The sequence below is a fragment of the Pogoniulus pusillus genome, chromosome 8, assembly GCF_015220805.1.
Source record: "Pogoniulus pusillus isolate bPogPus1 chromosome 8, bPogPus1.pri, whole genome shotgun sequence".
NCBI lineage: Eukaryota > Metazoa > Chordata > Aves > Piciformes > Lybiidae > Pogoniulus > Pogoniulus pusillus.
The window spans coordinates 8,065,458-8,137,546 of NC_087271.1; the positions used below are offsets into that span (position 1 = coordinate 8,065,458).

The 72,089-nt window shown below is 42.2% G+C and overlaps 1 protein-coding gene across 1 annotated transcript; it reads right to left on the reverse strand.

Moving 5' to 3' along the window:
• Window positions 1-11,923: 11,923 nt before the first annotated feature.
• PTPRC (protein tyrosine phosphatase receptor type C) lies at window positions 11,924-49,294 on the reverse strand. The gene is made up of 30 exons (XM_064148251.1): window positions 49,243-49,294; window positions 46,858-46,950; window positions 46,495-46,521; window positions 45,914-46,051; window positions 44,991-45,077; window positions 44,238-44,270; window positions 42,843-42,947; window positions 41,699-41,848; window positions 40,429-40,554; window positions 37,122-37,274; window positions 34,801-35,000; window positions 34,638-34,698; window positions 32,788-32,896; window positions 30,975-31,006; window positions 29,469-29,581; window positions 27,851-27,941; window positions 27,677-27,753; window positions 27,382-27,418; window positions 26,373-26,470; window positions 24,885-25,010; window positions 23,784-23,941; window positions 22,626-22,761; window positions 20,999-21,148; window positions 20,047-20,137; window positions 18,524-18,657; window positions 16,964-17,098; window positions 16,551-16,673; window positions 15,997-16,172; window positions 14,692-14,827; window positions 11,924-13,229 (listed from the first exon to the last, which is right to left on the reverse strand). The coding sequence occupies exons 1-30, from the start codon at window positions 49,292-49,294 to the stop codon at window positions 12,957-12,959; spliced, it is 3,420 nt and encodes a 1,139-aa protein (XP_064004321.1). The 3' UTR covers window positions 11,924-12,956.
• Between the last annotated feature and the right edge of the window lie 22,795 nt (window positions 49,295-72,089).

Below are 72,089 nucleotides of genomic sequence, written 5' to 3' on the forward strand. Positions count from 1 at the left end.
GGAAAAGAAAGAAGAAGAAATAAGATAAAAGAGAAAAGAGAAAAAAGAAAAGAAAAAAGATAAAAAAGAAAGGAGAAAAGAAAAAATAAAAGAAAAGAAAAAAGAGGAAAGAGGAAAAAAGAAAATAAAAAATAAAGTGATAGAAAAAAGAGAAAGAAAAAAGAGAAAGGAAAAAATGAGAAAGAAAAAAAAGAAAAAGTAAAAAAAAGGAAATAAAAAAGAAAAAAGAGAAAAGAGACAAAAAGAAAATTAAAAAAAAGAGAAAGATAGAAAGAGAAAGGAAAAAGAAAAAGAGGGGAAAAGGAAATAAAAAGGAAAAAGAAAACAAAGGAAAAAAAAATCCCAGCTGCCTTATTTGTTAGAAAGAGAAAGCTCTCCCAGAAAACAGCAGTAATTACACAGCCATTTCACAACTGTCCTTCTGCAAGGGGCAAGAAAACGAGGTGTGAGGTTTGTGTATTTCTGTGCAGCAGTGCACAGCTCATGACTTCAAGGAGTACTGGATTTGGAAGTCAAAATTAGCAAGCTTGAAACTGTGATTTTGACAAAGCACTGTCAGAAAGCCGTTGCTGCAAGATGGAAATGTTGAGAGAAAGATAGGTGGGTTTGGCTGTTTCTTCCCTACCTTGTCTAGGATGAAATTGCAGAATGAAACCTCAGCTAATCAGATGACAAGAGGATTCATTTAGGATGCAGAAGATGCAGATGTAGCTTGCAGAGTAGAGATGAGCCCTGAATGAAAATATACACAAGCATCCTATCTGTAAATCAATGAACTCATCTGACTTGCCTTTCTCTTGCCTTTATATCACAGTATCACAGTATCACCAAGGTTGGAAGAGACCTCATAGATCATCAAGTCCAACCCTTTACCACAATTCTCAAGGCTAGACCATGGCACCAAATGCCACGTCCAATCTTGCCTTGAACAGCCCCAGGGATGGCGACTCCACCACACCTCAATTCTACACAGACCATCATAAACTAATAATTTTCATCATTAAAATGTCAAGTTTCTGTCCAAATATCCAGTTGGCACTCAGCTTGTGGCACTGATTTTACAAGGGTCAATGGTTTTCTTATAACCTACCAGTTAAGACCTAAAATACCAACAGTAAAGCAGAACCCATGGAATTGTGTGTGGAGATACAGCAGCTGAGCTGCGGAGATGCCATGCTGGCATCTCCTACCTTACCGACCTGGTATGAGGTACCCACAAGTCAGCATGTCCCAGGCTCCAGGGAATGCAATGACAATTAATCAACCCCCACAGTGTCTAGCTTGGTGGCATGGGCACTTTACATAGCCAACAGTTCCAAAGTGAAACCCAAGACCATGAGAAAAGAAGATGTAAGAGAAACTAGACATAAGAGAAACTATTGTGGCATAGGCCAGGAAACAAGAGGCAGGAAGGTAAAGAGCCCTGCCTGGATTCACCCTGCTGTAGGTCTGCCTGCACCTGGCCATGCTTATAGTTGAGGCTGACACACTGCTATGAGTCCTGCTCCATTGCTTTGTACTTGCCTGATGAGCAGTGGACTGCTGTCTAATGCAGGTTACTGTCACCAAACCTACTGTGCTCACCTTGTCTGGGCACTGTGGGACTGTGTCTTCTCTGCCTGCCTTCAGCTTCACTTCCCAGACAGAGCAGCCACAGCCCTTGCTGCTTTCTGGCACCCAAAATGAGGGGGAAAGGGCCTGGGATGGGAGAGCAAGACTGGTGCGGAAAACAAATAGGTCTTCAAGTCAATGAAATACTGAACACCCTAAACAAGGAGAAAACCTAGAAAGGTGATATAAACACCCAAACAGGAAAAGGCTGCCAGGATGTAGCCAGGTGGGGGGTGGCCTCTTCTCCCAGGCAACCAGCAATAGAAAAAGGGGACACAGTCTCAAGTTGTGTCAGGGGAAGTATAGGCTGGATGTTAGGAGGAAATTCTTCACAGAGAGAGTGATTGGCTTTGGAATGGGCTGCCCAGGGAGGTGGTGGAGGCACCGTCCCTGGAGGTGTTCAAGCAATGAGTGGATGAGGCACTTAGTGCCATGGTCTAGTTGATTGGATAGGGCTGGGGGATAGGTTTAGAATCATAGAATCATAGAATCAACCAGGTTGGAAGAGACCTCCAAGATCATCCACTCCAACCTATCACCCTGCCCTAGCCAATCAACTAGACCATGGCACTAAGTGCCTCATCCAGTCTTTTCTTGAAGACCCCCAGGGACGGTGCCTCCACCACCTCCCTGGGCAGCCCATTCCAATGGGAAATCACTCTCTCTGTGAAGAACTTCTTCCTAATATCCAGCCTATACCTACCCTGGCACAACTTGAGACTGTCTTGGAGGTCTCTTCCAACCTGGTTGATTCTATGATTCTATGATGGAAGCAAAAGCTACAATATGGAAAAGTCAGCATCTTCAACTACTTGGCCTGTAGAGAGGACAGCAGAGCTACCTGCTGGGCAAAGGGCAGTTCTGAGCCTTGTTCCCCCTACATAGCCACAGAAAACCTCTTCCCGCTGTGACTGGAGCTAAGCAAGTCATTACCTGCTAGTAGAAAAGGTTTCCCTCTCTTCTAAGGAGACAAATCTCTTTATGGAATAATTTATTAAAGCCATTTAAGAAATTGAATTCCTGTTCTGGAGGAATTTTATTTATGCTAAATCAATACATGAAGTCAGAATTTCATTTTGTTGCTGAATAGAAATTATATTAAGAAAGCAGCAGAGAAAAAGGAAACACTTAATGACACTGAACTGTTCTAGCCTTGAAGCGGCTTCAGTGGCATAATGATGTATTAAAAATAACATCTTGCACTATTTCTGAAGGGAAGTAAAGGGAAATACAGGGCTAAACTGAGCAGAAGGCATTGTTACTCTCAAAATGACATATTAAGAGTAGAAAAATGGGATGAAAAGTCTTCATTAGTACTTTCTTAAGTTTGTTTCTTTCTTTTTTTAATGGACATTTCTCTCCAACTGTCTGCATTTGGCAAAAAGCTCCAGCTCCCAGTGGTGACTTCCTAGAGATGTTTGGTCATGCTTTTTCTCTGCAGTTGACTGAACTGCACATTGACTTCTATTGCAACACCAAGAGAGCTGACAAGGAAGTTTTTTAGTAGTGTAACAGTGGGGAAATCAATGTCAGATTATATTTTTTCCTACATTAATATTGCTTATTAATTTTGATGTTCATAGAATCGTAGAATCAACCAGGTTGGAATAGAACTCCAAGGTCATACAGTCCAACCTATTGCTCAGCCCTAGCCAATCAACTAGACCATGGCACTAAGTGCCTCATCCACTCTTTGCCTGAACACCTCCAGGGATGGTGACTCCACCACCTCCCATTCCAATGCCAATCACTCTCTCTGCCAACAACTTCCTCCTGACAGCCAGACTATGCCTCCCCCAGCACAACTTGAGACTGTCCCCCCTTGTTCTATTGCTGGTTGCCTGGCAGAAGAGAGCAACCCCCAACTGGCTACAGCCTCCCTTCACAAGTAGTTGTAGACAGCAATGAGGTCACCCCTGAGCCTCCTCTTCTCCAGGCTCCACACTCCCAGCTCCCTCAGCCTCTCCTCATAGGGTTTGTGTTCCAGGCCCTTCACCAGCTTTGTCACCCTTCTCTGGACACATTCCAGTATCTCAACATCTCTCTTGAGGAGCCCAGAACTGGACACAGTACTCAAGGTGTGGCCTGACCAGTGTTGAGTACAGGGGAAGAAACTCTCCCTACCCCCAACCATTAATTCAAATAACATTTTGGTTCTTACATGGTCATGGAAACATTCTATGGATAAAATCTAGATCTAGTAACAACCAGCAAAATATCTAAACATTAATTGAACAGGGAGAGGAGATTCCCACGGTCAAATGCCGTTTGCAGTCAAAATGCTGCTTGCCCACAAGATGGACTCAAGGAGCTCTTTCTGCTCAAGGCAGAAGGCAATGGAGAATTACAAAGAGGCATTTAAGTGTTTACTCACAAGTTATTATTACTTGACTCTCAGGGCTTAGCCACAGTCATGACAGTGCCCAAATGCTTTCAGGAGACTCTATCTTGTCAGACGTTGAGACTTAATTCTTCCTGGCTTCTGGGGAAAGAGGCAGACAACCTCTGACCTTGTCTGCCAGCTCTTCTAAGCAGTACTTTCAGGTGCAGAGGCAGGATGTCATGCCATGTGCATGATGTCACACTGACCACACAGGCTGATCGCATGCAGGCGTCCAGGGTCTGCTCCTGGTAACTCGTGGCAGTGGAGTTTAGCACAAACAATAAGGCAGTGTGCAATAGCAGCAGGCAGTGGCAGAGCACAGCTGAGCACAGTAGAGAGTGTAGCAGAAAAGCAGGTTGCTTACCTGCATATCTCCCTTTATCAATGTGGGCCGAGACACAGAACGTTGCCCTTTAGACACAGAACAGCCAATCAGGAGGGCAGTTAGCCAAACCTTACCATATTAGACAAAGCTCACTTTTACCTAAATCTGGGAAAAGCACAGGCCTTTCCCTAGGCAGTGTGTGTGCCTTGTTTACCACAGGACCCCTGCCAGGCCAGACAGCCAGCCTCAGTGGCTTCAGGTTCCTTTGTGTCCTTTTCTCATGCTTGCCTCTCTCATGGAGCAGAAAAACATGCCTAGGCAAGGCAGAACATGTATAAGCCTCTCAAGCCTACCACAACAAGTAGCCACTGATGCCAGCAGCAATTTAGTCCTGACAACAGGAGTGTTCTGCATGCATACAGCCTCCTGTACCTCATCTGCAGTTCATTTCCTGCAATTCATCTTTTAAAACCCTTCTCACCAAGCCCTCCCAGCCACACAGTTCAGTATCTTCCCAGTGCTGCACTGTCCCACAAAGAAGTTAGTAAAGGCCCAGCACATGATCTGTGTTTCTCCATTTTTCCTTTTTGAAGCCAAGCAGCTGCCAAGACAAGAACTCTTGGGTTTTTGGTTGGGATGGAATCTCACACTTGCAGCTATGAATGATGTGCACACACTCTTGGTCTTGGATAGACACAATCTCTACAGTGCTGTCTAAGCAAGTGTCACCTTCATTACCTCGAATGGTTCCACAGTGCTGAAATGGAGCAAGTTAAATGCATTGCAGGAGGCTCTGAACAGAGCAAAAGGCATTTGAAGAGTTCCAGCACAGCCTGGTGGGTAAGCTCTGAAAAGACACCACATCCACACCAAGGACTCTGTGGAGTATTGATGAGAGCAAGCTAAAGGCCAGGAAAAGACAGGCTGCCAGGAGGTTTCTTCTCCCAAACAAAAAATGCGTTGCAGAGTACCAGAATTGGTTCAAAGTAAAGCTCCTTTTAATTTTTTCTTTCTATATTGCACAGGAGAGCAGCCAGGCAGAAGGAGGCCTGGGGTTACTGGTAAATAGTAGCTGAACATGAGCCAGCAGTGTGCCCAGGTGGCCAGGAGAGTCAATGGCATCCTGGCTTGTATCAGGAACAGTGTGGCCAGCAGGATAAGGGAGGTTATTCTGCCCCTGTACTCAGCACTGGGCAGGCCACACCTTGAGTGCTGTGTCCAGTTCTGGGCTCCTCACTTCAAGAGAGATGTTGAGGTGCTGGAATGTGTCCAGAGAAGTGTGACAAAGCTGGTGAGGGCTGTCCCTGTGAGGAGAGGCTGAGGAAGCTGGGGGTGTGCAGCCTGGAAAAGAGGAGGCTCAGGGCAGACCTCATTGCTGTCTACAACTACCTGAAGGGAGGCTGTAGCCAGGTGGGGGTTGGTCTCTTCTCCCAGGCAACCAGCAACAGAACAAGGGGACACAGTCTCAAGTTGTGCCAGGGTAGGTCTAGGCTGGATGTTAGGAAGAAGTTGTTGCCAGAGAGAGTGATTGGCATTGGAATGGGCTGCCCAGGGAGGTGGTGGAGTCACCATCCCTGGAGGTGTTGAAGCAAAGCCTAGATGAGGCACTTAGTGCCATGGTCTAGTTGACTGGCTCGGGCTGGGTGCTAGGTTGAACTGAATGATCTTGGAAGTCTCTTCCAACCTGGCTGATTCTATGACTGCATGTGTACTGCCAGCCACGGTGGGGCACAGCTGTGGGAGTCAAGAGGCAGCCCAGCTGTAGTCACAGGCCTGTTCCTCTGAAGAAAGTTGATTATGTTAATTAAAAAACTTTGGTAAGATTGTGCATTGCTGATGCTGATGATCATTTGCAGTAAATTGCATTAAGTATCCATCCTAAGCGATCAAGATTTCATCTCTAGGAAGGAGACCTTTCAGCATAAACTCGCATAGCACTTTTGCAGCCAACAACTTCCTTCCAGTCACAAAGAAAAGCAGGATTGATGTGTAAAGATTTCATATAAGACTCTACTTATGCATTGCTGTACCTGGAAAATTATTGGATTCTGTTCATCTTCAGAAGACTCTAAGTTTTCTCTGAGGTACAGCTGATGCATATAGAAACATGCTGTGCTCTGCAACTGAAACCTTCCTTTCCTTCTATTTTGGTTTTCACTAGTCTAAAACACAGCCTGATGGTTCCTGGCAAATGGTTGCTCTCTGGGTGGAAAACAAAAAAGAGAGAGCTGTGGTACAGTTCTGTAAAGCCCTAGGGGAATTCCTGATATTGTTCTGGAGGCAATCTGGAGAAAGTACAACATCAAAAAGCCTTTATAAAAGCAAGACGCCTTGTGGAAGAGATAAGCATTGCTACTGGAAAGTTCTTCTGAAGAATGGTAAACAAAGGATACAGTTCCCAGCTTAATGAGACACCTGCCTTGATCACCTGTTCTTCCTTACTGTCTTTGACACCTCACATAGACAAACAGCTTGTGATGTATTTTTCTACCCTCTGAAGCTCTTAGCTTCATAGAATCACAGACAAGAGAGGTTATTCTTCCCCTGTACTCAGCATTGGTCAGGTCACACCTTCAGCACCGTGTCCAGTTCTGAGCTCCTCAATTCAAGGGAGATGTTGAGGCACTGGAGCATGTCCACAGAAGGGCAACAAAGCTGGTGAGAGGCCTGGAACACAAACCCTATGACGAGAGGCTGAGAGAGGTGGGGGTGTGCAGCCTGGAGGAGGCTCAGGGCAGACCTCATTGCTGTCTACAACTACCTGAAGGGACATTGTAGCCAGGAAGAAGCTCTTTGTAGAAAGAGTGATTGGCGCTGGAATGGGCTGCCCAGGGAGGTGGTGGAGTCGCTGTCTCTGGAGGTGTTCAAGCAAAGCCTGGATGATGCCCTTAGAATCATAGAATCAAGCAGGTTGGAAGAGACCTCCAAGATCATCCAGTCCAACCTAGCACCCAGCCCTATCCAATCAACTAGACCATGGCACTAAGTGCCTCATCCAGTCTTTTCTTGAGGACCCTCAGGGACGATGCCTCCACCACCTCCCTGGGCAGCCCATTCCAATGGAAAATGACTCTCTCTGTGAAGAACTTCCTCCTAACATCCAGCCTATACCTACCCTGGCACAACTTGAGACTGTGTCCCCTTGTTCTATTGCTGGTTGCCTGGGAGAAGAGGCCACCCCCCACCTGGCTACAATGCCCCTTCAGGTAGTTGTAGACAGTAATAAGATCACCCCTGAGCCTCCTCTTCTCCAGGCTAAACAGGCCCAGCTCCCTCAACCTCTCCTCATAGGATATGTGCTTAGTGCCATGGTCTAGTTGACTGGACAGAGCTGGGTGCTAGGTTGGACTGGATGATCTTGGAAGTCTCTTCCAACCTGGTTGATTCTATGAATTAACCAGTTTAGAAAAGGTCTTCGAGATCATCGAGACCCACCTATCACTCAACACCATCTAATCAACTAAACCATGGCACCAAGTGCCACATCCAGCCTTTTTTAAAAACACTTCCAGGAACAGCGGACTCCACCACCTCCTCAGGCAGCCCATTCCAGTGCCAACCTCTCTTTCTGCAAAGAGCTTCTTCCTAATGTCTAGCCTAAACCTGCCCTGGCACAGCTTGAGTCTTTGTCCTCTTATTCTGTCACTGGTTGCCTGGGACCATCCTCGTGTGACTACAGGCTCTTCTCAACACTGCCATGTGATACAGTATCATTATCCAGCTCTGCTTGTACCTTTCACAAGACTCGAGTTTCCTGTTTGCAGCAAGACTTGAAAGCCTCTGCTTTCTTCACTCCCCCAGCAATCTTCGGCTCTTCAGGTGATGTCCCAACCATAGCAGTGAGAAGTGGGGCACGAGCAGGTGGAGACACCACAGCCCCTTGGGCTCCTGCCTGTGGTCACTGTGTCCTTATCCAACAGATCTGTTCAGAGCGAGGGAAAGTAATTTCTCCCTTGCCCAGCAGGGAGTGAGCTCATAGAATCATCATCATAGAATCAGCTAGCTTGGAAGAGTCCTTCAAGATCATCCAGTCCAACCTATCCCCCAGCCCTAGCCAGTCAACTAGACCATGGCACTAAGTGCCTCATCCAGGCTTTTCTTCAGCTCACTGCTGCAAGGGGCTGGGAGCTCTGACAGCATCATCTGGCTTCGAAGTCGAGAGGGTGAGTTCTTGGTCACCAGCTGCAAGTGTGAGTGGGAAAAGGAGCAGGCACAGATGTATCCCACAAGGGCCCCAACACAGCAGTGGAAACTGGGATGCAGGAAAATAAACATCTCCTTCACTGGCATCCCTGTCTACCACAGGTCACTGCACTGCCTGGTTCTTGTGCTGCATCACATTTATTCCAAGAATCATGATGTGATTGATACTCATAAAGTACAGTCTCTGAAACAGTGATTAATATAACTACCTCATTCATTACACAGCACAGGAAACCTATAAACACATGAACCAAAGCAAGTGCACAGTTCATTCTTCACTGCAGAATCTTTTGGAAACTATCACCCTTCCTCTAGCCCATATCCTTCCCACACCAGACTCTGCTAACACAGCACTGACATCTTTCCAAGTCTCCTTTTCTGTCAGCTTCTACTCAGCAAAATGTGGGGGAAATCCACTCTCTTGGGTCATACAGGCCCTTGATTAGCCTTGTGTGTTGCTCCAAGTCCTCTCCCAGCTGACCTGTTCCTTATTTTATTTCTGGATTTCAAATTATAAAACACTTTCAAAGAACAGCTCTTAGCTTGAGGCAGCAGTTAGCAATCTTTGTGTAGCTTAGTCCTACCTGAGGAAATAAATGTTTTGCATCATACCTTGCATATGTGTTTCTCAGCTTTCAGGCTCTGCCAACTCTCCATACTGTTACAATGTTGTTCTTGACCTAATAAAGCCAGAGCAATTTCCTAGCTGAGCTTATTGGCTTAGGCTTCATGCCTCACTTGCCATATGCTTCACTGTCTTCCTGTAAGACATAAGATTAAGCCTAGAAGTGACTAAACCAAGTTTACCATGAAGCATTCAGCACAGTGATCGTCTCCTAGCTCTGTGTCGCCACCTCGTGGACATTTGAGATTCAAGAGACAACTCAAGAAAGCAAAGAACCACTCATTGGTACATAGTGTGACCTCCTAACAGCCACCAGAACCTCTCAGATGTCTTAAGACAAGCTCCTTCAGCTGTCACACTGGGATTTAATAGTACAAACTGTTATTTAATTCGAAAATAATTAAAAACCAAGAGCTCAGTTTATCCCCTTATGCTTTTGTCCAAACAGTTCCAAAAGGCTCTGTTTCTCTAACTAGGCTAATAATGAAGATGTCCACGAGGCAAACTGTAACACAGTGCAAGGGTTTTTCTTTCAAAACACGTGCACAAATTGAGTGTTAACCTTGCATGTATCTAAAAACCAATTATAAGTAACTGAAAAGCAAGCACCATCAAAAGAACATTGAAACCCTTCTAGAAAACATCTTAAGCAAAATCAAGCCTTCTGGAATATTTACAGCTCAGGTGCTGTAGCCACATTTTTCCAGGAGTTAAGCACATGAATCCCCTGAGTTAGACAAAACAACAAACTGGGCCTAGATTTTGGGTTGGGAAACATTATCAGTTACTCCTAAGAGCATAACTAGTCCCTGTTTCCACACTCTTCATTGACCTCTTTATTACCTGAACTAGATAGAGAGGATTTACAGTGGCCAAATAGTTGAAAAAGAAAAGGAAATTAGTTGTTCTCTGCCACTCAGTGAGCACCAGGGAGTTGATCTGCACACACAGCTCTTAATCTGTGCTAGTTCAAGCCTAGCTGGGATATTTTAGTGAGAGGAATTAGATTACAGGCTGTGAAAAGGAAACAATGGGGATGTCTGCTACATTCATAGGCTTGCTGAGATGGATAAAAACAAGAACATAAATATAGATAACACAGTTGCTCTCTGGCTCTGGCGGCCTGCTCTTCTCTCCCTAACCTGCTGTCTGACTAATCCTTCTGCTTCCTAACCCCCCTGGCCAACTCTCTCAACTCACCTTGCACATAAGGCAAAGTCTGGGATAAGATAGAGGGGTGGAAAGGAGGTAGAAAGGTGGTTGGGAGCCCCTTCTGATGACTCTAGTTTCTGGGAAGGGAGTCGTGTTTCTGTATTACCTTTTTAACTTGTATATTTCTGCTTATAGCTGCATATATTGTAAATACCTGCTTGTATATTGTGCTGAGCTGTAAATATAAAGCTTCATTCTTATTTCCAGCTCAGCTGAGTCTAGTCTGGGTGATTTTCTTAAGAGTGGGGAGTAGGTAACACCCAAATCATCACATAATCCTTCTGATGTACAATAGTATGCCAGATGAGGCACTTAGTGCCATGGTCTAGTTGATTGGATAGGGCAGGGTGATAGGTTGGACTGGATGATCGTGGAGGTCTCTTCCAACCTGGTTGATTCTATGATTCTATGATTTACTTTACACTTACTTCTCTAAAAACAGGCTTTGGGCCTGTGATTTTTCTAGGTTATCTTCACATTTAACCTCAAGATTTTTGTCTTTGTTAGTTCTCCACCTGAAAAAGGTTCAAAAGGATCTCAGTTGGGTAGTCAAGGGGAATTACATTGCCTCTGTGATTCTTTGCTGCCACTTATTCAAGCAGGACTGCTTGGAAGCATGAACTGGTCTGACCTGGTAATTGTGAATGAAATATCTGATCTAGACTAACAGCAAAATGAAATCAATGTTTGTGATGGTTTGGATGTTACCTGCTCCCCCCACACCTTGGAAATCACCAGACTAGACTCAGCTGCCTCTGGAAATATGAGAAATATGAGTGAAGCTTATATTTACAGCTAACACAATAACCAAGCAGATATTTACAGTATATACAGTTATAGGCAGAAATATACAAGGTAAAAGGTAATACAGAAACACAACAGCCCCCCCAGAAACCAGAGTCCCCAGGAGGGACTCCCATCTGCCCCTTCACATTCCCCCTACCCCTCTCAACCTTACCCCAGTCCCAAGAAAGAAAGGAGGTTTGGCCAAGGGGTTAGGAAGCAAAGTGGCTTAGTCAGAGAAAATGGAGGGTGAGGTTAGAGAGGAGATGCAGCTCACAGCTCCCCAGCAGGAGTAGTGCCCTATCTATGTTTTGATTCTTGTTCTTATACATTGCAGCAAGTCTACAAGGGAAGAAGACATCACCATTTCCTTTCACAGCCTGTAATCTAGTCCTTCTCACCAAAACACTTTAGCTAGCTTCAACCTAGCACAATGTTTCAACCAAATGTGACTGTACCATGGCTCTCTAACTATTCTGTTATGTTCTGTAAAGAGACATTAGCAACACACTAAACTAGGAGCACTGGAGCTGTTGAATGACTCTTCCTTTGGTAACTTCAAGTAAAATTAAATCTGAAGTCTCATTCCTTTGTAACAGGAGGATCACAGAATCACAGAATTAGGACACTCATCTGTGTTCACACATAGTATGGCAAGAATTAAACGTGCATTCCTATGGAAATGTGCAAAGTTCCCCTGTGGCTGGGATGGCACAAGAATTCATGCACTTAGGAGGAAACGATCAGCTCGCAGAGTCCGACAGAATGAAATCATTTCCACTTTGTCAGATTGAATTCTCTTATTTATTTGTTCTAAAAATGGTAGGCTAAAGAAAAGGTAAAAATGTAGCAACTGTAACATACAAAATCTTGCAATGCGAGGGAAAAAAAAAAATACAAACCCAAACCCATAAATCTCTTTAAAATCCTCTATCAAAGTCTACAAGGTTTGGAGGAAAAAACCTGTAAGTATTATCCAGTTCTGGAAACAAGTCAGCTGCAATCATGGAAGTAGTCCCTTTGAATAACAGTATGGGTAGGAAATAGATGTCCAAGCACACAGCAGTTCCAGCTTTGAGAGTAAAGGAGGTGTTTTCTACCAGAATTGCTGCAATCACTCAAACGCCAACCTCCAGGCTCTACCATGGGATTCTCTCAGGTTGCCATGCGTGGAGCAAGAAGGACACCTTGAGGCAACTGAGAATACTGCACACAGTTGCAGTCCACGCTGCAGACGGAAGGGACGCCTAGGTTCTAAGTCTGAATTCCTTGGAATTGACATAGCAGAAGCTCTCAAAAACTCTTTGGCGTCAAAGTTCCACAAGTCCCAGAGAGTATCATCAAAACAGTGCCAATCGTCATTCCTGAAATGCTTATAGATGAGGTTTATTTGCTTACTAAGAGTTTTGGAGACAGACCTGTTTTTTGCCCACACTAATCTTCTTCTTCTGAGTTTCTCCTTGTCACAGAAATAATAACAATTAGAATTTCTTTCTGCTATTCAGCAGAGTATTACACTGTACATATTTTGGGAGGGAAAAAATATATATATTAAAAAAATAGTGAAAAGGTTTCAGAAGAAGTATTAAATGCAAATCTACACAACAATTGAATCTTCACAGTTCTTTGTCACTCTCTACAAGTTTCAAGTATTCCCTTAAATCTGTACCTTTGAAAAACTGATACAATGGTAAACAGTTTAAAAAAAGAGGTGGGAAGAGGAGGAAATCTTCTACATCTTATTTTGTTTAGGATTTTTTGGACATGTAAAAGCACTGAGGGTTTTGGTTGGGGTTTTTTTTTCAGTATAGCCTCTAAGTTAGGACTGGAGCTGTGGGGCCGTTTGAGGAGCTTTCTGTTCCCTTAGTGCTACCTGCAGCTTTGGATTCGTCACATCCTTCAGAAGGCTCCTTTTCCTCTGGTGATGATGGGGTAAGATCAATAGTGATCAAATCAGTTTCCTGATCTGTTTTTTCTACTTCACTGCAAGATTCAACTTTGTCTTTCTGCTCACTGTTCTTCTTTATTTGTCCATTCTGTGCAGGGTAAGTACTGGCGATGGTGTCGTACAGAAACTGGTACTGCTCCTTAAATACAAAGAGGAGAAATTAGTACACAAGGGTTGCTTGGAGCCCAAGAGTACCTCCATTCTTTCTCTGCTTTCTTAAGTATTAGAAATGGATCATGAAACTGAACATGCAGGGCTGCGTGTCAGGCGGCTTCCATAATTGCTTCTGTAGCTGATTCTGTTTTCATGTGTTTGCAATGGCTCTGTACTTGCCTGCAGCAGACATTCCAAGGTGTCATTCAGTGTCATTTTTATTCACAAAGTACCAAAATTAGGATTTCTGGAGCACCTAAGTGCTCCATGTATTGTAAGAAATCTAGAAAAGTCATCTAACAACCTGCTCCATGTCAGTGACACTGAGGTCTGGTTTGTCAGTAAACTCTCTGTGTATGCTAGAGACACAATGCAGCTGGAGAGCTTTAAACAGAACAGGCCCTGCTAGTTTGTGAAATGAAGTTAGTCTCCTTAGTGCAGAAATTAAGGTGCATATGGATCCCTGACACAGCTGCAGAAACATCAATTTATGTAGTTGGTAACTGAAGAGTATGCAGCCTTCCACAAAGGCACTATAGAACTGCAGCTCTGGACAGCTCACAGACTTTGGTTCTTATCAGTAATGGCCAGTTCCCAAGCTGTGGTGAGGGGCTGTGAACATCCTGATTTAAACTCATTTTCCCTATGCAGAAATTATGCAGAAAACTACAAAGATATTAATGACCAGGCTAGGGTCGGAGTGGCTGGAGAGCAGCCAAACAGAGAGGGATCTGGGGGTACTGATTGATACCCACCTGAACATGAGCCAGCAGTGTGCCCAGGTGGCCAAGAGAGCCAGTGGCATCCTGGCCTGCATCAGGAATGGTGTGGTCAGCAGGAGCAGGGAGGTCATTCTGCCCCTATACTCTGCACTGGTTAGACCACACCTTGAGTACTGTGTTCAGTTCTGGGCCCCCCCAGTTTAGGAAGGACATTGAGATGCTTGAGCGTGTCCAGAAAGGGTGACGAGGCTGGGGAGAGGCCTTGAGCACAGCCCTACGAGGAGAGGCTGAGGGAGCTGGGATTGTTTAGCCTGGAGAAGAGGAGGCTCAGGGGTGACCTTATTGCTGTCTACAACTACCTGAGGGGAGGTTGTGGCCAGGAGGAGGTTGCTCACTTCTCTCAGGTGGCCAGCGCCAGAACGAGAGGACACAGCCTCAGGCTGCACCAGGGGAAATTTAGGCTGGAGGTGAGGAGAAAGTTCTTCACTGAGAGAGTCATTGGACACTGGAATGGGCTGCCCGGGGAGGTGGTGGAGTCACCGTCCCTGGAGCTGTTCAAGGCAGGGTTGGATGTGGCACTTGGTGCCATGGTCTAGCCTTGAGCTCTGTGGTAAAGGGTTGGACTTGATGATCTGTGAGGTCTCTTCCAACCCTGATGATACTGTGACACTGTGATCACACTAAGTAACTTCTTTTTCATTATGGCAATTTGGAAGATTTACTTACAAAGGTGGAGACCACTCCCAGCCTGGTGCGACGAAGAGCTTTTACCACTTGGAAAACATCTATTACTTCCTCTGTCTCTGCACTTTCCAAGAGGGTCATTAAAGCACAGAACACACCAGTCTGCTGTGATCCATCACTAGAAGAGCAAGCAAATTGTACAGGCAAACTTAAAATGTAAGATCACCAAGTCCTCTGACTAAATGCTTGTGATTTATTTCAAAGCCTACATAAGGAACTACATTTCCAAACTTCTTGTTTTTTTTTTACTGGACTGAAGTTGTTACAATTAAAAATACCTGTAGGGGACACCTAAGACAGTTTATCAGGGGCTAATTGACCTCGTGGCCACTAAAGGGGTAAGAGAAACATCAGAAGTTTCAGACTGTGTAGGGGACACATAAGACAGATTATCAGGGGCTGCTGGCCCTCATCTGGCCACTTAAGGGGTAAGAGAAAGAGTAGTAGTTTCAGACTTATAGTCTCAACTATTGTTAACTGGATTATCCTCTGGTTTAGATGGTATGCAAGGCTATTCCTGGAAATGGTCTTTAAAAGTGAGCTTATGTACTGGAACTAGATGTGAACTAAACCTCTGCTGATTCCTCATTAGCAGTATGCAACAAGAGCACTCAACATTTCTTCTCAAAATATACATACCAGCCAAGATCAGGTAGTTTTGACTACTTACTCCATGCCTACACTTGTGAGAGAGATGTGTGCTCACTTTTCATCACTACAACCAAAAAAAAAGGTCAAACTTCAAGCCATTCAAACTTTCTTAAGAGAGCTGAGTCTCTGGAGCACTGCCATATGAGGAAAGGCTGAGAGACCTGGGGTTGGTTAGTCTGGAGAGAAGACTGAGAGGGGATCTAATAAATGCCTGTAAATATCTGGGGACTGGGTTTCAGGAAGGAAGGAACAGGGACATCCTTTGCTCACTTGAGCCCTGTGATAGGACAAGGGGCAATGAATTTAAACTACACAGGAAGTTCCCCCCTCAACATGAGGGAGAACTTTTCTGTAAGGGATACAGGGCACTGGAACAGGCTCCCCAGAGGTTGTGGAGTCTTCTTCTCTGGAGACTTTCAAGAATCATCCTTAGTGTGACCTGCACTAGATTCTGTGGTCCCGCTCAGGCAGGGGGTTGAACATGAAGACATCCAGAGTCTCTTCCAACCCTGAACATCCTGTGATCCTGTGACACATGAAAAGGCTTGTGGGGAAAGGTAGGCATCTCAAACTGCAATTGCTGTGTATATCTAAACCACAGAACTAGACTAAGGTATGTGGTGATTTGAGACCCACCGACAGTGGACAACAAGTGGGATGCTGCGGGAACTCTTGTCCTCGGTGGCTGCTCTGGCTGGCACTTTTTGTTTAAGGTTGAGGATCATGCTGACTAAATCTTTGGGGTTTTCTGGAACATCCAATCCACTCCACTTGTGATACTGATACTGATAAACCTTCTGTGTCTCTTTCATCTGAAAAACAGCAGTGAAGATGTCAGTGCTGAGGTTGAAATGCAGATTCATGCAGTGCATCTTTTGCAGTCAAAAGAAAGTGTGCATTCCCGAGGAACTGCGTGGCGATGCAAGTTCTACCTCATGAATGGGAGGTAAGAAAACAGATGATCTCCTGAGACTCCACTACCACTATCTCAGCATTTCAGTAGATGGGAAATTTGAGCTCATTTATAGCATTTATCACGACTGACTGCTTGGTCTGAAAGAAAAATACTTTGATTTCTTAGAGCAGGAGATAAGTGCAGCAGGACCTGTTCTTTCTCTTTCCTTAGGCTAAGTTTATGCCAGGGAAACTAATGTTAAACTTCTTTTTGCACTCTGCAAAGAAACTTTTACCTTCAGATGTGTAAGATCAAATGCACGTATGGTATAGCTAGGACAACAGGTGGCATCTGTCATTTGAACTTCTATGCTGTCATATGTTTGTTTTTCTTCTCCCCAGTACTGGGCACAGAGTTCCTAAAATGGATTAAAGTACAGGTCAGTGCTTGCCTTTCAAATCTCCTTTTATTTTACCTTCCATAGAATGCATAGTCTTTAAAATAGCAGGAGTGGTGTCATATTGTAAGATACAGCATCACATGCTCTTCCCCTCAAAATTCCCTTGGAAAGTAAATCAAGAAGGTAAATAATAGAACAAATTCAATTGGAATCCCAAATTCCTCACCATACAAAACAGGTTTAATTGGAGGAAGGAAATGAGACAATGCAGTGTAGTGTTCTCTTTGCTGACAGAGGACCCTTAATACCTGATCTCCTTCTTTCAGCTCTGTCAGCATGACGATGACTTTGACTTTTCTTTGGAAGACCATTTGCCAGAAGTCAGAGACAGTTTCCTGCAGTGGTCCCTGTGTGGCAATCATGGCTTTTGGACCCCAGTAACCCTATAAAATAAAATGGTCTTTTATTTTTTTCTTTAAAACAATTTGAAAAGTCAATACCTAGCCACAGAACTTGTTAGCATTTAAAGAACTGCCAGTGAAATAAACTATCAAACCCTTCTGTCAACAAGGAAAATCTGCCTGTGGCATTAAACTCAGTTCTGCTGAGGTGCATCCGATCTCACCCTGCTGTTTTCTGCAAAGCATTTTTGTAAGGGCTAAAAACATTTAATTCTACACAACTGCTTAACTTGACCACTGAGAAGCTGAGTATCTACCACACGAAGTTGGTGCAGCACTTAGTTCATGTTGAGCTACACTAAAGTAAAAATATGTTTTCTCTGAATAGATACTTTAACTGTGCAGCAAATTAAAGACTTCAGATCAAATGAGTGTAGCTAGCAATTCTGTTAAAATCAGCTACTTCATTAGCAACCAATAAGCGCTGTTCTTCTGGAGGCATAAATGACACCAAGACACTAGTGGCCCAAATTTTCATTATTAGGGTTTTGTATGTATCAATAACTACACTCATATTTCTCTATCAGGGAAAATATTAATGTGGATCAAATTGTAGGCAAAAAGAAGTTCATATTATCAAGAGGACAGTTTGAAAGCTAGTGGCTTTAAACATAAAACTCATGCAAAAAGCGTTTCTCTCTTTACTTGAGATTGCACAGTGTAGGCTCATGTAATAGAAAAAGATTCATCCCATTACTGCAGCAAGAAGTAGAACAAAAGTAGATTTTGATGATTAAAGCTGTAAACGGATTTACCATTTCATGGAATCATAGAATCAATCAGGCTGGAAGAGACCTCTAAGATCATCCAGTCCAACCTAGCACCCAGACCTAGCCAGTCAACTAGACCATGGCACTAAGTGCCTCAGCCAGGCTTTGCTTGAACACTTCCAGGGATGGCAACTCCACCACCTCCCTGGGCAGCCCATTCCAATGCCAATCACTCTCTCTGCCAACAACATCCTCCTAACATCCAGCCTAGACCTCCCTCAGCACAACTTGAAACTGTTTCCCCGTGTTCTGTTTCTGGTTGCCTGGCAGAAGAGACCAACCCCCACCTGGCTACAACCTCCCTTTAGGTAGTTGTAGACAGCAAAGAGGTCTGCCCTGAGCCTCCTGTTCTGCAGGCTGCACACCCCCAGCTCCCTCAACCTCTCCTCACAGGGCTGTGCTCCAGGCTCCTCACAGCTTCATCACCCTCCTCTGGACACGTTCCAGTACTAAGCTGCTTGATACAATCAGTTCTCTTCTTCCTCAGTTATCCATTTGACTGATAAATCTTTTTTCCCTTATCCAGGTCAATTCTATTGTTTGTGAAGTCAATAAAAGAAAAAGAGCTCAAAATAGAATCTACTTTTAGCTGAAAGCTTATGACTAAATACTTAGAGTGGAAGCTCCAAATACATACAGTTATGAAGGAAGCATTGATGTATTTGCTTGATTCCTCATAGTCACTCTCCTCGTCTGAGGAATCATCTGAATCATGTTCACCCTCCTTACCACGTTCATCTTCCAGCCTGATTGGCACTCGGTTAAAGTCATCTGCATGAGACAAAGCATCACCATCACATCACTGCTGCTTAGGCATTGCACTGGAGTAGAGCTGTCCCCATATGTGCAGGGGAGAGAACAGAGAGAAAAATGCCAATCCTTTCACAACAAACTGCAGAACAGAGGAAACTTCACTGGAAACAAACACTCTCAATAATTCAGATTAAAAATAAACCTCAAACATTTCTTTTGTAAAACCCTACAAGAAGCTTCGTGTTTTACAGCATTGGGAAAAATCAATCAATCAATCAATACATCTCTGTAAGGCAATCAGCTGTGTTGATTTTTTTTTTTAGTTTAAGTTAAAAAGTTAAAGGTTGAATTTAAAAAAATAAATTTAAATTTAAAAATTAATTAAAATCAAAATTTAAAAATAAAATGTCAAATGAAAATTAAATTTCTTGTTGATTTTAAAATTATTAATTAATTTTAATTTTAATGTAATTTATATTTGAACTGTTTAAATTATTTTAATTTAAAATTTTATTTTATTTTTAAATTAATTTTTACTTTAATTTTAATTAACTTATTTTTAATTTAATTTAAATTAAAATTTTAATTAATGTAATTTTAACTTTAATTTGAATTAACTTATTTTTAAATTTTATTTTATTTTATTTTCATTTAATTTTAATTTTTAATATCATTTTAATTGATTTTAATTTTTTATTTTAGTTTTAATTATTTTAATTTTTAATTTTATTATTTAAATTAATTAAATTTTTACTTAATTTTAATTTATTTATTTTTAATTTACTTTACAATTAATTTTTAATGAAGTTATTTTTTATTTTAATTTTTAAATTTAGTTTACATTTAATTGTTAATTAATATATTTTTTACTTTAATTTTTTAATTTTAGTTTACATTTAATTTGTAATTAATTTATTTTTTACTTTAATTTTAATTATTTTTTAACTTTAATTTTCATTAATTTTTTTAATTTAATGTAATTTTATTCTTATTTAATTTAATTTTAATTATTAATTTCATTTTAATTTATTTTAAAATTTTATATTAATTTCAAATATTTTAAATTTTAATTTAATTATTTTAATTAATTTTTCTTTACTTTAATTTCAATTAATCTTTTTTAATTTAGTTAAAGTTTAATTTTTAATTAAATTTTTTACTTTAATTTTAATTATTTTTGTAACTTTAGTTTAATTTTAATTAATTTATTTTAAAAATTTAATTTCAATTAATTTAATTTTTACTTTAATTTTAATCAATTTATTTTAAAATTTAGTTTAAGTTTAATTTAATTTTTACTTTAATTTTAATTAATTTATTTAAAAATGTAATTTAATTTTAATTATTTTTTTCTTATGGAAAAAAAAAAACAAATTAAACAAGGGAAGGATTATGAAAAATACTTACATGGAATGATGTTGCTATTCCTATTTTTGCTTTTATTTTCCTCACGATTCCCAATATTCTGTGTCCTCCACCCCTTATAGGAAGGCAGCCTCTAAAGAAGGAAGATGTTTGGTATTATGCTTGATTAAAATGTTTCCTGGTATCATTATGTAGTAGTTTAAATCAAAACAACAGGTTAACCTGTCTGCCTCTCCCAACACAAAAGGGTTAAAACAACACACAGAAAGACTCTGGGTTGAGACAAAAGAGAGTGAGCTGAGATTTTACTGAGCCAAATCAGATCATGGTACTACAAATGCACAATTACCAATTACAAGCAGCAGCAAGCAGAAGCAAGCAAGGTAAAATCCCAAGCCAGGGAGCCATCCTTTCTCTGTCCCACTGCCATCTCAGCACAAGAGAGCCAGCATTCAGAATCCTAAAGCAGCAATCACAACAGGAAGCCTCTCATGTTAGAATCTGACCTTCAAGCCCCAAAGTACTTTGCTCCAGCCAGCACTTTTCATTCTGAAGTTGGCATGAGGCAATGGTACAAATGGCAGCAAACTAAAACTCAGCCCATGACACATTGTCACCTCTGGACACTCACATTCAGTTTTGATCTGCCAGTGCCTCGCTTCTGCCTTTAATTCATTAAACTTTGGTCACATCCAGATGGTAGTTAAAAATGCCTGCTAAGCCATGTACAATGGCACAGGAAATCATGTGCACAGACACAAGTAATGGCTCTTTGTTAAAAAGATTCACAATATCAAAACCAGGATTAGAATGTCATTAATTCATAGATAATCTTTCTTTCCTGAGGTTAAAGAAACTGTCTCTGTGCCACAGAAATAAACCAGCACAGAAGTGATCTATTGTGTATGGTATCTCCATCTCATTACTCCAGTGCAAGGCACTATATGTGTGAGTGTATGTAAGGGATAGGGACTAGAACGCAATGCTTGCTTACCTGAAACTCTGCCTCCAGCAGGGAAGGATCACTTGGAGGGTCTCTTCTTTTCAGGTTGTTAAGATAGGAATGCAGTTCTGAGAGACTGACCTCTGTTTCTCCATACTGGTTGTATTCCACAAGTGCTTGATGGATAAGGATATACTGTGACTGGTGTTTCCCATTTAAGGAGTCAAAAGTGAAGTTAGCCGAGAGTGAAAAAGAAAATAAATATATATATATATGAAATACAACTTTTAAAAGCCACTAGAATAAAATATACACTTCCATTGTAGTACTTGTGTTAATAAAATTAATATTAAATATAAGAATTTAAAATCAAGGTGGCTCTCCAGTTAGGCATTTTGGGGCATAATTAGTGTAGTGTAAAAAGAGTGTTCTGCAAATAAGCCTAATGCCATTCAAGAAATACACATTTGAAATTTGAAAGGCCTGGAAAACACTCAAATGAGTTTAAAAACATGCATTGTATCAGTGCATAAGTTTAGTTGTACTCTCAAGTCGACTGAAAATCCCACCTAGGCAAACAGCTTTCAGAATCAGAAAGTTAAGTTTGTCTATCCAAACTCAGTTCTGTACTTGTGAATCGTATACCAAAGGCTGCATTATAAAATCTAACATCTTCTCCTTGGTTTCCTTTTTTAAAGCCTCAAGTTAAAAAGTTGACATTTCTAAAAGTGAAAAACTGGTTTGGAAGGTTTTTTTTTCCTCTCTCTCAATATTTTTCAGTTATAGAATCATAGAATGCATTGGGTTGGAAGGAATCCTTGCAGGTCATCTTGTCCAACCTCTCTGCAGTAAGCAGGGACATCTTTAACTAAATCAGGCTGCTCTGGGCCCCACTGAGCTTGATCTGGAATGTCTCCAGGAATGGGGCATCTACTACCTCTCTGGAAAACCTGTTCCAATATTTCACCACCCTCACAGTAAAGAACTTCTTCCTAATGTCCAAAATCATATAATCAACCAGGTTGGAAGAGACCTCCAAGGTCATCCAGTCCAACCTAGCACCCAGCCCTAACCAATCAACTAGACCATGGCACTGAGTGCCTCATCCAGTCTTTTCTTGAAGACCCCCAGGGACGGTGCCTCCACCACCTCCCTGGGCAGCCCATTCCAATGGGAAATCACTCTCTCTGTGAAGAACTGCTTCCTAACATCCAGCCTATACCTCCCCTGGCACAACTTGAGACTGTGTCCCCTTGTTCTATTGCTGGTTACCTGGGAGAAGAGGCCACCCCCCACCTGGCTACAATGCCCCTTCAGGTAGTTGTAGACAGTAATAAGATCACCCCTGAGCCTCCTCTTCTCAAGGCTAAGACCACCCTTCCCTAGTTTCACATCATTGCCCCTTGTCTTATTGCTACAGCCCTTCTAAACTGACCTCCCCAACTTGAAGGCCTGTTCAGATATTGAAATGCCACAACAAGGTCTCATTGGAGCCCCTCCCACACTCCAAGCCAAAGAACCCCAAACTCTTCCAGCCTGTCTTTGCAGGAGAGGTGCCCCAACTCTCTGACCACATTCTTGATCTCCAGTACCGAAGAGTGAGCAGATCACTTCTGAGGTGCACTGCTCATGCCCTAACAAAGGAGAGTTCTAGGTGGCAAGAGTTTTAGTGAGATACCTCTACTTGAACCATGAGGCACCGCTGCCGACGCAGCTTCACGACGTAGCCATAAACATCCACTCTGCCTTCTGCATCCAGCCCCTCCAGCATGGCATCAATTCCTATGTATGTCCCAGTGCGACCAACACCAGCGCTGCAAAGCACAAAGGGATTTGGTTACTGAGAGGAAATGACATCTCCCAGCCCTATTCTGAGAGGGAGGAAGTCAGTGAGAGAGCAAAAGTGAAAACACCTAACTACAGGGTATGGAGCAACTGAAAACCATTCTTGCTGTTAATGGATTGGCAGTATCAACAATGATGAGTGTGCATTTTAAATATCTTGTAATAAAAGTAAGTCAAATATTGCCAGATATGGTGCTTATAGCCAAAGTAGCCAAACATTTATCTCTCTGCCTTCCAGAAGTCTGTGTATCCTTGGCTTTTACCAGCCTGCATATCCTTAGATCCTTCAGAAAACAGGCTGTTTTGTGCATCTTTGCCAGCCCCACTCTCAAGTATTCAAGTCACAGGATCAGAGAAGGGTTGGAAGGGACCCAAAGAGATCATCAAGTCCAACCCCCCTGCTGGAGCAGGACAATACTATCTAACACAGATCACAGAGGAACACATCCAGACAGGCATTGAAAGTATCCAGAGAAGGAGACTCCACAACCTCTCCTTGGAGCCTGTTCCAGTGCTCTGTGACTCTTACAGTAAAGAAGTTCCCCCTTGTGTTGAGGTGGAACCTCTTGTGCTGCAACTTACACCCGTTGCTTCTTGTCCTGTTACACACAATCGCAGCACTCAAGGTTGGAAGTGACTTCAAGACTGTCTAGTCCAGCTGCTCTGCTCAGATGAGTGCCAACAAGAGCAGATTATTTCCTAAGTCATTTGGAAAACAGTAGTGCCAAATCTCTCTCTTTTTCCCCTCCAAATAAATACTGTCACAGAATTTGAGATCAGCCAGATATCTTCATCACCTCCCTTTTCTGGATAGTTTCAATTCACTTTCATTTAACATTAACAAAAGTTTATATATATATACATACAAACATATATGTAATAAACCCACACATATATGTACCATTTATATATACACACACACACACACACACACACACATATATATATATATGTATATATATATATATATAAATATTATGTATATACTTACCTGCAATGAACCACTATAGGGCCACTGAAAAAGTTACTGAGAGCATTAACTCTGCGTCTGAGTTTGAGAAGAAGATGTGGATCCTCGGGGACTCCATGGTCTGGCCAACTTGTGAACTGAATATGAGTTACATCTCTTCCAGCTGTCCTTTCTCTTCCCTAAACAAAGTGTAAAGATTTTTAATGTATATAGCCACAGATATATATATATATGCCCACAAAGCCAAAAAGCAATTGTGGATTGCAAAACGTTGTGCTGAGACACACATAAACCAGTAACATTTCTGTGTTAAAAAAGAAATCCAATCACAGGATTGTTATGGTTGGATGGGACCTCAAGGATCATTCAGTTCCAACCCCCCCTGCCATGGGCAGGAACACTTGCCACTAGATCAGGTTGCTCAGAGCTACATCCAGACCTAGGTCTATACATTTCCAGGAATGAGGCTTCCATCACCTCCCTGGGCAACCTGTTCCAGAGTCTCACCACCCTTATGATGAAGAGCTTCTTTCTAACATCTAATCTAAATCTCCTTTCCTCTAGCTTGGATCCATTCCCCCCAGGCCAATCACTACCCAACACCCTAAAAAATCCCTCCCTAGCCTTCTTGTAACCCACTTCAGATACTGGAAGGCTACAATAATGTCTCCTCACAGCTTTCTCTTCTCCAAATCAAACAACCCCAACTCTTTCAGCCTGTCCTGATAGGAGAGGAAATCCAGCCCTCTGATCATCCTCATAGCCTTTCTCAGGACACATTCCAGCACATCTAGACCTTTCCTGTAAAAGGGCCTCCAGAACTGGACACAGCACTCCAGGTGGGGTCTCAGAAGAGAAACCACAGTGCATTCATTTTTCCATACTTAATGGCATATTAACAGTTTCCTTTTGAATCTAGATTCCAGAATATGAAGGAAATACACTTTTAGTGTGGGGAATATGTGTCTAACTCACATTTCTTGTAAGGAATAACACCTCTCTTACACTATCTGTTGCAGATCTTCTGATGGTTGACCCTTCTCTTCAAAGGAGCTCTCAACAATGCCTACGTACTCCAGACAAACACTCCAGTACCAGTCTTACCCTTTTGAATCAACTTACATTTGTGATGTGTAGTTTCTGAATGACATAATCTGGACATGTTTTACTTTCATTGATCTTCACAATGATGTCCCCATATATTGCAGAGCCATTCTCCATTGATGGCCAGTACTGGGCGCATTTGTTCTATGATGATATGAAGTTAGGTGAGCAGCATGACAGCAAAGTGGCAGATAGCTGAGAGCTAGAAGAAAATCTGATTTAAAATAGACAGCAACTTGCTATAGTTTTTTTCCAGCTTTTTGTTCTCTCTGGAAAAGGTACTCACTGCTTCGGGTGTTAGAATCATATAGTCAAACAGGTTGGAAGAGACCTCCAAGATCATCCAGGCCAACCTAGCATCCAGCCCTGTCCAATTAACTAGACCATGGCACTAAGTGCCTCACCCACTCTTTGCTTGAACACCTCCAGGGACAGTGACTCCACCACCTTCTTGGGCAGCCCATTCCAATGCCAATCACTCTCTCTGGGAAGAACTTCCTCCTAACATCCAGCCTAGACCTCCCCCAGCACAACTTGAGACTGTGTCCCTTTGTTCTGTTGCTGGTTGCCTAGCAGAAGAGACCAACCCCCACCTGGCTACAGCCTCCCTTTAGGTAGTTGTAGAAGTAATGAGATCACCCCTGATCCTCCCACCAGTTCATCTCTGTGACCTGAAGTTTATGCTCATAGAAATTAACCTGGAACATAAAATGGGGCAAAAAACCCTTGTACCCTAGCTGAAAAAAATGAACTACTTCTGCCAGTGCCTGAAGGCTGTAGAAAAGTTTGCAGCTACTTCTATGTCTCCTTTTTCAATCTTCAGGGAGGTACCTTGCTCCTCCTTGCTTAGTTAACTTGGGGACATTGTGAATCTGCATGTTGCCAAATTTACATCTTTAAAGGCAACTAACAGCATCACAGCATTAATGAGGTTGGAAAAGACCTCTGAGATCATCGAGTCCAACCTATCACCTAACACCTTCTAATCAACTTAACCATGTCACCAAGGGCCTCATCCAGGCTCCTCTTAAACACCTCCAGGTATGAGGACTCCATCACCTTGCTGGGCAGCCCATTCCAATGCCATTAAAACAACAGTTCCCCTTCTTGCTGTTCTACTTGAAACATGAAACAGAAGAAAAACCTTCTGCCTAGGATTAAGTGGGGGCATTGTCAGGATATCACTGACAGGTCTGTGAGGAGCTTGAGTTCTACCTTGAGTCCTTTTCTGAATTTGTTAGCTGTAAGTCGAAGCTCAGTCTCTGCTAATTACAGCTGTGACTAAAATGATATTATCTGATAACTTTGGTAATTTGATAAGGCAACGCTGTTTTGGCATGCTTTCTGCTACAGTGAGACAACAGCAAAGAATGAAAACAAAGTACTGGGAAGCAAATGTAATTCACCACAGTGCAGCAACCTATTGTGCTTTCAGGCAAAAGAAGGATGGAAAGGAGATGTGGATAAGTGGATGCATGCATGGATGGACAGATGACTATCTCTCACCCTCTTTCCTTCCTCACAGCGAGTCACCATGACAATAACTGTTGCCTTTTGTTCCCAGATCATTCTCCAGAAATCATCTGTGGTCTCATCCTTAGGGCCTGGCAGGAGATATTTTAAGGGAATTTTTCAGAGTACAGTTACATGAATAAAAACAACAAACAAATTGCCTTCTCAATAAGCTTAGCCATGCAGTCTGATAAGCTAACCAGCTAATCAGGCAAAGAATAGGAAAACACCTGATTTCATTCTGTCTGTTGCATTAGACCACAATATATCATTAGAATAGAATAGAATCAAGCAGGTTGGAAGAGACCTCCAAGATCATCCAGTCCAACCTAGCACCCAGCCCTAGCCAGTCAACTAGACCACGGCACTGAGTGCCTCATCCAGGCTTTGCTTGAACACGTCCAGGGACGATGACTCCACCACCTCCCTGGGCAGCCCAGTCCAATGCCAATCACTCTCTCTGCCAACAACTTCCTCCTGACAGCCAGACTATGCCTCCCCCAGCACAACTTGAGACTGTGTCCCCTTCTTCTGTTGCTTGGTGCCTGGCAGAAGAGACCACCCCCCACCTGGCTACAGCCTCCCTTCAGGTAGTTGTAGACAGCAAAGAGGTCACTCCTGAGCCTCCTCTTCTGCAGGCTGCACACCCCCAGCTCCCTCAGCCTATCCTCATAGGGTTTGTGTTCCAGGCCCCTCACCAGCTTTGTCACCCTTCTCTGGACATGTTCCAGCATCTCAACATCTCCCTTGAATTGAGGAGCCAATACTATGTATCTTTAGTGCATAGCTGTGAAATCTAAAAGCTTTTGGCGTGAAATTTTTACATGATGAGAAATTTGCCTTTGAAGGACACTTTGTTCAACTTCATGAAATTCCCTAAACAAAAATCCACTTTTTCTCATATTAAATGCTAAAATGCCATATTTTCAACTCTTCTTTACATTTACTAACAGTAACAAGAGGAGTCAGTGAAACAAACATATTCTTTTAAGGTCAAGATTACCTTGTGCAGCAATGTATTTTCTTGGTTCTTTGAAGCCCTATAGAAAATGACATCATCAACTTTCAGAAAGGAATCATGAACAGCTTAAAAGATTTGCAACTTCAAAAATACATTAAATATTCAACAGCCCAATAACACCAAACACTTTACAAAGATGGTAAGAACCCAAATGGAAATCCTGAAAGGTGCTTGATGCATGGAATGTTAAGACTACATCATTGCTTCCATAGTGCCCAAGACTTAAGTAGAAGTCATTCACATCAATATGCCCAAGACTTAAGTACAAGTCACTCACATCAATATAACTTGCATTGATATAGTCTGACCCTGGATCTCCTGGGATCTCCGAGAGCTCAACACGGTTATGATCATCTGTTTAAATAATTTAAAGCAAAATCATTATATTACCTCAAAGCACCCAGAAAACAAATATTTGTGAAACAAGCAAACGTTGTTAACAAATACTTACATGGAAGGATATCGATGTAACGGTTTTTGTTCTGATTATAGCTTTTTTTGGCCTCCTTTATTGAAAATTTAGTGAAAACTCTAGGAATGCTCTGTAAAATACAGTGTTCCATTTATTAGGAAAAATATACATTTAAACCAGCTTCTACTTAGTCAAATGCATAGAGAAATACTTGATACTGCTGAGTCTAGAAGATAACATTCTATTTCAAATTATATAACTTGATTTATTTCTTATATCTAAAATAAATATTCTTTTTCCCTGAATATAAAAAAAATAGATGTTTATTTATACATATATATTGCTCCTATGGCTATGCAATAAGAGAGACGACTGAAAACATGCATTAAAAGGTACTTTAGAATGAGACTATTTTATACCTATGCTGAGAAACACCTCTAGACACAAAATCAATTACCATCATCTTCTAATGAGAAGAGCTTGGTAGTAAAATTAACTGAAATCTATTTGACCTTAAATGAGAATTCACTTAGGTTTCTAGAGTCTTTCTTTCTTTCCCATTTAGAATCATAGAATCAAGCAGGTTGGAAGAGACCTCCAAGATCATCCAGTCCAACCTAGCACCCAGCCCTGTCCAGTCAACCAGACCATGGCACTAAGTGCCTCATCCAGGCTTTGCTTGAACACCTCCAGGGACGGTGCCTACACCACCTCCCTGCGCAGCCCATTCCAATGCCAATCACTCTCTTTGACAACAACTTCCTCCCAACATCCAGCCTAGACCTCCCCTGACACAACTTGAGACTGTGTCCCTTTGTTCTATTGCTGGTTGCCTTGGAGAAGAGGCCAACCCCCATCTGACTACAGCCCCCCTGCAGTTAGTTGTAGACAGCAAAGAGGTCACCCCTGAGCCTCCTCTTCTCTAGGCTAAACACCCTCAGCTCCCTCAGCCTCTCCTCATAGGGTTTCTGTTCCAGGACTCTCACCAGCTTTGTCGCCCTTCTCTGGACACATTCCAGCACCTCAACATCTCTCCTGTATTGAGGGGCCCAGAACTGGACACAGCACTCAAGGTGTGGCCTGACCAGTGCTGAGTACAGGGCAAGAATAACCTCCCTTGTTCTACTGGCCACACTGTCCCTAATGCAGGCCAGGATGCCATTGGCTCTCTTGGCCACCTGGGCACACCGCTGGCTCATGGTCAGTTACTCTCTACCAGCACCCCAAGGTTCTTCTCTGCCTGGCTGCTCTCAGCCACTCTGTCCCCAGCCTGTAGTGCTGCTTGGGGTTGTTGTGGCCAAAGTGCAGAACCCTGCACTTGGCCTTGTTCAATCTCATCCCTTTGGCCTCTGCCCACCCATCCAGCCTGTCCAGGTCCCTCTGCAGGGCTCTCCTTCCCTCCAACAGTCCTACACCTGTTCCTAGCTTGGTGTCATCTGCAAACTTACTGATGCTGGACTCAATCCCCACATCCAGATCATCAATAAAGACATTGAATAGGACTGGGCCCAGCACTGATCCTTGGGGAACACCACAAGTGACAGTTGCCAACTGGATGTACTTAAAGCCAGTGCAAATACTTCAAATGTGCTCTTGAACAGGCTTCTTCCAACCACCTAGCTACAAATCTGTGGTACATTTTGAAGCAGGGACAAACCTGAAATTCATCCAAGAAGAGTCGTCCTTCATCAGCAATCTTCCTCTTGTACATGTCCAGCAAGTTCTCTGAAGGTATTGGCTCAATGTTCAGAAGTTGCCTTTCATCTATAACTGTGTAAAGAAATAATCAATACTGACTTCAAAGATGTAAATTACCTCTTGGTAAATGTGGTTCTTGAGTGGCAGATAAATTAACCAACCACAGACCTCTTTATTTTAACTAAGCATGCCTATTTTTCAAATAAATGGTGTTGTCTGAGGCAGATGTGAGTAAACAGGCCCTGAAAATAATAGGACTTGCTCAGATCTGCTATCTGAATGGAGACACCTCAGGAGGAGGTCCCATGCAGGGACACTGCATTAGTAGCACTTATTTATGTGGCAATTGTCAGATTCAGGTGGCAGCAACAGTCCCAAAGCCATAATAGTTAAAAGGTCTTGCCCTGTACTTCAATTCAGATCAGTTACCTTCAATGCTAAAGCAAGGATTGAACAAGTTTTAACATTCTAACTAGATATTTGTTTGTTGTCCATTTACATGGAAAAGTGGGTTGTGGTTTTTAATGACTGTATCTAATCCAATAGTTTTGCTTATCAGCATAGTATTACTTTCCACTTAATGCAATTAATTTCTGTGGGCTTGAATGGCTTTTTTTCCCCCCCCTGGGTTTTCTCGTATTGGCTGATTCTATCTTTCTTTCCAGGCTTTAAAGTCTTGTCTCTGGGATTTCACAGGATATTAGGGTTTGGAAGGGATCCAAGGAGATCATAGAGCCCAACCCCCCTGCCAGAGCAGGACCACACAATCTAGCACAGATCACAGAGGAACACATCCAGACAGGCCTTAAAAGTCTCCAGAGAAGGAGATTCCACCTCTCTGGAGAGCCTGTTCCAGTGCTCTGTGACCCTTACAGTAAAGAAGTTTCCCCTTGTGTTGAGATGGAACCTCTTGTGCTGCAACTTACACCCACGGCTCTTTGTCCTATCCCAGGGAGCAAGTGAGCAGAGCCTGTCCCCCCACTCCTGACCAGCCTTCAGATGATTATAAACATTTTTTAAATCCCCTCCCAGTCTTCTCTTTTCTTTTCAAAGCCCTCAAAATTTTGCAGCAAGACCCAACTGCCTGATGTTTAAATTCTTACATTGAAAAATGTTCACAAAGAAGGGAAAATGTGGTTGAAATTGTATTTGGTTCTGGACTTACACCCAGGGTTAAACACATCACAACCATTGTCTGGGACCAGCAACATTTGGGTTGTAATAGATAAGGGTTTTTTTTTCCAACACTGATAAGCATTCAGTTCATTTCAGAATAAGTGGTTTTGTTGTCTGTTTACTGAAGTTTAGAGTTTTTTTGGTCCAAATGAGGTCTTATCATGCTCATATTTGTACATACAAGTTAATACCTGCAATCTATGCGTCCAACTTAGAAAGTAAACAATCCAAAGGTGGCAGCAAGACATAAGATTACTTTTATTTCCACTAAATATATAAAGATACTCACTTGGAACGAGGTCCACACCTTCAGAAGAACTGCTGGAAGAAACAGAAGCATGTAAAACCTTTGACTAGTAAGATGTGTATGTGAAAATTAGTAAAGCAAAAGCAGGTTTGTATGTGAACACCAAGCCTGTTCACAAGCAGCTGACTGCATTACAAACCCCTTTTGAAACAAGGCTGCTGCAACTGGGACTTAGAGGCCCTTTGTAGAGGTGGTTGGGGTCTTTGCCTTCTTACTTGGAGTGTTATTGAGGGGGAGAAACAAGGGAACCACATCCAAGAGATATACTGTTTGCCTAATGCTGTCCACATCACCTGCAGCAAACGTCTTTAATTTCTTCACTGAAGTGACTGCTCTCACCATGTGTATTTCTCTTGCTCAGTAGGAGTCAAAAAGCTAGCCCATACATAAAATACAAGAAAATTAAGTGTAAATGCTGAGCAGCCAAGAACAAGCTGGAATCTCTGGGGCTGTACAAGTTAAAACTAGTTCTCTTTCCCTAAGAGTAAAAGCTTGCATCTGAGCAAGAACTCCATGCCCCCCTTAAAGGTCATGGATGTTTTAGTGTTTTAGGGTGAGGGAAAAAAAGGTCTGGAAGAGACAAGTCACCAAGTTCTCCTATTGCCAGAGGGATGAGAGGTTTCTAACAAGACTGCCTTAACTCCTCCATCTCCACACTGCACCACCTCTCTCTGCAGCAACAGCAGCACTCAGCCTGGCTTTCCAGGAAGCTAAGAGAGTCACCAGGGAAGGTAAAAATCATTCTTCTGTCACCATCCACTGTGAAACAGAACTGCCAAGTCACCTAGAGATGTCTATAACAAACAAAGCCTCCCTAAGATATCGGTTTGGGTGAATAAGCACATGAAAGAGTTCCAAGAAAATGGGTAATATTTTCATTGCTTTTAACTTAAATCATGAGGGGAAAGTTTTCCAGACACTTGTGCTGTCGTTTTTTCTCCTGAAACTAATAACAAACCATTTAGTTCTAGCAGATCACATCTTCTATGCCCTGAGAAAGAGCACAGCAGAACAATCTTAAGTATATTGAATGGTATTTGCCAGAAAAAAAACACCAAAAACTGAGTTACTTTTGAAAAAAATGAAAGTTAAAAGAATGTCTTTCCTCAGTATTAATGAAATATCAAACCTCTGTGTGCTAGTTTGAGCCTAGCTGGGATATTTTGGTGAGAAGAATTAGATTATAGACTGTGAAAAGGAAACAGTGGTGATGTCTACTTCACTTATAGGCTTGCTGAGATGTATGAGAACAAGAACACAAACATAGATAACAGAGTTGCTCCCTGACTGCCTTCTCTCCCTAACTTGCTGTCTGTGTAACTAATCCTTCTGCTTCCTAATCCCTCTGGCAAATTCTCCAAACTCACCTTGAAGATAAGGCAACTTCTGGGATAAGGTAGAGGAGTGGAAAGGAGGTAGAAGGGTGATGGGGAGCCCCTCCTGGAGACTCTGGTTTCTGGGAGGGCTGCTGTGTTTCTGTGTTACCTTTTTCACTTGTATAGCTATACATATCTGTATATATTGTATCTACCTGCCCGGGGAGGTGGTGGAGTTGCCGTCCCTGGGGCAGTTCAAGGCAAGGTTGGATGTGGCACTTGGTGCCATGGTCTAGCCTTGGGCACTGTGGTAAAGGGTTGGACTTGATGATCTGTGAGGTCTCTTCCAACCTTGGTGATACTGTGATACTGTGATCTGTGACACTTCTATTTTACGCTACCCATCAGGAAACCTTATGGAAAACCAGAAAACCTTCCTCTTCATTTATATAAGGTAGGGAAAGCAACAGGGAGCTTACCTAAGCTTTTTTTTGTGAAGATCATAGATTTTGTACAGCACCAGTAGTAAAGCAACTGTTGTCACAATGATCAAGAACACCAGGAATGTAATCAGGGCTCTGGAATTATCTAGCAACAGAAACACAATGCATTTATTATTTCTTGAATACATAATTAATAGCACTTTTTATCTGTATAATTCCTAGAACCAGGGCTGACTGATATTTTGTGTGTATGTGGGCATGTGAAAAGAACCACACTATTATAAGTGTTTAGTTTAAGATTGTTATTCCAAAGTGCCAAAACCTTTAAGTTCACAGAAAATGAGGGAATTTTATTTTTTTATTAAGAAAACTTGCACTTAAACTCTCCTCTGGGGGAGGTATAGGCTGGAGGTTGGGAGGAAGTTCTTCAAAGAGAGAGGGATTGGCATTGGAATGGGCTGCCCAGGGAGGTGGTGGAGTCAGCATCCCTCGAGGTGTCCAAGCAAAGCCTGGATGAGGCACTTAGTGCCATGGTCTAGTTGATTGGACAGGGCTGGGTGATAGCTTGGCCTAAATGATCTTGGAGTTCTCTTCCAACCTGGTTGATTCTATGATTCCTTGTCCACCACATGCTACACTCACTGGTTTTGCATTATCATGCCTGTGCTCAGTTTGACCTGTACATCTGTAAGAGGAAAGAGTTGGTATGTGCTTGACCAGAAGTAGACAACAGGCCAATGGTTGCCAGCTTATCAGAGATAAGAACAGGGTCTGTGAGCTTTCAAGAAGTGATAAATCTAAAGAAAACAGGAGTTGGTAAGTACCATCCCTGTAATCAGAGGCTGGGGTGTGGTGTTGGCTAAACAGTATGTGGACCTTGAAAGACTCCACAGAGGACAATCAGCTGTAGAGGGAGCTGAAGAATGATGAAAGCTCCCCTCTCTAGGAGGTTGCATGACCACCAAAGCCAACAATGCAGTAAAGTCGTTACATACCAAATTGTGAAATAAGGGAGGAGCTTGGTTCTCCTTAGTTCAGCCTTCTGGGACACCCTGGCCATATGTCACAGAATTCTGAACCCTTACATACCAAGAGCCTAGGGAGCTGGGTTGGAGTGGCACTACTCTTACCACCATGATGGTGTGGTTCCCCATAGGGGACACCTACCTATCTTAAGAAAATAAGTGCCTGCCAGCCCTGCAATCTACATATCTCAGGAGTTTTGCTGGGCAGTTGGATAGGGTGAGTATAACCTGCTCTTTGAGCAGCAGAGTTTCTCAGCATCTCTTGTCATACACCTTTCTCTCTATGATTTTAGTATTTGAGCTATAAGCATTGTAGTTTCCAGTAAAACTTTCGCTTTATGGTTTTAGTATTTGAATCATAGAATCAACCAGGTTGTGAGCTACAATAAAGTGTTGAAACTGTATCCAGAGAGGAGTATCCATGTGTGAGAGCATTCCCAGGCCCCAGAAAACTCACTGGAACAACACCTGAGCAGTTGAGCTCTCGGATGTTCCTAATCTGGGAGCTGGGAATCTCTGACAAGTCACGGATGTTCAGCTCCTGCAATGCAGGATGTGTGCAGAGGAAAATAATCATAAAGCGAACAATTGAAGTTAGATATTAATTTCCAGCTGCATTTCAGTGTTTCCTGAAGAGAGCACAGATGTAGTATAATTCTGAATTAACAGTCAATGACTTGTCAACAGGATCTGTTACAGTAATGCTGAATGAGGGTGTTATGGTTTCAAGTGCAGGTTAACTAGAAAACCAGGCAGTTTGGATCTTTAATCAGGAGCAATTGCAACAAAACTCACCACTGACACTATTACTCTGTGCTACACTGAACTCTGAAAGTAAAAATGCTGTATATATGTACTTACATCTGGTTCTTACACTGCTCTTTACTGGCTGTCCTTCATACACTCCATTAGACACTGAGATCTGCATGCAGTGGGTGAAAATAATGGAGGTGTTAAGATACAACAAGTACAAGTTTCAGGTGAAACACAACGGATATTCAAAACACATCCAAAGCCTACTTACCATAAATGAATAGTTTGTCAAGTAGAAGAGATTTTCTTTTCTAAAATCACAACCAGCTTTGTTGGAGGTGTTTGTTCCATCATTCTCCCATACCAGCTTAAAGATTTTTTGACTTCCATACACTCGTTGACTTCTGCATTTTATTTGGACCGCGTTATCGGCTGTCAGCGTTGCGCTAACGTCGATCACTTGCTCTGGGACTGTCACGACAGAAGTGTTAATGGTTCTGTTCTCAGCATTTCAAACTACAGGTTCCAATAGCTGTATTGCCTTCGTGTCTGTCTCTCATCTTCTCTCTTAGTAATTCCATACACTTCCTCTTCTAAAGTTTTTGCATACCCCTTTCTACATACTTCTCAGGAGGGTGTGCTCGTTTGAAGCTAACTAGAATGTTTTGGTGAGAAGAATTAGATTATAGGCTGTGAGAAGAAACCAATGGTGATGTCTACTTCACTCATAGGCTTGCTGAGATGGATAAGAACAAGAACACAAACGTAGATAATGCAGCCACCGTCTGGGCTTTGGGATGAACTTCTCTCTCTAACCTAATCTGCCATTCTGTGTGACTAATTCATCTGCTTCCTAACCCCCCTAGCCAACTCTCAAAACTACCTTCAACATAAGGCAAGATCTTGGGTAAGGTAGAAGAGTGGAAGGAAGGTGGAAAGGTGGTTGAGAGCCTCTCCTGGGGACTCAGGTTTCTGGGAGGGCTGTTGTGTTTCTGTATTACTTTTTAACTTGTATATTTCTGTATATATTGTAAATATCTGCATGTATATAGTACTAAGCTGTAAATATAAAGCTTCATTCAATTTCCAGAGCTGCTGAGTCTAGTCTAGGTGATTTTCCAAAGTGTGTGTGGGTGGTTAACACCCAAACCATCGCAGAGGGCTTAAAGCAACAACAGATTAAATTATTCTTGCTATTGGTGTGTGTGAAATTCCCACTCGAAGCTATCATTGCATCACTAGCATAAAAAACACAGAATTACACAACCTTACAGGTTGGAAGGGACCTCCAGAGGTCATTGAGTACATCCTCAGATGGAATAAAATAATATTGTCTTTTTTGCTATGAATAAAATAATTTGCTTTTTAAGTGAAATTAAAGGCAATATGAATTTAATATCCTACCAGGTATAAACCATAATAGTTTCCCTATAGCTATATCTATCTATTAGCTGAGTCTGGAGGTGGTAGGATTAGAGCCGAAACAGTACTGGGATAAATTAAATAAACACATTCTGGGTTTTTTGGGGGGTTCTGTTTTGTGGTTGTTGTTTTTTTTTTCCTGCATAGAAGCTTCTACAGAGGCTCTGTATCTGTAGATTAAAATGGGGGGGGGGAACCCACCACCACCACCAAAATAGAAAGGACTGTGGATATTAGGAAGAAGTTCTTCACAGAGAGAGTGATTTCCCATTGGAATGGGCTGCCCAGGGAGGTGGTGGAGGCACCGTCCCTGGGGGTCTTCAAGCAAAGCCTGGATGAGGCACTTAGTGCCATGGTCTAGTTGACTGGCTAGGGCTGGGTGCTAGGTTGGACTGGATGATCTTGGAGGTCTCTTCCAACCTGGTTGATTCTATGATTCTATTAGATCTCATCTACATCAGGAAAGTATCTCAAAATCTATTGGTTTGGGGTTTGTTTGTTTTTAGTGTTTCTCATAGTCCTACAAATTGAACATCCAAAGCAAACAAAGAATCAGGACTGAGGGGGTAAGCTTTGGATAACAGAGCCCCAAAAAGGTGCACAGACTTTGTTGACAGCACAAGGTTGGCACACATTTGGCTTTAGTCTAGTGGTGGGTCAGAGAAGCTGAGTACATGTGCATCCAAAGTAACTGGAATGTGGTATGGTTGTCAGTCCTGGTGTAGCTTGGGTAATGCAGGGCTGCTTTGAGCAGAACTACAGAACAGAAGATACATTCTGCACATGCCAGAAAGGAAAACAGTAGAGAATGTTTTTCATACTCTTCTTGTTTAACTTGAATCTCTTCTTTAGACTGGGACATACTGCTTTCTAAAATAACATTAAGAATTTCAAATGAGTGCAGAATTTTATTCCCCAAACCCTAGCATAAGAAGAATACTCCTATTAAAGGCATAATTAAGAATACTCATATTAAAAGCATAATTCAAACCATAATAACACTAAATAATTAAAAACAAACACTAATTCTATTAATACCAATATATTTTTAACTGTTAGTTTCTTGCCTAATAGCAATCATATCTATAAAATGCAATGAAGTTCAACAGCACAGTACACATTCCCTGTGTTACTATCAGCCTTGTTTCTAACAGCAAAGAAGATACTTACTTGTTGGTTCTGTTGTGAAGTTACTTGTTACAGACTTCCCCACAAGCTGTTTATTGTAATATTTGCTCCTTGTATATGGAGTCACAGATACAGTACCATTGGTAAAAGGTTCCAAATGCAGGCAAGTAAATTCAGTCACATGCACATACGTCTCTTTAAGAAAAAGATGTTAAGATGACATTAATTAATGACATTTCTGTTAGGAGCATAGAAACTCCTGTATTTCATTAGAACTACCTGAAAACACAGTCACCTGTGCTTCTATTTCTTGTACTTGGTTGGTTTGTCTTGCCTACTGATGCTGAGTGAAGGGTCAGGAGGAAAACAAGTGCATTCCTCAATCAAGAAAGCAAAGATGAAGTTTAGTTCTGTTTCAGATTTTTCACTTTCTAAACAGGCTTAATTTAAAACTAACAGAAAGGGCATGGATAGAGAGAGGCTGATATTTTGTTCAGCTTGGGAAGGGGTTAGTAGACAGATTCCAAAGTCATTTTGCACACTAAGCAAGTCTGTTCTGGTATGATGTGAGGGACATGATGTGATTTTGGTGTAGCTGCAAGCAGGGCAGAAAGGAGTTGCACAAGAGGCAACATGAGCAAAACCATTACCACACCACAGCCAGGTGTGTTTTGCCTGGTGCATAGGGAAACAGGGTAATCACAGAATTATTGAGGCTGAACCTGACATCTGAGATCATCAAGTCCAGTCTATCACCTAACACCACCACATCAACTAGATCATGTCACTAAGTGCCACATCCAACATTTCCTTAAACACCTCCAGGGACAGCAACTCCACCACCTCCCCAGACAGTCCATTCCAGTGTCTAATTACCCTTTCCATGAGGAAGTGTTTCCTAACATCCAACCTAAACCTCCACTAGTACAGCTTCAGGCAATGTCCTCATCTTTCAAAAAGTTGCTTGGGACAAGAGCCTGACCCCCCCACACCTTAATACAACTTCCCTTCAGGAAGATGTAGAGTGAAGAATGGTCTTTCCATGTTCCCTTCTGGCTGCTTCAGATGTGACCTCTATGTACCCCAGCCTATCACCTCTGTCTCCTATGCAGGCTGAGATAGATCAACCAGAGAAACTAGTGCAGGGGGCTGCACTAGGGGCTGCATTAGGGGCATGGAGAATGGGAGACACTACTTGTGTCTGGGGAGAGCTGAGACATGACAAACCAGTTCCTGTGGTTTTAGAAAACATGCAGTAAATGAACAGAAAGAGATAATTAACCCAAGACTAGTTTAACCATAAACACTTGTGCTGAGATAGCCAGGACTGAAGCGATCCAGGTGGCAGCAGCAAGGCAAAAGAGTGAAGTGAAATAATCTGTTGTGCTCTTAAACAAAAAACTACAACAACATATTTCCTGGAAGCATATCTCAGCATCTTCATTTTCAAAACATCCTTTTCATGTCCTCCTTTTGAAGAAAAAACTCACACCTGGAAAACACAGTCCCAGTATAATAGACTCACCCATCTAAATGGGTAAAACAGCATATCTGAAAGGAGGGACCATTTAGCAGAAGACAAAACACTTGGCTTTATCTTTCTAAACATATATGTGTCAGTGTGCTAGTTTGAGCCTAGCTGGGATATTTTAGTGAGAGGAATTAGGTTATAGGCTGTGAAAAGGAAACAATGGGGATGTCTACTGCACTTATAGGCTTGCTGAGATGGATGAAAACAAGAACATAAATATAGATAATGCAGTTGCTCTCTCTGGTTCTGGCTTCATACACTTCTCTCCTTAACTTGCTGACTAATCTATCTGCTTCCTAACACCCCCGACTGGCTCTCCAAACTCACCTAGAATGTAAGGCAAAGACTGGGAGAAGATAGAGGGGTGGAAAGGAGGTGGAAGGGTGATCAGGAGCCCCTCTTGGGAACTCAGGTTTCTGGGAGGGCTGTTGTGTTTCTGTATCACTTTTTAACTTGTATATTTCTGTCTATATCTGTATATATTGTAAATATCTTCCTGCATATTGTGCTAAGCTGTAAATATAGCTCCTTTTCTTTAATTTCCAGCCACTGGGTCTAGTCTGGGTGATTTTCTTAAGTGTGGGGGGACAGGGAACACCCAACCCATCAGTTTGAGTATGGCCATCAGAATGAGTATGGCCAGCTGCCATAATCAAGACCGCTGACCTTTACACACATTGTTGTTATTCAGAAAGCAGGTCCTTGTCTTTTCAGACATTATATCAACCAGCTATAACAGCATGTCTGAGACAGGGAGTATCATGCTAAAAACTGATTTTCCTGTCATGTTCTTAACACAAGAAGCATAAGAGATGAAAAGTGACAGAGTTGTGTGCTGAATTAGTAAACTGAATAACCTAGAGGTTCAACTGGAACAGTCAAGAGGAAAGAAACCTTCCTGTTTGTACCCAACTAAAATAGTAATTATCCACAGAGTGAAGACCTAGACAGGCTGGTTGGGTGGGCAGAGACCAAAGGGATGAGATTGAACAAGGCCAAGTGCAGGGTTCTGCACTTTGGCCACATTGTCAAGCAGTGCTACAGGCTGGGAACAGAGTGGCTGGAGAGCAGCCAGGAGGAAAGGGACCTGGGGGTGCTGGTAGACAGTAGCTGAAGATGAGGCAGCAGTGTGCCCAGGTGGCCAAGAGAGCCAATGGCATCCTGGCCTGGATCAGGAACAGTGTGGCCAGCAGGACAAGGGAGATTATTCTTGCCCTGTACTCAACACTAGTCAGGCCACACCTTGAGTCCTGTATCCAGTTCTGGACTCCTCAGTTCAAGAGAGATGTTGAGATGCTGGAATGTGTCCAGAGAAGGGCAACGAAGGTGGTGAGTGGCCTGGAACACAAACCCTATGAGGAGAGGCTGAGGGAGCTGGGTGTGTTTAGCCTGGAGAAGAGGAGGCTCAGGAGGGACCTCATTGCTGTCTACAACTACCTGAAGGGAGGCTGTAGCCAGGTGGGGGTTGGTCTCTTCTCCGAGGCAGCCAGCAACAGAACAAGGGGACAGAGTCTCAGTTTGTGCCAGGAGAGATCCAGGGTGGATATTAGGAGGAAGTTGTTGTCAGAGAGAGTGATTGGCATTGGAATGGGCTGCCCAGGGAGGTGGTGGAGGCACCGTCCCTGGAGGTCTTCAAGCAAAGCCTGGCTGAGGCACTTAGTGCCATGGTCTAGTTGACTGGACGGGGCTGGGTGCTAGGTTGGATCGGATGATCCTGGAGGTTTCTTCCATCCTGGTTGATTCTATGATTCTGTGACAGTATATCATGCTTGGTACTTTATAAATACTGAATCATGCTATGAATTATTCAGCACTTACTTTCGCCATTGCATGTCACCTCGTAGCCAGCTATAGGACCGTTTGACATGTCACTAGGTTTCCTCCATGTAACTGTTACATTTCTTGCACCGGAACATACCGTAAGGTTTTCTGGTGCTTCTGGAGCTGATGTAAAAGAAAAATAAGGGGGAGTGAATAAAATCATCTTGGAATGAAAGTGCAAATAGTCCTCTTTGTACCTACATTGATTAATTAAATTATGTTGGATAGTAAAGCAAGATACCATCCAGATGTAACATTTTATGTGGTCTATTTCATTGAAAGAAGTTATATATAAGGATAAACTTAACTGTATGTTAACTATATCATATTGCACTACATTTATACATTTAGTTAATTCAGAACAAGATGAAAACAGCAATAGAGCACTAAAATTGTTCAATTCTATCACAAACTTTAAGTGTTTGGCTTGACTTTTTATTTGCAGGTTTACTTGCAGCTATTTCCAAAGACAACCCTTTGAAAAACCACATCATTTTGTGTGGAGATAATCTTTGCACCAGACATATTCTTTGAATTATTTTATCACATCTTTCTTCAAATCAATAATTGCAGATTTATTTGCAGCTGTTCCCCAGTACAACCCTTGGAAAAACCACATCATTTTGTGTGGAGATAATCTTTGCATTGAATGTATTCTTGTGGCCTTTCAGTATCTAAAGGGGGCCTACAGAAATGCTGGGGATGGACTTTTCAGGCTATCAGGGAGTGACAGGACTAGGGGGAATGGAGCAAAGCTGGAGGTGGGGAGATTCAGACTGGACATGAGGAGGAAGTTGTTCAGCATGAGAGTGGTGAGAGCTTGGAATGGGTTGCTCAGGGAGGTGGTTGAGGCCCCATCCCTGGAGGTGTTTAAGGCCAGGCTGGATGAGGCTGTGGGCAGCCTGATCTAGGGTAGGGTGTCCCTGGCCATGGAAGGGGGTTTGGAACAGGATGATCTTTGTGGTCCCTTCCAACCCTGACTGATTCTATGATTCTTTGCAATTATTTTATCACACCTTTCTTCAAATCAATAATTTTACATTTGGTTTTAATTAGGTTTTCACTTATTTGCTTGCTTTTCTTTTTATCTTCATCATCTTCTATACACTTGGCCATGTTCTCACTCTCCAAAATATAACAACAATCTCTGAGAGAGGGAGAGGAAGACATCAGACTGGAAGGCTGAGAGGGAAAGGAAAAATGTGACTGCAGTTGAAGAACCACAAGAGCAAGAGGAAGAGAAAACAAAACTAATCATCACACTTACCACCATAATCTGTTGCTATGGAAAAGCTGTGGCTGTGGTTAAACTCCCTTTGATGAAAGCGTATGAGCCCAGTGCAGCTGTAGTTATGGTTGGGCCATAAACTGTTCTGCTCCTCACAAGTTTCATTTAATTTTTTAAAGGCTGGTGAACCTTTAAACATCAGAAGAGTGTTAGTGTTTTAGGTTGGACTGGATGATCTTGGAGGTCTCTTCCAACCTGGTTGATTCTATGATTCTATGTTTTTCACTGGTCCAAAAGTACAGGGTACTTTTAACTGGGATTTTCTCTGCTGTATTTCTTCAAGGTCATATAGTAACAAACTACCACGATACTCCAAAGAGAACAGAGTACATCTTAATCCAATGGCTAGGGTCTTGTTTAGTTTATACTGACTTAGTCTGCATAGAGCAGTAAAGCCAATGGGATTTGTAAACCATTTACCCACAGAAATCAAGACATTTTTCATGGGAGTCTGGCAGAACCCTGGAATGATGTCTTTGCTGTTCAGCATCCTGACACATGACACACAGGGATGTGGTGGAGTCACCATCCCTGGAGGTGTTCAAGAAAAGCCTGGATGAGGCACTTAGTGCCATGGTCTGGTTGACTAGACAGGGCTGGGTGCTAGGTTGGACTGGATGACCTTGGAGGTCTCTTCCAACCTGGTTGATACTATGATTCTATCTCTAGCCCCAGACATTCATCACACATACTAGGACACCCAGTGTTGATATTGTCACACCAGTTGCCCTCAAGCAAGCATCTCCTCGGGCTGGTTGGCTCAAAGAGCCAGCTGCCTGGATAGTCTGCAAGAGATCATCTCACAGCAGACCCACAGGCTGAGGATTTCCAAACTCTTAAGTCCCCTCTAGGTCATCAATCAGGACACCTAAGTCTCCAGAGGTCTATAGTTTGTGAAGTTAGTAAACAGTAAATGTGCTTGCTGGGTTTGAACTGTCTCTGGATCTGCAGTGCATACAGCAGCCCGCAGCCTGGTGATCCCAGGAGTTCTGAGCAGCCCTTCCCTCAAACACCAAAATTCATGCAAATCTGCCCATCTCTCATCAGAAGACAACATCAACATTGCTTTTAAAATTAAACAAATAAATAACTCCACTTCAACAATATCCTCCAAGTGCCTTACCTGTGCAGCTAACAGTCATCTTAGCACAGGTGAGCGAGCTGTTCAAACACACCCGTGCGTATGTGCTGTTCTCAACCACAACTTGGAAAGGATTCTCACCTACATCTGAAAAGGATTCACATATTCTGTCACTGTGACCTTGGCTCTAGTCATTCTTTAAATACTATAGTTTTCTCTTGTATGTATTGACTTGTTCTCCAATATGAAGGTACAACTGGCACAGAGTAATACACAAAGAATTTAGGAAGAAATGGCAAATAAAAACTAACAAAAGCCTACTTTATGATACAAGGACCATGGCTTCAAACTAGAGAAGAGCAGATTTAGAGTGGATGTTAGGAAGAGATTCTTTGCTATGAGGGTGGTGGAACACTGGAATAGGTTGCCAAGGGAGGTGATTGAGGCCTCATCCCTGAAGATAGTCAAAGTGAGGCTGGACAGGGCTCTGGGCAACCTGATCTAGTTGAGGATGTCCCTGTTGACTGCAGGGTGGGTAGGACTAGATGACCTTTGGAGATTCCTTCCAACCCAGATCATTCTGTGATTCTATGAGATACAGACATTGTTGGTATTCAAATAATAAATGAAAACATAACCCAACAAACTCTTTAGTGAGTAAAACATCTACCACAAATAGTATTTGGCTGGTTCCTTTTTTGTTTCTTTACAGTAAGAAAATTCTTTTTTTTTTTTTTAAATTTAATCCTACTTTAAGAAATTATTGAGAGGTTTTCAGATGCACCTTCAAAATGCAAAGTATCTTGCAAACCAAGCACAAAGTTAAGAAAACTACCCTCTGAAAAGAGACAAGAATAGACTAAGAAATCTTGGAAAACTGAATTGCTGAACCAGAAAATTTCCTTAGGAAAAAAATTCTTTTCAACAATTCATTGGTTAGGAAAACTGAAGAATTACAAAGATGAACATTCCTGAACCAGTTTTAATTTAAAATGCCATTTCAAAGTGAAATCCTTTGTTGTGGCATATTGAATCATTTGTTTGAATAGAAATATCTTTTTTTTTCTGATTCATAGCATTTAATCCCCCTCTAATAAAAAGTGGTTGTGGTCTACATAGCCTACATCCACCAGATTTTAGGTTTACTCTGCTTATGAAGTGCAGTTTGCAGCACGCAATTATTAACATTGCTGAGAAGGCTTAGTGGGATGGAGGCAGATCTCTCCTCTAGCCTTGATATCAACAATCTAGGGCAGAGCAATTTAACAGAATGATAAAAGGAGATGTGGAGATCATAAATGTTAATAACTTTGAACTTACTATTCCAAAATTGTAAGGCAGTTTGTAAAATAACTGAAATGTATTTCAAAGTACACCCAGAAATGCTGGCTTGGGCAAATGTCAAGAGTGAGTTCAAATAAGGGGTTTGGTTCTTACCACAAGGTTCTTCAGTTGTCGGTATGGGAACATCTGTTAAACAAAAAAGAGGACAAAATGAAGGTGTAGCTCAGCAGGTTTGATGATGTGGTTTCTTTTACAAAGCACAACAGTGACCCTAATGAGAGACTAAACTGAGATGATCCAGTGGAGAGTTAGCAAGATGATAAACACTCAGTCTGTCAAAAAGCAGATGGTAATCTACAGGTACTCAAATGGCAGTACAAGGACGATAAAAGCTCAAATCCTGGATGTACTTTACTCAAGTACACACATGCATTTTACTGACCTGAGAAACTCCTTATAGCCAGATTTAAAGAATAATGCAAGTGCTTGCAAAAATAGATACCAAGAAAGTGTTAATGCTGAGTGAAACAGAATGGAAGACACTGTAAAACAAGAAAACACACAGGTCTTGAATGTATTCATATTTTATTGCTGCTTGGGCAAATTTCTGTGAAGAGAAAAAGAAGTGCTGACATAGTAATTGACAGACTTACCTTAATACTATGCCACCATGTGGAAATAATGTCTATTTTCCACTTGCTTGACAAGCAGCACATCTAGTATCTTTAATATTACTCATAAACTATTAATAAGATGCCTAGAAAAGCCCTTAAGTTGGATGCAGTTGTACGCTTAATTTGTATGCTTAAGCTTGATAAAAGAAATTCAAATTGCCCTCCCTCATTCCATCACGTTTTCTGTGCTTGGCAGAATCACAACTGTGATAACTGTGTGCAAGTTTGTCACCTATTTGGGGAGTAGGGGTGATCCCAGTGCTTGCTGGCATGCTGACTGGTGAGATGGTGCTGTGCAAGGGTGCTGAAGTGTAAGAATCTGTAAGGAAATAAACAACATATCAGCGTTAAAGATTCTTTCATGTGGCAATGCTACCCAAAGTTTCTTACAGTCCTTTTTCTCTTGGTTTGGGGTGTTTGGTTGTCTTTTTGGTTGGTTGGTTTGTTGGGGTTTTTTGTAATCCTTTTATGGTTTGGCTTGTTTTGGTTTTGTAATTCTTGTAATTTAGAGAAGAATAGAAAAAGAAATATAATATATTCAGTACATATAATATATCCAGAAATATACTATATCCAGTGATTTAATGTGTGGTTTTGGCTTTTTGTTTGTTTTAAGACAGGATTTAAAAAGAAAATATTTTTTTAAAATATACTACTTACAAATGAATTTTGTAATCTACAAGGACTGTCCAGGATGGAGTCACCATAAAAATGGCATTACTAATTGTCAACTGGGAAAAATGAAAGCACTTTGCTCTACTCTCACAGCAGAACACAATTATGACCAGCACTTGTGCCTTTTTTTCCAGGAAGAAGCATGCCAGTGGTGCCCACTTGCCTTGTTCACTGTATTACTGTCTGTATCTCAGTATTTACCTCCCTGCTTTTAACACAGTGGCAGGTTTCTACATTCTCTTTTAGGTCCACTCCTATTGTTCTTGCTTTCTCTTGTTGAGAGCAGCTGGCGTTTTGATGTTACAGTGATGGCTACAAGACCTGGACATCAGACCCTGGAAACGATCCTGGCATGGTCCCTATGCCAGATTGCAGTTACCTTTTCTGTTTGATGAACCACAAGGTGGAAAAGCCTATCCTGAGGCTGAACCACTTAGTTTTCCTCTACAGTTTAGAGAGCACGTGAAGGAAGAGGCAAACCTGGTGAAGCATTCCTGAAGGCAATGGGTGCATGCGTGGTGAGGGCAGCAGTGCTGCTGTGTGGTAGATTGCTGAGTCCCATGGCAGGATTGGAGCCTGCATGCATGGAAAAGTTTGTGCTGTCTGCAGGAGAGACACCTGTGGTGAGAGGACAGCAGTTTCAGTCATGCTTAGGAAGCTGCTCAGTCGGCGAGGGACACAAAGCTGCACACAACACAGGACTGCAGCGCTCTTGTACCAAAGCACTGGAAGTTTGTTTAGCAAGCAAAGGCACATCCAGTACTCAAGATGTTTCAGGGTCCAAGAGGTATCAGCTAAACATCCATTAAGTATACTCCTTTTTGGCGCTGGCTTCACCCCTTTCATGTTAAATGCTTTGTTTTAAAGCATATTTGTACCCACAGCCCAAAACCACTCTTGTCTAATATTCTTGCTGCTCAGAACTGTGTATTTCATTTCATAGGGCTGAATGAAAAAAAACACTACTCACTATCAGATAACTGTGTGCAGGAAAAGGGAAGAAGAAATGATCAGGAAAAAAAGTCAATGCAGTTCTCTCATGTAAGTGAAAATTTTCTTACCAGTTGTAGTTGTGGTTGGCTCTACCCCTTTAAAAAAAGGAAAAGAGAGAGAAAGTGTAAATTAAACCTTCCAAGAATTAAATACAGTCATAGGGCAAAAATACAAAAAGAAACATTCCTTCCTCCTAAGTATCAGCTGATCTTTCCCCAGGCACTCACACCTTTTTAAGTAACATCTAGTCACACATAGCAACAACTAGACCCCCAAAATATTGAGTATGTATTAGGTGGACTGGTACTGTCTACATTAACAATCACTTTTCCTTGAGCCAGGAAACTGTACTGTGCATCCTGAGGGACAGCAACAGGAAGGCTGCAGGGGATGCAAGTTCAGCAAAGCCATGGTCCCACATTCACCATTACCTTTAGTGATGCCTGGAGGTGAGAGTGACGTGGCCCGTGCAGTTGGAGGTGACATAAGGGAGGGAGAGCTGGTGCTTGCCAGATTTTCATCTCCTGTTGCACAGAGGGGAAAAGATACCAGGTGAGCAATGCATGAAGGTGAGAAGCTTGTTGCAAGCAGAAAGGCTTGCAGCTGCACTCTGAATTATACTTCTCTCCTCAGACTGGCATAAAGTGCACATTTCACACTGCTTTCTAGATTCTGCACAAGCTGTGCAACACACCTGCTTGGATTTATTGCAAGTGCCTGGCTTGCATTCAGGTTCTCAAGACCACCAATTCCAAATTCCCACCTACTCATCTGGGGTGCCTCCACAGCAAGGAGATTTGATTATCCTTTAGCAAGGTGTGTGGGATGCATTGATTTCAGACTTATCTGAAGGGCTGACTTGCAAAAAGCTCAGACTCTTTTGTGTGTGTGTGTTGACTCCAGAAAGGATTCTCTTCCCACAGGCACCAGATACTTTCATGGTGATCAATTTTCTCTGTATGAACTGCAGGAAACTCTCACCTGAGAGCTTAAGAAGGAGTGTCCAGAAAGAAAACATAAACTTGCAAGCACAGAATGTTACAGCTTGAATTCTAATCGATTTCTTTGAAAAATATGTGTCAAATCATAGAATAGCTTAGGTTAGAAGGGACTTCAAGGATCATCCAGTTCCACCCTCCCACCAGAGGCAGAGACACCTCCCACTAGAACAGGTTGCTCAAGGCCTCATCCAACTTGGCCTTGCACACCTCCAGGCAGGGAGCAGCCACAACCTCCCTGGGCAACTTGTGCCAGTGTCTCACCACCCTCACTCTAATGAACTTCTTCTTGAGATCGAATTTAAACCTCTCCTCTGCCAGTTTAAACCCAGTACCCTTTGTCCTGTCCCTACAAGATCTTGTAAGTAGTCCTTCTCCAGCCTTCCTGTAGGTCTCCTTCAGACACTGGAAGGCCACTCTAAGGTCTCCCCAAAGCCTTCTCTTCTCCAGGCTGAAGAGCCCCAACTCCTGTAGCCTGTCCTTATAGCAGAGCTGCTGCAGCCCTCTGAGTATCTTCGTGGCCCTCCTCTGCACTGGCTCCAACAGTTCAATGTCCTTCTTCTGTTGGGGGCTCCAGCACTGCACACAATACGCCAGATGAGGTCTAACGAGAGCAGAGTAAAGGGGCAGAATCCCCTCCCTTGCCCTGCTGCCCACACTGCTCTTGTTGCAGCTCAGCACACAGTTGCTGCCTGGGCTGCAGGTGCACATTGTCAGATCACGTTGAGATTTTCATCACCCCAGACCCCCAGGTCCTTTCCCTCAGGGCTGCTCTCAGCCATTCACTACCCAGCCTGCATCTGTGCTTGGGATTGTGGCAACCCAGGTGCAGGACCTTAGCCTTGGCCTTGTAGAATGTCATGAGGCTGGCCTGGGCTCACCTCTCCAGCCTGTCCAGGTCCCCCTGAATGGCATCCTTGTCCTCTAGCAAGTCGACTGTGCCACACAGCTTGGTGTCATCTGCACACTTGCTGAGGGTGCACTGATTCCTGTGCACATCACTGACAAAGATGTTAAACAGCACTGGTGCCAGCACTGACCCCTGAGGGACACCACTTGGCACTGGTCTCCAGGTGGACATTGTGCCATTGATCACCATTCTCTGCAGTCACCCAGCCAATTCCTTATCCAGCAGTGCTCCACCCATCAAGTCTGTGTTTTTCCAGTTTGGTGACCAGGATGTCACGTGGATCAGAGTCAAATGCCTTATTAAGGTCCAGGTAGATGATGTCAGTTGCCCTTCCCTTGTGCACTGTTTCTGTGACTTCATCATAAAAAGCCGCTAACTATGTCAGGCATGGTTTGCCCTTGGTGAAGCCATTGCTGGGCACCACCAATCACCTCTGCTTTGTTTTCCATTTGCCCGAGCAGAGCCTTCAGGAAGTCATCACCTTTGATTTAAGTTGAAAAACCTAAATATGTCCTCATCACATTAACAAGTGTTGCTGTAATGTAACTGCACTCAGACAATTTAGATTGCCAGGTTGCTCTAACAATGACAGCAGTTAATCAATGCACAACAGAAGTAGACACCACTCCAGCTAGAGCAGAAGAGAATCAGTGCTATAGTCCTGAATCCATTACCTTTGGAAGTGCCTGGAGGTGAGAGCAATGTAGGATGTGCATGTGGAGGTGACACAGGGGAGAGAGAGCTGGCAGTTGCCAGATTTTTACCTCCAGCTGTACAGTGAGGGATGAGCAATGCATGAAAGTGAGTTCATCTGTATAGGAAGAGGGTAATGGTTCTCATGGCTTTCTCTGAAACATACTTCTCAAGACAGATTTGACTGGTGAACACTTGAATGTTTTCATATTTACCAATGGATTTTGCAATACCAGAAGCTACAACCTTCAGAATCTTTTGCACCATCATGCAGCAGCCTATGCAATTACAACATCAACAAATAGAGGGTAGCTTATTGCTAAATGAAGAATGACTTTCTTGCTGATGAAATACTAACACTAATTCTGTTGCCAAGAAAAATCCAACTTGTTTGCTATCCTCATTATACAAGAGCTGGAGAGCCAAGCCTCAGTATTCCTGAAAGCCATTTTCTTTCCCTAGTATTAATTTCTATATGGCAGCACCCTTCCTGAACCATTCTGCTGACATTCAAGAATGAATGGAACCATGAGAACATTTTCATCATTATTTTTAACTCATTCTGATTGGAATGAGCACTTCTACTTTGATATTGGAATTATCAAATCCATCCCAAACTTTGCCTGTTCCCTCAAGATGTCTCTCTAACAAAGCCTGCTCTGTGTCCATCAAGGAACAACCTTCTTACATGTTTCTTACTGTGACTGCCAAAAAACTTTCAAGCTGAAGTTTTGCTCTCCCTTTCTCTCCTGTTTTTTTTTCCTCATGGCTCTTTCCCACTATGTTTGTTTCCTGGATTGTTTTTTTTAATGTGTTCTTTTTCAGTTGGGACATCACAGTTTATAATTGTTCTGTTACATCAGCATCCCTACATGTTACTTCACAACTGAAGCTCTACTCTTTAGAACATAAACACCTTAAACCTTTAAAGGAAAAATCCAAGTTCGTGTGAAAAACTGCAATACTTGTGACAGACATAAGTTCTGTCACCCTCATCATGTGCTTGTATCAAAACCATGTCTCTCATGTTTGACAGAGAAGCTCAACATAGATCTCTCCATCCTCTCCCTTGTAAAGTTAGGAATAATGCTATAAAGCATGAGGTTTAGTACTCATACAAGGTGACAGATCGCAGGATGTTAGGGGTTGGAAGGGACCCAAGGAGATCATCAAGTCCAAACCCCCCCTGCCAGAGCAGGACCACACAATCCAGCACAGATCACAGAGGAACACATCCAGACAGGCCTTGAAAGTCTCTAGAGAAGGAGACTCCACAACCTCTCTGGGGAGCCTGTTCCAGTGCTCTGTGACCCTTGAAGAAGTTCCCCGTTGTGTTGAGGTGGAATCTCTTGTGCTGCAACTTACACCCATTGCTTCTTGTCCTATTACACACAGTCACAGAACCCAAGGTTGGAAGTGACCTCAAGACCACCTAGTCCAGCTGCCCTGCTCAGATGAGTACCAACTAGAGCAGATTATTTCCTAAGTCATTTGGAAAACAGTAGTGCCAAATCTCACTGTTTTTCCACTCCAAATAAATACTGGCATTTTAATAGAATTTCATGGCAGTTTTATGCCCTTCTAAGCATTTTAAAGGTCTCCTGCTCTCCTATGATTTTATTATAGCAATGGAACAGGATGCAACTGGAAAGAATTCTGTAGGTGGCACCAGAACACCAAAAAATCCTCTCAAAGAGCAAGCAGATACATTTCCCCACATAACCTTTTTGAGACATACTAGGCAAGCTGAGGGAAAGTAAGAAGGATCTCAACACACCACCCTGTGTTACTCCAGTATTAGTAGTCGTATTGCTAGAAGAAATGTATTTGTCCCCAAAATATCCCACAGCAAAACATGTCTGAGCTAACTAACCCTGGACTAACAAAGTGAACTACAGAGTCAAAACTGTCTATCTCGGTTTATATTCTAAAATACAACTCTGAATCCTTGAAGGACTTTATAAGGATGTCCAAACTCCACCCTCTCAAAAAAAAAAAAAACCCACCAAGCTGTGCAATATGAAAGGTTGATGATTACCATACCAAGCAAGTTGGTCTGGGTTTAACTATGCCAAATTTGGTCTCAAATATTAAACTGCATCCAGCCATAAGATATTTGAAAGGTAATATGCATAGGATAGGCTCAGAAACCCCTGAGCAGATGAGTTAAAGTATGCAACAAGTTTCTAATTCTGGAGGAACTTCTCTAAGCTTCCCTTTCCCTTCTCTTGATTTGGTCATCAGTTGGTTCCTGATGACTTACTCAAAAGATCTGCAACCCATCAGTAATGGGTATGGCATTAGCTGAGTGCCCTGCAAAAAGTTGCAGCTGCTACATCCCATGAGTAGATGGAGCTTGGCGAATCACTGTCATTCTCTTTCTTCTCTAGTTATCAGCTGGCAGAATGCAGCTGCTGCTTGAAAGAAAGGCTTCAGATGGACCAACAGGCTGTCAGCAAAATTCACCTGAAATGGGCCAGCTGACCACCTTGCCCCTGAAAGCTCAAAGATACACAGATCCTGGGAGGAAAATGTAGGACTAGTGTAGTTGGAAGAAACCTGACAATGTTCAACAGCAAAAGTAAGGGGGGAAACTGAAAGAAACCATCCTGCAAATCAAAACGAAACTAAACCCAACACCCAAAGCTAAACACTTCAAACTGCAAGGACAGGAGGCTGTACAGGTCACACGTGCAGATACAAGAGCTGCTGTGCATATTGCAGAAGGGACTCTGCACTCTCTGCAGTGAACTGTGGTTGCACCCATATAAGAAGTTATCGCTCACTGCTGTCCTGTCATGAAAGACAGAACAAAGTGAATATGCTTTCTACTTGGCAAGACCAAGCAACTTAACAGAAGGCAACTCAAACCGGGAATATACTAGAATCAACTGTATTGCACCTAAGTCCAGGGGCTGACCTTCTTGCACGTCACAGTATCACACAGTATCATCAGGGTTGGAAAAGACCTCACAGATCATCAAGTCCAACCCTCTACCACAGAGCTCAAGGCTAGACCATGGCACCAAGTGCCACGTCCAATCTTGCCTTGAACAGCCCCAGGGATGGCAACTCCACCACCTCCCCAGGCAGCCCATTCCAGTGTCCAATGACTCTCTCAGTGAAGAACTTTCTCCTCACCTCCAGCCTAAATCTCCCCTGGCACAGCCTGAGGCTGTGTCCTCTTGTTCTGGTGCTGGCCACCTGAGAGAAGAGAGCAACCTCCTCCTGGCCACAAGCACCCCTCAGGTAGTTGTAGACAGCAATAAGGTCACCCCTGAGCCTCCTCTTCTCCAGGCTAACCAATCCCAGCTCCCTCAGCCTCTCCTCGTAGGGCTGTGCTCAAGGCCTCTCACCAGCCTCGTTGCCCTTCTCTGGACACGCTCAAGCATCTCAACGTCCCTTTTAAACTGGGGGGCCCAGAACTGAACACAGGACTCAAGGTGTGGTCTAACCACCAGTGCAGAGTACAGGGGCAGAATGACCTCCCTGCTCCTGCTGACCACACCATTCCTGATGCAACATAAGGCAGTGCCAGTACACATTCCCTCTGCACGTGTGTTAATAAACAAAGACTCCAGCTGGTGAGATGGAGCTACTGTTGATTCTGCATTAAGAGCCTGAAAACAGTGTCAGTGTTTATATGGGCAAAAATACATTAACTGATGACAGGGAATATGCCTCTTAACTCCACTCTGCGGCTCAATTTGCACAGTGGACAAAATGGATTTAGTTTTGTATTTCCTGATGGGCCGGGCAGGGGATTGCTCTTGCCAGCGGCTCAGGGTGTTCCCTCTTGACACTGGGGTGCTACAGTATCACATTCCTTGATGCACAGAGCGTGGAGGAATACGGACAGGAGAATGCCTTCCTGCCAATAGGGTATTTTAAGTTGTGTCTGCTGCGGTACCTACCGCACCAGGTGGCTTTTCTGACCCAGCTGCACTCCACGTGTCTCTGCCAGACCTGGGGAAGGGACAAAGGAAGTAACCCTTCCTCTCAGCCTCACATCTGCAAAACTACTGGCATCTGGGTTTGAGTGCCAGGAAAATTGCTTAGTGATTTTGCAAAGCTGCTGCCCTTTGCCTTGGGTCTCTCCACCCTTTGACATATTGGACAGACCTCAGCCGCTCCCACCAAGCAGCAATTTACAAAAGCACCTACTGTAGGTCCAGATTTTGTCTTCCCACTTTTTACAGCAAGGCTTCAGCAGGGTCAGAGATATTCATATCTGCACAGAAAGCAACAGGATGTGGTCTACTTGCTCAGATGGAGTAAAGCTCTTTGAGGGGGCCTTCTAGCCAACAGCACAGAGATTACTCAGCTCTAGTGCAAGCCAATGCTAAATTAAAAAAAGAAAAAAAAAAGAGAACAGTTTCTGGTGGGAGGTGAAGGGTGAGTAAGGCAAGGAGCCTTACAAAATGCTGCCAGCCACCTTTCTTTGATTTATTTTTAAACTTGAAGTGGGATAAGATGTAATTCACACCTACTTTAAGGCTTCCTTGTGCTGCCAGAACCAGCTAAAGGGATCTTGAAGTAAACGAGCATCAGGGCCAGAGATGTTACTGCTTCTTTTGGCTGCAAACATGAAATAAATGGATCCATTGCTACTTCATAAATAAATCTGGGCAGGACTGTGAATAGGCTGGCAAACACTTAAACATCTCAGTAATCCAATACCACAGAGGACCTCTCAAATTTTAAAGGCAGGATCATGTGTGCTGAAGTGCTTTTATGATCACAGACTTCAGAATTACACTTTATTCTTTATCACTAACTCTGGGGAAAGAAAACAAAAAGAAAACTCTTCCCAGTGTCTGGACAAACTGCTCCTTTCTGAAAATTGAGTAAAAGAATCCCATGTCAAGCTCACACGACAATTACTTGAAATTTTGCATGCTCCAAATCAAAAAGCAAATTACACATTTGAGTTTAACATGCAGAAACTTCTACAGCTACAAACCCACTTCAAGTACCCCCTGAAAAAGGGGTTCCAACCCTGACTGATTCCATGATGCTAAGTCAATCCATAAAACAATAGGTAAAAAGATTCATAACCCTACAGTCATCATAGAATGCTACACACTTACTGTTGTGGAGAATTAAAGCTACATACATATTAGAATCTCTTTCTTTTTCCCAGCAGTATCTACAATACTTTCTCCACCAGAAATTAGGGACAAAAAAATGAAACTGTAAATTTTTATTTAACAGAAGTTCTAAAATGTCTTGGTTAAGAAATGCTATTTCTCAATCATGTTGGGTGCCAAAATTAATGTCCCAGGTTAGGGTGGATCCCTCCCCTGGTAGAATAAACTCAGCACAACATGGATGCTTTTGGAAAGTCAGAGGAAGATGAAAATTGTATTTCTTGTAGTTTAAATATAACAGTATAAGGAAAAATAAACTACTAGAGAAATACAGTAACCTTAATGAAGATGGGGAAGGGGTCAAGGGGTGGTGAAGCAGCAAAGCAGCAGCAGCAGCCAAAACAGCAGCGGGGGAAGATAGCAGCGGGGGCAGCTGAAGCAACAAAAGCAGCCAGGGGGAAGGTCCAAGCTGTGCTTCTAGACATAAAGCTCTCAGTGCTCCTATGAAGTTATATTAACTTATCCATTGTTGCCATGATATGGCCTATCCCTAGAATGTTCACCTCTCCCCTATGTCTGAGCTAGAAATCTAGCTCAAACAGCCACACTTTCCTTCTGCTGTCAAGATGAAGAGTCGTTCTGACTCTTCAAAATGATAACTGAAGTGGTTTCCATTTGAATTTCTCAAAGTATTTCCTTCTGTACAAGTTCATTAATAATTGCCCCCCATAATGGCTCCTTAGGTCACTGCAATCATTGTCTAAGAGACTGATCCTGTTATTCTTTCCTACCATTTTAAATCTTTCATTATGAATAAAGAATCACAGAATCAACAAGGTTGGAAGAGACCTCCAAGATGATGTGTCTGTGAAGCCAAAGACTTTTTCGTTTGCAGTGCTCAGACCTGAACTGCAGCATGGAAGGTGTAGTCCTCCTGCAAACCACATCTCAGGAACAAGTGCAGACCTAAACTACAGGTGAATGTGGTAGGAGATTAAAATTGACTCATTAAATTAATGTTTGTTCATGATTCCAAACACTAATTACCCTTTCCTTGCTGTCCAGCTTCCAGAATGGGAGTCATCTCTCTCCTCAGAATTGGCTATAAGCATTAAGCAGCATTTACAGCACTGGAGAAGGCAAAACATTCCAAATTAACCAGCAATCAAGCACAAGGGCAGAAGCCAGAAGAAAGACATGGGATTAAGAAGTATTTACAGCTGATAGATGCAAGGAAGAACAAATTCTTTCAGTCTCAGGAAAGAGGAGGAAAGACAAACTTCATGCTAGCTTCAGTTTATCAACTATCAGCAGCTAAAACAAACCCAGCATAACCTCTGCTTACAGACTCTGCCTTAAGGGAAAGATAAGAAAAGCACAAGAAATGTACTGAAATATTTTCTTTTCTTGACTACCCTGAATTAAAATGACATTTTTCTGACCATTTAAACAAGAATTTTCTATATTTGCAAAGCAAATTGAAGAGGTCTGAGGGTTTTATTCAGAGAAAAATAAAACTACAAAGAAAAGCAGATACTTTCCTCGAGAAATATTAATTTCATAGATACAACAGCACTGTATCAGGTTGTGGAGCCTCCTTCTCTGGAGACTTACAAGAGGACACAGCCTCAAGCTGTGCCAGGGGAAATTTAGGCTTGAGGTGAGGAGAAAGTTCTTCACTGAGTCATTGGATACTGGAATGGGCTGCCCAGGGAGGTGGTGGAGTCGCCGTCCCTGGAGCTGTTCAAGGCAGGATTGGACGTGGCACTTGGTGCCATGGTCTAGCCTTGAGCTCTGTGGCAAAGGGTTGGACTTGATGATCTGTGAGGTCTCTTCCAACCTTGGTGATACTGTGAGATACTTTCCAGGCCTGTCTGGATGTGTTCTTCTGTGATTTGTGTTAGATAGGATTGTCCTGCTCAGGCAAGAGGGTTGAACTTGATGATTTCCTTGGGTGCCTTCCAACCCCTAACATCCTGTGATCCTGTGACATTTGTCACCAGTGATATCTAGAACTTCTGACAGCCATCAATCTGAAATAGAATAAACCCTAAAACTAGCACTTCAAACCCTATTTGACACACACATGTTTCTTGAAAACAGAAAATGAGTCTCTAGGAATACTGTGCATTTAGCAGGCAGAAGGAAGGCATTTGTGTGGACTGCCCTGCACTTTAAATGACATTCTCAGTCTTCACAGGAGGACTTTATAACTGCAGTAACCCACTTGTACGACTACAGCTAACAACGCCTTTGCTGCTCTGTGGTTTCTCTCATGCTGTTTACTTCTGTTTTTCTTCTACAGAACCCTACTCAGAAGGAAGAGGGTGCAGCATACTGTGGTTTAGAGCTTAAGTGCTTCCAAATGGTGAAACTGAGTTACCATAGCACCCACATGCTCAAGCAATCAGACCTATCTTAGCGCTAAACCACAACTTCTCTAGTGCAGTCGTGAAATTTCCCTGCTAAACTCCTTTTCATCAAATTTGCATCTGTAATTATTTTTAGTTGTACAGACTGATTAATACGATACAGGGGTGGGTGATACTCTTTGGGATACAGTCCAGGCTGTTTTGTAGGGAGTGCTTGTCACCCTGTAACTTGTAAATATCAAACCCTGATGCGAGTTGCTTTAGCTGTGAAATGCTGGCTGCTATCCACAGCCATTAGAAACTCCTGTGCATGAGGAATAGAAGATTGGCTGCAATACTGGCTTGGCAATTTTGTGCTACATGCAAGAGAAAAACTGTTAATGTTTGTTTTGCCTTTTCTGTATTTTCAGTATATGTTCACAGAATCGTAGAGGTTGAAAGGGACCTCCAGAGATCACCAAATCCAACCCCCCTGCCAAGCAGGATCACCAAGGGTTCATGCATAAAGTCAAGAGCCAGAGCCAAGGTGATGCCATGCTAAACTTGTCTGTCATCAAAGACTTACCTTTAACTCAGAGAGGACTTTTTCCAGTCCTGCTGTACCTTTCTCAATCTTCCTGGCCCATATCTACCATAAGCAGAAAGAAGCACTTGCTTCATGTCACTCTGCTTAATGACCCCGACAGGCCGGTTCTGGATTTGCTGAATGCCTATTTTTCATGACAAGCACAAGGAGGAAAGGACATGCAACTACTACATTGTCCTCTCAATTCCCACTCCCATGTTTATGCAATTGCTGACTCAATTAGTCCTGGGCAGTTATTGAGCACAGCTGGAGGCAGCTCAGTTCTTATGAATGTTGACCAGAAGAGAAGGCTGCAGCTGAGAACTGATTGGCTGACTGACTATTGGTGAGGGCATGAGGTAGGGGTAAACTTCATCTCAGACTATCACATCAGACCATGGTTTATGTGAATATCTGCCTTGCTTCTCTAGGTTAATCTGAGTTCCTTCAAGATAGAAGCATTATCAGGTATTGTAGATCACTTCCTGACTGCACATTACTTTTCAAATCATTTTACCAGCAATAGGAAATTGGTACTTTGCCCTGAAAAACAGAAACAACTTGGTTACATTTCACTAAACTGTCTTGAATTAGCACAAATGTCAAATGCTAGTACTGCATGGATAGCAGCATTTTAGCCACTGCTAAAAAGCCTGGTGAAATCAGAAATGTTCTGTGTTTGGTAGAGATCTATTAGCATGAAGTCCTTGGACCACAAGTTCTGTACCTACAGTGAACATCATGTCAGTGAGGACTCAAATCAGTGATTTTCAGAGAGATGCAGGCAGTGCTTTTTAGAAAGAAATTAACCTTTCTTTCAAACAATTATATCTTCTGTGAGCTTTTCCTTTTTGTAACAATATTCTTCTCTGATCTGTTGCTGTGTTAAAGACCCAATGAAAAATAGCTAACTGTGCCAGGGAAGCTGAGGATGGCATGCAGATGACAGGGATAAATAGTTGATACTCAGGTGCTCTGAACACAGAATCACAAAATCAACCAGGTTGGAAGAGATCTTTAAGATTATCTAGACTAAGACCTCCAAGGTCATCCAGTTCAACCTAGCACCCAGCCCTAGCCAATCAACTAGACCATGGCACTAAGTGCCTCATCCAGGCTTTGCTTCAACACCTCCAGGGACGGTGACTCCACCACCTCCCTGGGCAGCCTATTCCAATGCCAATCACTCTCTCTGCCAACAACTTCCTCCTAACATCCAGCCTAGACCTCCCCTGGCACAACTTGAGGCTGTGTTCCCTTGTTTTGTTGCTGGTTGTCTGGCAGAAGAGACCAACCCCACCTGGGTACAGCCTCCTTTCAGGTAATTGTAGACAGCAATGAAGTCTGCCCTGAGCCTCCTCTTCTGCAGGCTGCACACCCCCAGCTCCCTCAGTCTCTCCTCACAGGGCTGTGTTCCAGGCCCCTCATCAGCTTTGTATCCCTTCTCTGGACACATTCCAGTATCTCAGCATCTCTCTTGAATAGAGGTGCCCTGAACTGGACACAAGACTCAACATCTATGTCTCCAACTGTCATCACCCTGAATTTGCACTTAGCTACACAATAGGAAAAAGGCAAAATCAAAAATGGGAGGAGGCAAAGAGGCAATAATATTTCCTTTAAACTTTCCCTTTCTTTCTCTCTTTCCTTCTTCCTTTCTTCTTTTGTAACCTTAGATGAATTCCAAGGCAGTGAAGTGTTTTCAAGGTGAAGTTATTTCCTCTTCATTTAATTTTATTTCTAAATATAGAAAGTTTAGCATTCCTTAATCTCAGGCAGAACTGCTTGGTGCAACAGCCCATGTACATTGCATAAAACAATTTATGCCAGGAAAGGTCCCAGTCAGACAAGATGGAGAAGAGGAAAGAAACATTTCCAGTGTTACAAAGTTTACAGTGCTCAAAATCAAACAAACCACAAAACTCGAGGGAAGCATTAATGAACTTCTAGAAAAAGTTGGTGCTACAGACAGGATCCACAAACAACAACTTAGTGCTGTGTAAAATCACAAATCAATCCTTTTTACTATCACAAATGGCTAGTCCCTAAAAAATCACTTCTATTTTTTTTTTCCATGGAATCACAGAATGTTAGGGATTGGAAGGGGCCTCAAATGATCATCCATTCCAACCACCCTACCAGAGGAGTGTCACCTGTACCAGATCACAGACGAATACATCCAGGCAAGTCTTGAATATGTCCAGAGGGGGAGACTTCACAACCCCCCTGGGTAGCCTGTTCCAGTGTTCTGTCACCCTCACAGTGAAAAAGTTTTTCCTCATATTTACATGAAACTTCCTATGCCTCAACTCCCATCCACTGCCCTTTGTCCTTTCATTGGGCATCACCATGAAGAGCCTCTTGGAACTCACACTACCTGGAGTTCTGTGTACAGATCTGGACCCCCCAGCACAAGATGGGTATCAAACTATTAGAGTTAAGCCAGAGAAGGGCCACGAAGATGAACAAAGGGCTGAAGCAGCTCTGCTATGGAGACAGGATACAAGAGTTGGGGCTCTTCAGCCTGGAGAAGAGAAGGCTTCAAGGAGACCTTAGAGTGGCCTTTCAGTGTCTGAAGAAGACCTACAGAAAGGCTGGAGAAGGACTACTTACAAGGTCCTCTAATGACAAGACAAAGGGTACTGGATTTAAACTGGCAGAGGAGAGATTTAAACTCGATCTCAGGAAGAAGTTCTTTAGAGTGAGGGTGGTGAGACACTGGCACAGGTTGCCCAGGGAGGTTGTGGCTGCTCCCTGCCTCAAGGTGTTCAAGGCCAGGTTGAATGAGGCCTTGAGCAACCTGTCCTAGTGGGAGGTGTCCCTTGCCTCTGGCAGGGGTTTGGAACTGGATGATCCTTGAGGTTCCTTCCAACCTAACACCTTCTATGGTTCTATGAATGAAGTCATTTTTTATGCATTGCTGATCATTTTAAAGAAAAAAATATACAAAAATGCATTACAGGAGTGCCACAGATTCACTTTGACCAAATGAAGGCAGACCAAGCAAGGAAGAGTAGTAGCAACAAGCCCTATTCCAGTGCAATGAACTGCAGAGCGACAACCCACCAGATAGCTGCCGAGGGGTAGCAGGGTGTTCCTGGGCGCCGTTCTGACACTGTCAGCACCTGACTGTTGAGACTCTCAGGCAATAAGGGGACAGAAACAACCCAGAGCCCCACATCTTTCCAAAACTGCAGTCACAGAATAGCACTGAGATAGGTTAAGTTCACAGAAGCAACTGCACTGATCCCCCAGGACAACACTTCCCCTCACCAAGATGAAGCTCTCAGTAATTCGATATTGCTGAAAAACCACACACATTTCAGATGGTGCCCTGAATATCAACTCTCTCACACTTACAGAAGATGCCAAGTGGCTCACAGGAGACATGATCTAAAGACTGCAGTGATATTTGCTGCTACTAAAGCAGTGTTACAGAGCCCAAGGCTGTTACAGAGCCCAGGGCTGATGGGAGTCAGCTACTGTCTTTTATGAGAGCAGGTCCTGTGGTTCAAATGAGCTCACTGGAGTCAGAATAAGGATCTGACTTTATCTGCTCACAAGAACAATGTGACTGTTTAATTGACTTCTCTGATGATTGTGTAGTTCAGGCCTAAAAAAAAAAACCTAGCTGCTTTATTCCACAGCAGGGTAATGAACACTTCGTAGCTCAGTACCTCCAGTGTACAATGCTGGATTTCGCTGTACTCAGTTACCCTGCCTGCACAATGCCAGCTTTTGAAAGGTTCTTGACTACAGCAGAAAGGCACAAGTCAGAATAAAGATGTGGCACAAAAATTTCATTGTACAGTGATCTGTCATTTGTATTTCTACAACTTCTTGCTCTGAGCTTAATAGGACCCTCAGCAATTTCTGTGCTCCAAAAGCCAGACAGTCCCAGCCTCACATCTCCAAGCAGCAACGCTCTAAACTATCCTGCTAGTCTCAGTCATCTCCTATGACCCAAATTTCTTCCAGCATGAAGAGAAGATCCTAACCAGCACTGGCTGATAGACATCTAGCTTCTGTTTCTTAAAAGGATAGAGAGTACAGAGGGAAAAAAATCAGCCAGCTCAGAGAACTGTTCCCATACCAACTGTGCCTGCTGGGCAGCTTCCTTGCTCCCAGGCCTGGCAGCTGCAGCCAGCAAACTGTTTCAAGGGAGAGTGATTTTACTTGGTTACTGTCCTGATTGTTGTTTTTTTTTTTCCCTCCAGACATTCAAGCCAGAAATGATCAGAACTGAATATCATTTATCAAATAAGTTACTGAACAATATTTGTTGGTTTGTTTTTTTTGTCCATGAAATATTGTGACAAGCATTATTCATTGATTAACACATAAATCAGCTGTATACTTCTTAGGGTACAATTTAAACCACAGCAAAATAGACACAGAAAATTTTGATAGAAAACCTCATATAATATATATTATACACATATATATATTTCTATTCTCTCTATATATATGTATATTTCCTATTTTGGAAGGAAACCTCATATAGTATATATTCTATATTTTTATATATATGTTTCTATTCTATATATATATTCCTTATTTTGATAGGAAACCTCATATAATATATATCCAATATTTATATATATATAGTCCTATTCTATATATATATCTATGTATTCCTTACTTTGATAGAAAACCTCATATAATATGTAGTAAATATTTATATATATATATATATTTCCTATTTTGATAGGAAACCTCATATATATTATATATTTTTATATGCATATATTTCTATTCTCTATATATATCTGTATAGTCCTTATTTTGATAGGAAACCTCATATAATATATATTCTAAATTTATATATATATTTCTATTCTCTATATATATCTATATAGTCCTTATTTTGATAGGAAACCTCATATAATATATATTCTATATTTATATATATATTTCTATTCTCTATATATCTATATATTCCTTATTTTGATAGGAAACCTTATATAATATATATTCTATATTTATATTCATATATTTCTATTCTATATATATCTATGTATTTCCTATTTTGATAGGAAACTTCATATAATATATGTTCTATATTTTGATATACATATATTTCTATTCTATATATAGTCCTTATTTTGACAGGAAACCTCATAAAAATTCTATGTTTATATATATATTTCTATTCTCTCTCTATATATATATTTCCTATTTTGATAGGAAACCTCATATAATATATGTTCTATATTTTTATATACATATATTTCTATTCTATATATATAGTCCTTATTTTGATAGGAAACCTCATAAAAATTCTATGTCTCTTCCAACCCTGATGATACTATGATATGATATGATATTCCTATTCTATATATAATCTATATATTTCCTATTTTGATAGGAAACCTCATATATGTTCTATATTTTTATATACATATATTTCTATTCTATATATATTCCTTATTTTGATAGGACACCACATAAATATTCTATGTTTATGTATATATATTTCTATTCTATATATATCTATGTATTTCCCATTTTGATAGGAAACCTCATATATTATATGTTCTATATTTTTATAGACATATATTTCTATTCTATATATATATTCCTTATTTTGATAGGAAACCACATAAATATTCTATGTTTATATATATATATATTTCTATTCTATATATATCTATGTATTTCCCATTTTGATAGGAAACCTCATATAATGTAATATATGTTCTATATTTTTATAGACATATATTTCTATTATATATATATATATTCCTTATTTTGATAAGAAACCTCATATAATATATATTCTACCACTGTTGTTCATGCAAAAATCATTTTAAAAGTAAACCATTCAGTGAAGTATATCAATAGCTTTTAGGAAAACTGCTTGTTAAAAATTATTTCTAGATATTTCCTATGCAAGCAAATATGGAATCATTCACTTCTAATCTATCTTGCACTTGGCTAGTGTGAATAACATTGGGACTGTCATAGACCAAGTATTACCCAGGGATTCCACATTTTATTGCTGTAAAATGTGTCTATGGATTATGGCCATGCAGGGTGGACATAACCATAGAAACAACCAGGTTGGAAGAGACCTCCAAGATCATCCAGTCCAGGCTAGCAACCAGCCCCAACCAGTCAACTAGACCAGGGCACTAAGTGCCTCATCCAGTCTTTGCTTCAACACCTGCAGGGACAGCAACTCCACCACCTTCTTGGGCAGCCCATTCCAATGACAAATCACTCTCTCTGTGAAGAACTTGCTCCTAACATCCAGCCTAGACCTCTCCTGGCACAACTTGATACTGTGTCCCCCTTGTTCTGTTGTGCCTCATCCAATGGCGCTATCCTACTAAACTATCATACTGCAACCGAAAACACATTAAAAATGGTGAAGTTTACCTTTAAGTGATCTGAAAGTGCTTTAAAACAACCAACCAAACAAATAAAAACCAAGGCTTGCATCCATCTGATTGCATAAACAGGAACAGCCGTAGGATTGCAACCAGAAAAACTCCTAGAACCTGAACTCCCCAGAAAGCTGTGCAGGCACACACAAAAGCTTCTCACTATCTCAAAATCTGGATTGCAAAACCTGAGCTCTGCCCCTTTAGGGAAGCTGACCCAGAACAGGAGGAACCTGGACTTCCTGCCATGCCAGTAGCAACGATGAACTGATTTCAGAAGAGATCTGAGCATGCACAGCTTTTAGACTAAATACAATTTTGAGTGAAAGCATTTTCTCACTCCACTTCTCTCCTTGATTTATCTTTTGATAATCAAATCATCCATTTCGATGCCCACACCTGGGGGATTGCCTGCATTTTAAATGTGTCTTTATATCCTCTCTTTTCTATTTTCATTATAATAAATGCAAGATATGAGCTCCATATCTCTCTAACTAACAATATATCTGATAATCATAAAACAAAAGGTAAAACAGTTCATCTAACTTTGCTTCAAATGCTGTGTTGACCACTCTTTGCTAAAAGACACTGTATGATGAACATTTCAGGATGTGATGGTTTGGCTAAGAGAAGTGCAGCCCAAAGTCAGAGAGCAAACTGCATTATCTCTGTTTGTGTCCTTGTTTTCATACATCTCAGCAAGCCTTTGAGTGCAGTAGACATCACCACTGTTTCCTTTTCACAGCCTGTAGTCTAATTCCTCTCACTAAAATATCCAAGCCAGGCTCAAACTAGCACGCAGGAGATGAAAGTAAAGGCTCAGAATGGAAGGACTCCACTCTCTCCACAGGAGTTGTGGCACCTCATATTCTGCTAAAGAACCTGCAAAGTTTAAAGCTTAAGCTCCCCAGCATTTGAAGACTAACTTCACCCTTGCTTTAAATAATTCAAGGCAAAAGGAACATAAACAATCTATACTCCCATCTTTTCTATCTAGCAAGCAATTTTCATTACCATTTCACAAACATTTTATTTTTCTATCATTTTAATTTAATTTTATTATTATTATTTTGAAATATTAAGTAGGCATTGGGGAGGGGGAGTAAAATCAAAGATATTAGGCAAGACTTTATTTAGGGAAAAAAAAAATGTATGGACCTTTTGAAGTATAAGGACCCAAGGAGAGGCCTCAGGCTAAATGTAAGAGAACATCTAATTTCATGCTCCAAATACTTTTACACTCCTTACATAGGCACAGTAATGCACAAGCCAGGAAATTCAGCAGACCTGTAAACATTTCTGATGTCTAGGAATATGAAAGATGTATACAGTAGCATTATACTTCTTATGGCAATAGCAAGAACAATACCCACTTGGAAGCAGGAGGTCAGAAACCTGATTTGATCTGTAAAATCAGTATCAGTTTACACAAACATATACACATAGACTGAGCGGTTTGGAAGTAGCATCTGTAATGTCTTGAGGAGAGATGGAAAAGCTGAAGCAGAAAGACACAGTATCATAGAATCATAGAGCCAACCAGGTTGGAAGAGACCTCCAAGAGCATCCAGGCCAACCTAGCACCCAGCCCAAGTCAAACAACTAGACCATGGCACTAAGTCCCTCAGCCACTCTTTGCTTCAACAGCTCCAGGGATGGTGACTTCCACCACCTCCCCGGGCAGCCCATTCCAATGCCAATCACTCTCTCTGCCAACAACTTCCTCCTAACATCCAACCTAGACCTCCCCTGGCACAACTTGAGACTCTGTCCCCTTGTTCTGTTGCTGGTTGCCTGGGAGAAGAGACCAACCCCCACCTGGCTACAGCCTCCCTTCAGGCAGTTTTAGACAGCAATGAGGTCATCACTGAGCCTCCTCTTCTCCAGGCTAAACACCCCCAGCTCCCTCAGCCTCTCCTCATAGGGTTTGTGTTCCAGGCCTCACACCAGCTTTGTCACCCTATATGTGCAAACACAGGTAAGAATTTATTCATAGAATCATAGAATCAACCAGGTTGGAAGAGACCTCCAAGATCATCCAGTCCAACCTATCACCCAGCCCTAGCCAGTCAACTAGACCATGGCACTGAGTGCCTCATCCAGGCTTTTCTTGAACACCCCCAGGGACGGTGCCTCCACCACCTCCCTGGGCAGCCCATTCCAATGCCAATCACTCTCTCTGTGAAGAACTTCTTCCTAACATCCAGCCTATACCTACCCTGGCACAACTTGAGACTGTGTCCCCTTGTTCTATTGCTGGTTGCCTGGGAGAAGAGGCCAACCCCCACCTGGCTACAATGCCCCTTCAGGTAGTTGTAGACAGCAATGAGGTCACCCCTGAGCCTCCTCTTCTCCAGGCTAAACAGGCCCAGTTCCCTCAACCTCAAACTTTCAAAGTCTGTTCTTTAACAGCCTTTTGTTAAAATGCCGATTAAGTTATGACCACACAACCTGGTAAAATAACCAGCTCATTCATTTTTAACCAAAGGAATAACACAGAATCTTTTCAGCTGTATAAAGACACTCAGAGATATTATTTAGCACCTAGACATTGTACAAATATGAACAAACCAAGAGACCAAAAGTTCTTGCAGGTGTTCAAGAAAGCACTCCTGCACACAAAATCATAGAATCATAGAATCAATCAGGTTGGAAGAGACCTCCAAGATCATCCAGTCCAACCTAGCACCCAGCTCTATCCAGTCAACTAGACCATGGCACTAAGTTATCACAGTATCACCAAGGTTGGAAGAGACCTCATAGATCATCAAGTCCAACCCTTTAGTGCCTCATCCAGGCTTTTCTTGACCAGTTCCTCTCTTTCTATCACCTCCTGCCATGCACTCATACAATCATGGGAGAATACCACAAGCCCAGGCAGTGTCTTCCTCTGAACCATACCTGGTTACTTTGAGCACCACTTTTGGCAGGTGTGTTTCCAGTATTCTCTGGGCTTGTTTCAGAGTCATCCATTGGGTACTTACTCATTGACATCAACAAGAATTGAACCCATAGCTGTAATTAAGATAATGGTCTGAATCAGGGCTGCTACAGCATTTAAGCATGTAACAGATCCCAAATATCACTCCATCAACAAATACAAGTAGAAATTGAGAACTGACAGTGCTTAATTCAGAATCAACTCTGCTGCCTGGGGAAGGCACAGGTGCCTTTCCTCTGCTTGCCACTTGCAGCTCACAGACCAGCTCCAATGTGGAATCACCTGGCTTTCCATGGACGGCTCTGCACAACCAGAGAACTTGGATAAACTGAACTATGACCAAAGCCCTGCACAATCTACAGCACCCACAGCCAAACTCTGTCAATGTGCCTGGTTTTGTAACACTTGAGACTATAAGCTGAGAGTTTCAAGGCGGTTGAGTTCATGTGAAAATTATGCAAGACCATTTATAACGGTGCCTGAGATTAGCAAAGCAACTCAGGTCACTGTAGTTGGAGACTCAAACAGCATTTTCATTAGGAATTTCAAGACTATTTAAACATCCAGAAACTATGAAAAACATACTAGAAAAGCACAATTCTGCCTTCTGGGTTGCCACTTCCCTGCACAAGATTGTTTTGTAGAAAACTCCACTGTCTGAGAGGTGATACTCTGCCCACTGCCATGCCTGCTGCAAAAATCAACCAACTGTGCATTCCTAGCACCATGTGATGTCTTTCTTTCCTTTTGGAAATGAAGTATGTTCTTTCTGTAGATTTATATAGCTACAGATCGATTAATATTTATTTATATAGCTACAAATAAATTTATATAGCTACAAACAAATTAAGGTCACACCAAAAGTATCTGCAGCAGCGACAGTGTAAAGTGATCTGAAATACTATAGTGAAAACTTAAGGCTGGAAACCACAAGCTTGCTCTAGGTCAACAGGGCCAAGGGAACTCTTTACAAAGATCTGTGAAATCCCCCAAAGGAATAAGGAACACAGTGGTCAGAAGGTCAGGAAGTGAACTCCCTACACAATACATTGTGTTTCTGTTAAGGGAAAAGTAGCTAGTCCTCAAGGGACACAGCAGAAGATGTAAAAGACAACTGAATTAATCCACCAAGGTGGACATTCTGGACCAGGCTTCATGATCCAGATCTAGTTGGGAATGTCCCTGCCTACTGCAGGGGGGTTGGACCTCTCTAGACCCCTTCCAACCCAGTGCATCCTACAATTCTATGAAAAGCTGTCAATTCATTTTGGCAACTATCTGGGACAGGGAGTTGTTCCAAAGGAACATGGACCTCTGATGAAGGGAAGTGGAACTTATGCAATGGCATTCTTCAAAGAATGCAAGAAATGGCTCTAAACTTTCCAATGTCCCCACACTGAGGTGATATCCTCCCTGCTCAACCCCCTGTCGTGGGTGACTGGGAAGCTGGCTGTAGTTGAGGACCTGGCCCTGCAGAAGTGGGTGGCTCATGGCTGAGTGGGATCCCACTGCACTTGGTATCATGGGAAACTTCCCAAATTAGACCAATTACAGCCTATTTTGCCATGGCTTTTTCCTTGTTAACAATGGTCTACATTACATGGGGAATGTGGGCCTCCTGCCAGAGCATCTGCTTTCCAGCCAGGAGTGCAGGTGCTTCTACTTGTGCAAAGGTACACAATGCTAACATGGCTTAATCACCAAGCATATTTTGTCTTTCAGTTTTAAGTTATTGGCAGCTGCTAATGAAAGTCATCTTCTACCTCATCAACGCTAATGAGCTTTGGCACTATGCTACCAAATGTGGCTGTAAAAATCCTGCTTCTGCAGCTAGTTTTGTTACTGCTTGTTCAGGGGCCTCTCTGTCTTGCTTTCCTGTGCCCTGTAGTCACATCCTTTTCTGGCTATGAGTCATTACAGTTAATCAGCCATATGGTCAAACTCCCATTTCAGCATAAATCAATTTCAGTTTAGATTTGAGTGGCTTAACCAGAGAAGGGTTCCCATTGTCTTGTTAAGTTTCTGCCTTTGGACCTCAAGGGACACAACTCAGAGGCCAATGTTGTGTTTATCCATTAGTCAGCTTGAAGTTTCACTTTTTATATCCTGGTTTGAAAGAGCTATCACATAAACTAAATAAAACTGCAATCTACCACCTCACTTGAAATGGGCAGGAGAATTACTTGAACAATTAAACATAACAAATCTGTTTGGTCTCTAGTAATAACTTTGTCCAACAAAATGTTCTCATGTGTTTCTTCCCAGCCTCTCTGCATCAGACAACAATAACTTATGATGCAGTGCTGTGACATTAATGGGCTAAGAGGCAGAGCTGGGGCTAGCTGCCTCAGGTTAGGGCTCCCTTGCTTGCTGCACATGCTCCCGAAAGTGCTACTTCCTGCTGGGGAACCTAAAATTGCAAAAGCTCTATGTGACTGGCTACTTCTTGCCCTTTATTTGCTGCCTCCCACCGGTGCTTAGATGTTTTCTTTCTGATTGTCTGCTGCTTCTGAAACAGTTTCAGCAGCCTACCTCTAAACTGCAGTGGTCTCATGTTTAAAGAGCTGATCCCTTCTTCTGTGGCGTATGCTTATGATGTGCTCCAGGAAACTGTTCTGTGGCTGATGATGTCTCCACAGCACAAATATCTCCATCTAAAAGATGTGTCCAGTCTCCATATTCTAAACATGGATCTCTTCTTACACCACAGTTTCACTGTGAACACGCAGTTGATTTGGAACTGTCACCTAGGCTGCCTATTTTGGGATGTCTTAACAGTTTGTTCTCTCTCTGACAACTTAATCAGAAACTCTGAAATTCAGAGGTGACAAGATCAAAGAGATTGGTTCAGCCTTCTACATTTCCTTCTACAGAGGAAATAATTCAGATCTGCTTGCCCAGAAAGCCTGTGACATGTGACCACGACACTATATTTATATCTGTACTCTTGAGCAGATTTCACTGGGGGGATACTGTTTGACTTCAGGTAAACTAACAAGCTTAGTGAAAAAGTATTTTCTTTTTTAGACAAGAAGCTACTAAATTCAGAGGAATTTCCAAAATAGACCCAGGCAGCCCAATTTAATAAATACTTAATGTCATGGGCTAATCACAGAATTGGCAGGGTTGGAAAGGACCTCAAGGATCATCCAGTGCCAGCCTTCTTGCCATGGGCAGGGGCACCCCACACTAAACCAGAATGCCCAGAGCCACATCCAGCCTGGCCTTAAAAAATGTCAGGGGTGAGGCTTCCACCACCTCCCTAGGCAACCTGTTCCATGGGAGTCGATATGGTGGGGTTAGGTCACAGCCTGGACCTGCTGATCTCAGAGGTCTATTCCAGCCTCAATAATTCTGTTAGATTCTGTGAATAGTCTATTGCTAAATATAAATAAACAAACAAATAAATATGGTACCATTATTCCTATTAAATACAAGAATAAAAAGAAAATGTCTATTTCCACCTAGTCTATAACTTCATTTGAAATGTTTGTCGTGGAACGCAGTTTCGCGGCAGAGTTATGGGGAAGAAGTCTGTATTCTGTTCTAGAAACAGAATACAGACTAAATATTTTCAATTACTTAAGGCTCCATTTTTAACATATAATGGAAAAGGATATGAACTGTATGAGGAACAGTGTGGCCAGTAGGACAAGGGAGGTTATCCTTGAGTGCTGTGTCCAGTTCTGTGCTCCTCAATTCAAGAGAGATGTTGAGATACTGGAATGTGTCCAGAGAAGGGCAACAAAGATGGTGAGAGGCCTGAAGCCCTGTGAGGAGAGGCTGTGGGAGCTGGGGTTGTTTAGCCTGGAGAAGAGGGTCTCAGGGGTGACCTCATTGCTGTCTACAACTACCTGAAGGTAGGTTGTAGCCAGGTGGGGTTGGTCTCTTCTGCCAGGCAACCAGCAACAGAAGAAGGGGACACAGTCTCAAGTTGTGCTGGGGGAGGTCTAGGCTGGATGTTAGGAAAAAGTTGTTGGCAGAGAGAGTGATTGGCATTGGAATGGGCTGCCCAGGGAGGTGGTGGAGTTGCTGTCCCTAGAGATGTTGAAGCAAAGAGTGAATGAGGCATTTAGTGCCATGGTCTAGTTGACTGGCTAGGGCTGGGTGCTAGGTTGGCCTGGATGATCTTGGAGGTCTCTTCCAACCTAGTTGATTCTGTGATTCTAGATGTCCAAGAAGAGTTCCATTAGGCATGAATTGTGGTCAGGTACTCATGCTCACCTGCCAAACTACTGTGGCAGACAAGTAGCTAGAGCTGATGCCACCGGGAAGAGGGTGAGTGGCATCAGCAGAGGATCTAGATCACAAGGCACAGTTTTCGCTGTGCACAGTGTAAGAGAAAACAAGCATAACTTTTTAAGTATTATGGTGTCTTAACAGAGTGTGGAACGAATGGACTTCTTTCAATTTCCTGCTAAATGGTAGCCTGCAAGAATTACATGGTGTCAGAGGATGTGGGCGCATTAATTTTATCTTCATTTTGCAGAGGTCTGTATTCAGCAAACCAGCTCCCAGTTTGCAGTGCAAGTAAGCACCTTCCCGTTCCCATGGCAAGGCTGCCTGCCAACCCACAAATGAGTAAAATTCCTCACCAAGGTAAGGTGTGCAGCAGCATTATTAACACTTCAGCCTACAGAATTTGAAAACATGGACTTTTGCAAAACTCCCAGAAAGTGTAATTGCCTTAATGGTTCCTTCTTCATTTTTTAGCATGCTCATCTGGCTGCAAAGCACTACCCAAGCAGACTCTACAATGCCACAAGGCTCACGGTACATGCCCGTGTGAGACTGTCAACAGCAGAGAAATAAGGCAGTTCAGACTTGACCTTCCATAAGCATTACACAGCACACAGAAAATCCAGTTACTGTCCTGGGCTAGGATGATCACAACTTCCTAGTATAAAGTACCTTTTCATTTAATAGGTCTGCTACTGCTATTTCAAGCATTCTTTCATTACTGAAGGTTCATTGCTCTAAAGTCCAAAAAAAGATGAGCATTGTAGTACACTACCTACCTCCACCTTAGCACCTGATGCATAGGATTGTTTTGCATTTTTATTGTAAGTTCTTTTACACAGGATCACAGGATCAAAGGGATCTCCAGAGATTGAGTCCAACCTCCTTGCCAGAGCAGGACCATAATCTAGTGCAGAAGTCCTTTAAGAAATTTCCAGTGAATCCCACATCATTCAGTGTTGAAGCTTCCTTCCTAAAGGCAGCATTCACAAACTTTGTGAAGTGTTCATTCCTAAGAGAATATCTAGCATTAAAAACAACCCCCACAGATCCCACTTCTGCCCTTCCCTGCTGCTGCCCACGGAACAAAACACCCTGTGCTGTTCCACTACACCTACAGTTTGTATCCAGCCCTGGTTTCTAACATTGTCTTGTACTCTCAAGCAAGTGAACAGGAATCTCTGTGGGGTCAGCTGCATGAAAACTCTGTTGAAAGGCAGCTTTAGTCTTCTGTTTGATCACTCAGATTAATTTTTAACCACCTAGCAGATGCATCAGGATATTCACAGATTTTCTCATACTTTGGAATAATTTTACATAGTTATGCTTTATGTTATTTTCTCAATTAATTTCTTCTTGATTTAGGCAAGTAAGTACTTTAAATTTTACCTGCAGCATTGATATCACCTTTAGTTAGCATCACACTAAATTTATAGCTTCAGAAGAACACCTCCAGTACCTAAAGAACC

Bases quoted from the DNA above. Each gene is read 5' to 3' on its own strand.
- PTPRC (XM_064148251.1), bottom strand. From the start codon at position 49,294: ATGGTGCAAAAGATTCTGAAGGTTGTAGCTTCTGGTATTGCAAAATCC. The intron at 27,419-27,676 runs GTGAGTGACTTG...CATTTTCTATAG, and splicing joins TCAATGCAAGTTATATTGAT to GGCTTCAAAGAACCAAGAAA. The intron at 23,942-24,884 runs GTAAGTTGATTC...CACTTTGTTTAG, and splicing joins AGAAACTACACATCACAAAT to GGAAGAGAAAGGACAGCTGG.